At 40.6% G+C, this 72,089-nt stretch overlaps 2 protein-coding genes across 7 annotated transcripts; one reads left to right on the plus strand and one right to left on the minus strand.

Moving 5' to 3' along the window:
• The first annotated feature begins 2,864 nt into the window (after positions 1-2,864).
• FITM2 (fat storage inducing transmembrane protein 2) lies at positions 2,865-5,990 on the plus strand. The gene is made up of 2 exons (XM_044661085.1): positions 2,865-3,037; positions 5,375-5,990. Exons 1-2 carry the CDS (start codon positions 2,865-2,867, stop codon positions 5,988-5,990), a joined length of 789 nt encoding a protein of 262 aa, XP_044517020.1.
• A 13,596-nt stretch (positions 5,991-19,586) lies between these two features.
• On the minus strand, positions 19,587-35,890 carry GDAP1L1 (ganglioside induced differentiation associated protein 1 like 1). 6 transcript variants are annotated; one of them, XM_044661087.1, is made up of 8 exons: positions 35,711-35,890; positions 30,173-30,365; positions 29,736-29,743; positions 29,460-29,476; positions 29,104-29,312; positions 25,397-25,494; positions 22,281-22,395; positions 19,587-19,930 (listed from the first exon to the last, which is right to left on the minus strand). In XM_044661087.1, exons 1-8 carry the CDS (start codon positions 35,888-35,890, stop codon positions 19,587-19,589), a joined length of 1,164 nt encoding a protein of 387 aa, XP_044517022.1. The 6 variants fall into 6 exon arrangements, with proteins under 6 accessions (XP_044517022.1, XP_044517025.1, XP_044517024.1 ...); XM_044661090.1 differs by lacking the exons at positions 29,460-29,476; positions 29,736-29,743 and adding an exon at positions 32,054-32,062 and having other exon boundaries at positions 29,104-29,277; XM_044661089.1 differs by lacking the exons at positions 29,460-29,476; positions 29,736-29,743 and adding an exon at position 34,925 and having other exon boundaries at positions 29,104-29,277; positions 30,173-30,440; positions 35,711-35,823.
• Between the last annotated feature and the right edge of the window lie 36,199 nt (positions 35,891-72,089).

Genomic DNA, 72,089 nt, shown 5'->3' on the forward strand with positions numbered 1-72,089 from the left:
CTTTGCTTCTAACCATTGCCTCCCTTTATCTGCCCTTCTTTTTATCACCCCACCTTTCCCTTATCCCTTTCCCCTCCTATTTTCCTGTTAAGTAAAATAGATTTCTATACACAACCAAGTGCGTGTATTTTATATATGTATACATACATATATAAAGTATATACATATATTTCCTTTTTGAACCAATACCAATGAGAATGAAGGTCAAACATTGTCCACCCCCCAATTTTCTCCTCCATTGTAAAAACTCTTCCTTGTATGCCTTTTACATAAGAAACATTTTCCCATTCTACCTTTCCCTTCTCCTTTCTCCTAGTGCTTACCTATTTCTCACCCTTTCTTTTTTTGGGGTGATCATTCCAACATAATTGACTTACCCCCATGCCCTATGTCTATGTAAACTTCTTTTAACTGTCCTAATAATGATAAAGTTCCTAGAAATTACATATATAATCTTCCCATTTAGGAATATAAACAGTTTAGACCAGTGATAGGCAAATTGTGCCCCCACATCCAGATGTAGTGATTAGGTAGTTGCTTAAGGCAGTGATGGGCAAACTATGGCCTGGATCTGGCCCATGGGGAATAGTTTGCCCATCACTGGTTTAGACTTATTATTATGATTTCTCTTTCATGTTTACCTATTTTATGCTTCTCTTCAATCTTCTGTTTAATGTCAAATTTTCCATTCAGTTTTCATTAGTTTTCATTTCATTAAATGAATTAGTTTTCATTCATTTCCATTCTTTTCATTAGGAATGCTTGAAAGTCCTTATTTCATTAAATATCCATTCTCCCTAAAGGATTATACTCAGTTTTCCTGGGTAGGTGATTCTTGGTTGTAATTCTATATCCTTTGGCTTCCCAAGCCCTATGCTACTTTAACACTAAGCTGCTAACTCTTGTGTGATGTTGACCATAGATTCACAATGTTTGAATATTTGTGTTTTTTTCTGGATGCAATTAAATATATTAGAGCTTCTGTTGGAGGAATAAAAACTTTAGGACTACGTAGTTATCTAAGGAAGCTGAAACTAGTGCTGGAGGAGCTGGGTTTATTGGGAATGGTGAATGTTCAGCTGGCCTACTGAAATTATATGAAATCAACCTTGGCATGTCCAGGTGTTGTTTGATCCTTTGAAGATTTACACCAATTATAGGCCTCTCAATGTATTATGGTCCAGAAAGGTTACTTTGACCTAAGAAAGTTCTGGAGGATTATATTTTCTTATCTTAACCTTGTACTGAATTTATGACTTCGTATCAAAAATTTCCAAATCTTGTTATCAAACACTATAGCATGTTTCCTAACATACTATGTATCTTCTGCCATTATGTAATTAATGCTAATTAACTGTCAAAAACTTATAAAACATACTGTTGAACATCTAAAAGGAGGTTAAGTGACTTGCTCAGGGTTTCACAACAAGGAAGTATGAGGCTATATTTGAACCCAAGACCTCCTGTTTCCAGGCCTGGCTCTCAGTTCATTGAGCTACCTAACTGACTCTGTTAAATACTTTTTAAAAAAGCAAGCAATATTTAATGGAGATTCCATTTCATATGTAAATTTTGTGTTCTGCTGAATGTGTGGATATGTTCTTTTTGTCATTAAAGAATAGAACAAAATATTTAAAATTTAAAAAATAAGAGAAGCCAGGAGTTCAGGCTAAGATCAAATCTTGTCTCTAACATAGGTGACTGGGCAAATGATGAGTTCTCAGTGTCCCCAGGCAATTGCCTGAGATTATACATTAGAGTTGAGTGGCAAATCTGCTTTGGTGGAGGGAGTTTCCACACCCTGAGTTCCCTACACAGATTAAATCACATCCCATCTACATCTCCTCCAAAAACAAAACAAAACAAAACACCTGAATTAATTAACAAACAAATTGATAGGTTCCTTCCATCTCTAAATTCTATGGTCCTATATGTTTACTCAACAGACTTTGACGTTTGAATTGTCTGGAATGCCTGGAGTCATCCACCAGTCTAAACCATCCAGAATCTGTCAGTCAAGAATAATAGTCTCTTTTCCAGTCCTCAGGCTCAGTCATCTAAATCCCTATTCAGGTCAGGACAGAGGTAAGGGCAGCTCCCTGACCGAAGAGATGTTTCATAGAGAGATTTTGTGGGACAGTCTAACGCTGGCACTGTTCCGAGCTTATTTGCAGGTTGGAGGTTCAGCTGCTGGGGTGGAGGGGACAAAGGTGAGGAGGGTTGCATCCCCCCAGTGCCTTAGTGCCCTCAGTACTGGGACCCTAGGATTGCGTCCCGCCCCCTCACATCACTACTGGGATTTCTGCCAGGGCTGCTATGGACAATAATAACCAAAGGGATAAGGTGAGTCAGGATGCTGGGGGCCAAATATGCAGATACGAGACAAGCTGTATCCTCCCATTAACTCGGAATTTTGCTCACTGTCCCAAAGGCATTCACAGGTAGGGCTGTGTATTCCCTTCCTCAAGCTTCAGTACCCAACAGGAGGCACTTTTCGCAGCACCTCGAGAAGCTCAGTCCCTGCAGCTGAGACAGGATTCGAACTCCCTTTTACTCTTCCACCGGAAAAGGGTGAGGGGAGAGGGGAATCTAAGACAAGGGAATTTGCGCGGCTGCGGTGGCGTAGTGGCGGCACAGGAAGCCCGACTGGAGGGACCCCGGCACTACTCTGAGCACAGGGGCGGAGCAGAACGGAACGGACGAGTGAGTGTAGGGAATCCAAAAGGGCGGGGCTGGCGCACGCTTACGCAAGGGGTGGTGACGGCTGTGGCGCGGCTGGGGTGGAGGCGGGGCCGGGGCCAGTGGGACGGTGGCTCGGAGGTTATAGGGGGAGATCCCTGGTTGGGACGGGGACGGTGGCCGGCATGGAGCATCTGGAACGTTGCGCCTGGTTCATAAGGACTACTCTGGTGCGGGCGGCCGTGCGGCGCTACCTGCCCTGGACACTGCTCGCCTTCATGCTGTGCGGCTCCCTTGTTAAGGAATACTCTCCATTGCCCCCGAGCTACCTCAGCAACAAGCGCAATGTTCTCAACGTGTGAGTGGGGTCGTCGTCTTTGGTTGGGTCGCAATAGACTGGGTCAGTCGCAATAGTTCGAGGCAGAGGAGGGCCCGGGTCTGAGAGGTGTGCACGAGAATGGGTCGTGCCATCCCGGAGCGCCCTTTCTGAGGGTGTTGTTGGGGGTATCTATCGCGACATCGTGGCAGTTCGCTATACGAGAGCAAGGTGAAATAAATCGAGTGGGAGATGTGAGACGATAGCTGGACTCTCAGACCTCAGATCGTGCTGCGGGGATCGCGCCAGGTTGCGCAGGAGTTTGTAGGCAACAACTGCCCAAGCCCGGAGGCCATGGCAGCTTTTTAATTCTTTGGCCCTAGAACTGGAAAGGTCTTTAGAGATCATCTCCTTCAGGTCCTACCTTTCAGATGGGGAAACTGAGGCCCAGGGAAGAGAAGTGACTCCCCCTGGGCCATCCCATACGAGCTGACATTAGAACCCAGATCATTCAACTCCAAATTCATTCCTGGGTCAAGGAGGGAAATTGAATGTTCTGATCACACATACACCCCCCCACCCCCAAATGTAGTGACTTTTTAAAAGTCACCATTTGTCTAATTACCTTTGAAGCAATTCATTTCACCTGCCTGTGGGCCAATCTCTTTATCTATAAAATGAAGGGGTTGGACTAGTTGATCTCTAAGGTGTGGAGCAGGCACTTGTTCTCCAGTGATTATTGGTGATAAATTATAGAAGAGGATCTGTGATTCTGCAATCCCTTCCAGCCCTGAATCTAAGATACTTCTATGATGAGGGTCAGGAGAAACTCATTCAATTAGGAAGTCTCCCTATCTCGGCTGCACCTAGTGAACTTTCCCCTGGATTCTCCTGAAACCTTAGTAGCTCGATGTAAAGTTCATCCTCATTAGTACGTGGCCTTGGCTTTGGGGAAAGACTCCCAACGGAACAAATTGCAGGGCAGCACCCAAGATCTGCAACCAGTTGTTTCTTTGGTTTTCAGGATTCCTGCAGTTTTCTCCTTCACAATGACTGCTGCCAACAGCCAGATTCTTTGCACCAAGCAAAGTCAGTGTTCATTAATCAACCCTGGAACTGGTAGTGATGATTGGCTTGGACCTTGCAATGTCAAAACCTTTGAGGCTATTTGAGTCTCTGCCCTAGGTTAATTTTGTGCCCTTGGATTGCACATCTACCCTGAGAAACTGGTCTAAGAATAGATTGTAAAAGGGGTTGATTAGAAATGGTGACACATCCTCACTGTCCATTTGATCCTTGATAGGGAAGGGGGGCCATCTGCTGTATCCTTTTCTGGGTGTTGCCACTGAGACAATTCCTTGTTTTGGAGAGATCCTTAACTTCTCCCACTTTGTTCTATACTTGTGGTGAATAGTAAGATGAATGGGATTCCTATGGGACTAACCCAAATTCCACAGACCTTTTCTATATCTAAGATGTTGTAATAAAGTCACACAGTGTTTAACCAGATCCTTTGCTGCTTTCTACTTAGAGAAGGCTGTATGGAAAATTAAAGTGATGAAAATAATAGTAGCAGCTCACATTGCTGAAACACTATGTAATCTGTACAGTGATTTTTCTATTTTATAAAACCAATTCACATTGATGGAACCTTTTGACTTTAACAAAATATTTTTCTGATGAGGTATAAGTAATTTTATCAGATGAGGAAATTACATCTAGAGGGGGGTGAGACAATTAGGTGAGACAGTGTGGCATGCAGAATGAATGCTGGCCTTGAAATCTGGAAGACCTGGGTTCAACTGCCTCTGACCTCTCTTACCTGGTCTTGGGAAGATTACTTTAGTGTTCTCATCTGTATGTAACATAAGAGAATTAAATTTGATGATCCCTGAGGTTTCCCTTGAAGTTCTAAATCTACAATCCTACTGTCTTAGTCATTATTTGAATCCGTATCTCCTGACTCCAGGTCCATGACGTTTTTTCCCTACTACAGTTTACCATGCTACTTCTTACTTCATTCTCACAATAACTCTGTCAGATAGGTATAATGGAAGTATTGTTATCCCTACTTTGCCAAAGGGAAATGGAGGCTCAGATAAGTAAAATGATTTGCTGTGTTCATATAGCTAGTAAGTGGGGAACTTGGGATTTGTATTGTCTGTATCACCTTGGACAAGTGACCACCTCCCTGAGTCTGTTTCCCCATCTGTAGAAAAAAGAAAGAAAAAAAAAAAGGATAGAAGAGGATAGTTGGATTAAATGGTTCCTAAAATCCTTCCCAGCCCTGACATTCTGTAGTTCTGAATTGAGACTTGAATTACTGGCTATATTTTGTTTCCCTCCTTATTCCTCTGTTTCTGCTTTCCCCTTTGCCAGGTATTTTGTCAAAGTGGCCTGGGGCTGGACCTTCATTCTCCTCCTGCCTTTCATTGCCCTCACCAACTATCATCTGACAGGGAAGGCTGGTGTGGTCCTCAGGCGGCTGTGCACACTTCTGGTGGGGACAGTAATATGGTATGTGACCACAACTGTCTTCTGGAACATTGAGCACTACACAGGCAGCTGTTACAAATCATCTGCCCTGGAAAGTATACAAAAAGAGTTTAACAGCAAGGAGGAATGCCGTAAAGGTGGCGGTTTCTGGCAAGGCTTTGACATCTCTGGCCACTCCTTCCTTCTGACCTACTGTGTTCTGTCCATTGTGGAGGAGATGGCTGTTCTACAAGATGTCAAGATGGACAGGAACCATAACATGCACTTCGCTCTCACCTCCTTGGTTGTTGCCTTGGGCTGCTTGACATACATCTGGGTTTGGATGTTCCTTTGCACTTCTGTTTATTTTCATGACCTGTCCCAGAAGGTTTTTGGTACCCTGTTTGGCTTGGTGGGCTGGCATGGAACATATGGCTTTTGGTACCGGAAACCCTTTTCTCCTGGACTTCCTCCACAGAGTACCAATCTGAATTTGAAGCAAGATAGCTACAAGAAGTAAAGGAAAGCTCAGGAGGGACAAGAAGATTAAACTGTTTTCATTTTTCTTAATTAGGTATTTTTGCTCAATTATCAATCCTATCTCATTTGATAGTTTTAGCAAATGCATGACACTTGACAGATTCACAGCAAGGGAAAAGATGCAAAACATCATAAATCTCCTAAAAGGAAATTGTCTGGGATCATTTAATGTAGGAGCAATAGCTCTGAACATGAATCACACTATTTAACAAGATTGACCTAGGCTTCTTCTGACCTTCACCTGGGTCTTCTTTGTTTTTTAGGTCTTTTGGAGACCAGGACTAAGGTACATGCTGAATGACTAGTTGTGCCTAAATGCAAAGTTAAGGGCCCCAGAATTATCTTTATCCTCTGCTGTCTCCTAGACACCATTTGTCTTTTTATTTGATTGACTCTTAATATTATTTAAACGTTTGCCTTGGATACTCTTTGCATATGTCTTTCAGGCCTGGATCTTGCCCATGGGGTCTGGAAAAGCCTGGAAAAACAATCCTTGTAATATTTACATTTCTTCAGTTGACTGTAAATATTGCAGCCAGATTCTAATTGACTACCTTTTAAACTGGAGTGCCTTAAAGACAAAAGTGTTAGATAACTTATGCACTCACTGAAAGTGAGTAATTGTCTATCAGTGTTTTGTCGAAACTATGAGAATGCTTATTTCTTTGAGTAAATTCTATATAATTGCTAGCAGTATGTGGGTTGTTGGTTAAAGCCTTAGCTAACAAAGTTCTTAAGGTTTACAACTTCCAGTCATGTGTTTTGTTAAAAATTATTTTATTTCGTCTTTTTCCCCCCTTTTTTTTGCCTTTGAGCACTGACTTTTGAAAAACCAGAAATTGTGGTTTGTAGTATTAAAATAAGTTGCAGTTCAAAAAATTGTAGAGAAAGGAAGATAACTTAATTTTAAGAAAATTTTTAGATTCAAGATGATCTTGGCAGAATTAATCTTTGAACTAAAATCTCATTTTCTTGAATATCACTCAGTGATATAGAGAGTACCTTTATCAGGTAAAAAATGTATCAATTGGACTGCCATGTCTCAAAGTTTCCTGTTCTGAAAAAAATCATGATATGTTCTTTAGTTTTTGAAAGGAAATATTCCTCATTTTGAGTGGTGTCAAGAAGCCAGTGCATTTAGAAAATACCCTGACTAGGAGAGATAGGTTCCATTCCTGGCTCCTCCACTGTGAATTTTGTCAAGGCCTTTCCTTCTTTGGGCCTTGATTTTCTCATCTGTAAAACAAAAAATTAGACTAGATCTATATGGACTTTCTTTTGATTTTCAATTAAATTTTCTTTTCAGATCTGCATTTTCTTCTTGCTATCTCCACCTAACCTCACTTCCAAGTAAGAAAGCAAGAAAAACAAAACAAGCATGTCAAAATACATAAACTTAAACAAAACCATTAACCACATTAGCAATGTCAAAAAAAAAAAAAGTACTCTGAGATAGGTAGCATGTTTCATCTTGGAATTCTGGTTGGTCATTTTGTTGATCAGGGCTTCTAAATTGTTCACAACTGATGATCTTTACAATATTGCTCTTACTCTAAATTATTCTCCCAGCTCTGCTCACTTCACTCCTCAGCAGTTCATACAAGTCTACACATGTTTTACTGAAGCCATTCTGTTCACTGTTTCTTATAGCACAATAGTATTATATCACATATATATGGAGCAGTTTTTCCCCAACCATTCTCAATTGATGGGTATTCATTTCCAATTCATTACCACCACCTCAGTTTCCAATTCATTACCACCACCACCCCCCCCAAAAAAAGAGCTGTTACAAATACTTTTTGTACCTATGAATCCTTTTCCTCTTTCTTTCATCTTTTGGATGTAGACATAGGAGAATTGCTGGATCAAAGAATATGCACAGTTTAATAGCTTTTTGGGCATAGTTCCAACTTACTTTCCAGAATGGCTTGACCATTTCACAGCTCCACCAAGTAGTGCATTTAATATACATGTTTTCCCACAGCCTCTTCAAATAATTTGCCATTTTCCATTTTTGTCAATTTGACCAATCCCATGAGTGTGAGATGGAACCTCAGAGTTCTTTTATTTTGCATTTTCCTAATTATTAGTGATTTAAAGCATTTTTTTCATATTGTTATTGACAACTTGGATTTTTTCCCTCTGGAAACTGCTAGTTTATATTACTTGACCATTCATCAACATAAATTTGAATCAGTTCTATCTATCTAAGAGCCCTTCTGGCTCTTGACATTTTATGTGCTTAATAACAACAGTAGTTAATAATGATGATGATAACAATGGTAGTTTACAGAGCATGTTAAGGTTTACAAAACACTTTCCATATGACCCTCTGAGGAGCCCTCATTTTACAAATGAGGACACAGCTTCAGGACAGTGAAATGACTTTTCTGATTTCAGATCCTTTGCTCTTTCCCCTATGTTAGGCTGTTTCCTTGTTCTGTATACTGGCATATTTTTCCAGTTTTAATAGTCAGTGTTCTAAGATTTGTTTCCTATTCTGACAGTTTGTTCTATTCGTCCATGGGCTATTCTCGGTCTCTTGCTCTTGTTTGGTGGCCTCCAAAATGAAGTTAGGGGAGGTGGCGGTAATGTTACCACCTTTTTCCAGTGGAGTATGGTTGAACATCCAGAAGTTGTAATTCCCTGGTCATCTTCACCCATGGGGTACCTCATTAAGTGTTTTGTTTTGTTTTTCTAACCTTTACTTTCTGTCTTAGAATAGATTCTAAATATTGATTCTAAGGCAGAAGAACAATAAGGGTTATGTAATTGGGATTAAATAGACTTTCCCAGGGTCACCCTGTTAGGAAGTATCTAAGACCAGATTTGAACTCAAGGCCTCCTGACTCTAAGCCTGGTACTCTATCTCCACTATGCTGCCTAGCTACCCCTTGAATCTTCTAGTCACTTAAACAAAGCCAGTCTTGAGAAGCAGTTTTATCTTCAACTCTAACCTCAGTAATAGTATTAGGTAATGAACACTACATTTTACTGCCAAAGCTCAAGCTTTTAAGGTGAGCTGTAGAAAGCAGTGGCTGCAAATCTCCTGTAAAGATGTATTTAAGTTATATGTTCCTGCCTCCTCAGTGTCAGGTTAATTGTTAATGAATAAAATAACAGATGTAATTACACCCACTGTGACTCTGCCTAGTGGGATTTTAGAGGCAAACAGCATTGTGTTAGATGTGTTGACTGGATTTGATGGGCCTTGACAGCAATCCAGTTCCCTTTTAGAAGTTTGGACCAAACAGGTTTATTAAAGGGACCTTCCACTTTTCCTGCCTCCTAAAACTGAGATATATTTCTCAGGTTCTGTCTTCAACATCTAAAGGTAATTGTCACAATTGACTCAGGAAGTTTGTTTGCCAGACTTAAATTTTGGAAAGTTTTTATCATACTCTTGGTCTGGTTTGAGCTCAGTGTCTTATTCACTATGCGTTGTGAGAGTCAGTTATACATAGTAAGTCCAAGATAACAAGAAATATATGGTTCTCCCGAATGAGCTATAGTTCTCCTCCTCCCTCAATATCCTCTGTCTTTATCCTTTTAATGGGGGAACAAGCAATATTTGTCCTCTTCTAGGCTGAGACTTAGGACATCTTGATTCAGCATAATATCAAATATTAGCTTTGTAACAGGAAACTCAGCTTGGTTAAATTTCCTTCTTTGAATGTCCCTTTTCTCATATCTGCTGAGCTAGTGACCCATTATGTTGCACTTCTGTCAAGCAAGAGCAAGCCTGGCTCTCTGGCAACCTTTTAAAAAAATCAAGTCTATGGACCCTTAAGGCTCCATTTTTTGAGTCCTTATGGCTTCTCAGGAGTCTCCTCCTCCCAGGCATCCCTTCCCATCTACAAATGTTGAAAGTAAGAAGAGATGGAAGAAATCAGGACATCATTTGGGCAAAGAGCAAGTTACACCTCCTATATTTCATTTGGATGCCATTTTGGGTCTGTGTCTCATGTTCCAAACTCAGCCTTGTTGTGTGTATCGAAAAGTAAATGTTGTCATCAGGTGCTGAGAAAGAGCCTTCCAAGGGTGTGTGGGGTCACATAATGATGTCATTGTTTTGTCTTCCAGTGTGAGGTTCATTCACTTGGGAGCCTTATTTTCTAGGCACATCTGTTAGTCGGAGCACCAGATTGTATTTAAGGAATGGCTCTTGTCGTCGTTATATACACTGTAGATTGTGTGTGTAAATAATAGAATTAAAGTAAACTGAAAAAGGGAAATTCTTGATTCTGGCCTTTGTTTCTTACTCTCTCCTTAAAGTGCTTGTGAACTGGTTCAACTACAGTTCACTTTGTGAGCAGGAACCTGCTATTTCCTGTCTCATTCCTTTAATGAGAATGAGATAGTGCTTGTCACATAGTAGGTGGTTGATAAATGCCTGTTCCCTTTCCCTTGTCCTAGCCAGGGTGAGTGTTGTCCTCTGATTTATTTTATTTATTTATTTATTTTTAACCCTTGTACTTCGGTGTATTGTCTCATAGGCGGAAGAGTGGTAAGGGTGGGCAATGGGGGTCAAGTGACCTGTCCAGGGTCACACAGCTGGGAAGTGGCTGAGGCCGGGTTTGAACCTAGGACCTCCCGTCTCTAGGCTTGACTCCTACCCAGCTGCCCCCTTCTCTGATTTATTTTTAATCTTCAAATAAGGAAAACGAAAATGAAGTTCAATGCTTGAGCAAGGGCCCTGAGGGTGTTTCTGGCCGGCTTGGCTGACAAGACGTACTGTTCCTATCCCTTTTGCCACACTAATCCTGCCGTTAAATTGTTCCATATAGCCCTGACCTTTTGGTGAAGCTGTGTCAGAAGCTATAACTGAACCCAGTTGGGGCAGAGCAGGGAATCCAGCAGAACTCTTGCTGCTCCAAAAGGAGAGGAGAGACCTCAGCGGAAGAGCAACAGAAGACTGACTCCTGATGTTCCCTCCAATTTTAAATTTCACGTGGAAGCTTATTCTTTATGACTCTAGAAGCAGAAAAAAGCTGAAGGTGGGGGGATGGAGGAAGAGGTAATAGGAGGCACATTTCTGATTAAAAAAAAAGAGGATAAACATTTTAACTAAAAATCTGTTGTTGAACACCTGAAATGAATTGCCTTGTGAGCTAGGGTATTCCATGTTAAGCACCTGTTAGGAATGTATTTGGCCAGGATTTTGACAAAATGGCTCTTTGTTCTCTTCCAGCTCTGAGTTCCCAGGATAAGTTAAATGATGTTAAGTGTCAATTTATTTGTCAATCTATTTTATGAGCTCTCTATGTGACTCCATTCAGGAAACATTTCTCAAGAGTCTCAGAGGTTTCCAGATTAGATTCTTAATCCTGAAGAAGGAAAGCATCAAAGACATTCTTTGGTCAAAATTACAGGCAATGCCCATGGTTTCTCAGTGACTTCTAGGATATAACTTTTTACTTTATAGATTTTATAGATGTCACTAGTTGAGGTTTGAGACAATGGAATAGGGAAATGATAAAAAGAATGGTAATGCGACTGATAAAAGAAATAAAATCATCAAATCCAGCCCCCTCGTTTTAGCAATGAAGAATTAGACTCAATGGGAGTAAGTAACTTGCCCATGGTTAAACAGAATTGTTTGTTAACTAGAACCAAGCAATAGAGTGAAGAGGTAGTATAGGGGGAATTGGGGACAACCCTACTCAGAGCCTAGCAACTGACATGAGCAGTGACATTGAGGAAGTCAATTTTCTATTCTAAGCCTCAGTTTCTTGAAAAGTAAAAAGTTTGAACCTGATGATCTTTAAGGCCCCTCTTAGTTCTAAATTCTATGATATGTAGTGGGGAGGAGAGAGCAAATTTCTTTTTTTACCTTCCTTCTTAGAATCAATAGGGGGCAGCTGGGTGGCTCAGTGGATGGAGAGCAAGGCCTAGAGACGGGAGGTCCTAGGTTCAAATTTGGCCTCAGATACTTCCTAGCTGTGTGACCCTGGGCAAGTCACTTAACCCCCATTGCCTATCCCTTACCACTCTTTTGCCTTGGAGCCAATACATAGTATTGACTTCAAGACGGAAGGTAGGGGTTTAAAAAAAATAATAATCAATACTGTATATTGGTTCTAAGGCAAAAGAGCTGTAAATGCTAGGCAATGGGGGTTTAAGTGACTTGCTCAGAGTCATAGAGGGAGGAAATATTGGAGGTCACATTTGAACCTAGGACCTCAGGCCTTTAAGCCACCTACCTGTTCTTCCCACCAAAGCAAATTTCTGGGTGCATTTCATCTCTTTCCCTCCTATCTATGCTAGTTATTTTGGGTTGATGGCAACTCAGTGTAGCCCAAGCTTGTCACTATGGAACATCAAATCTAGAGCTGGAAGAGACCTTAGAGAATGATCTAGTCCTGCTCTCTTATTTTACAATCAAGAACAGTAAGGTCTAAAGAAATTAAGTGACTTGTCTAAAGGCTTACATGGGAAGATGGGATTTATATCCAGTTCCTCCTCCAACTCACAATCCAGTGTTCTTTCCACACTACTTAGACTGAGCTCATTCCTGCATTTAGCACAGTGCCTGGCACATAGTGAGCATTTACTTAATGCTTGTTGATTGAGCAAGAGACTGAGAACAGCCCATGGAGGAATCTCGGAGGCTTTCCTCAGATACTTGATGAAAATAATAATAATAATAAATCAAAGTATTCTGACAGTTCATGGAGTCAAAGGCATCTTCTGTTTGGGGAAACTTGTGTGGTCTTGGTATGTCTCAGGATGGTCAGAGAAGCTTAGGATGGAAAGTTCCTAATGCTCAGTGAAATGGCCACAGTTTAGCTGTTATTACCTTCAGAGAATTCCCTGGCAAGCTGAGGAGAAAAGAGGTGTTTGCTTAACAGTGTTGCTCAGCCCTGACCCTTAATTCTGCCCAGGCAGGCAGCTATCCCTTATCAAAGTCCTTCCCCTACCTCTTGCAACAATGGACCTTGATTGGGTTGCCAGACTGGGCCAGGCAATGCCATGGGGGATGATAAGAAAGTCAGGCTGTGTCTCCTCCCTCTAAGATGACTATTAACTCTGCCATCTCTAAAGCCTCTATTCCTAAGAGGGTCACATGGCATTTGTCAACTAGGATTCCAGCCCAGATCTTCTGACTCAGAATCTTGTATTGGTCCCATTTCATCTTTTATTTTTTATTTTAACTTAGTCTTATACACTTTTGTTTTTATGCTATAGTATGACAATTTAAAATTCTAAGAGACAGATTTCTAGGCATTAAAATTAATTTATCAGGAGACCAGCCAATATAAATTAATTTGGTCAATGACTCTCTTGGTAAGTATAGACAAATTCATTTAGCATCTTGAGTCATTAAATACAATTTTAGAAGCTCATTATTCAGCCCTCTCCATGACATCTCTAATTGGTGGATCCCTAATGAGGAGGTTAGGTAATGTTTGATAGTCCCTCCCTGATTCCTTCAAGATGATGGGAAAATCACATGCCTGATCACATGATTCTAATATCTAGATGAAGAAAACCGATTATGCCTGGTTAAGAGCGATGTTGTCCAATGCCTCCTCGCGGGGGATCCAAGGACATTGCCCTGCTGCCCCTCAGACACATTTGGCTAGAGCTAGACTTGTTTACTGTAAAAAAAAATGAATCTTAGATTCTTGATCTTAGTTATCCCAATTTTAGTAAATGTTCTCGTGTGGGAATGTGAGAATATGCTTTTGGATTGTCAAAGAAAAAAAAGTGAGAAAAGCGGTTTGACAGAAAGACTGAGCCCTAATTAGAAATCAAATTATACAGACCATTATTTAGAAATAAAAATGTATTAGAGAGAAATGTTCTCAGTAGTAGTTTCTGGAGCTCTTCCTTTCCCTTATCACAGGGGAACCCTCCTTCATACTGAAGAAGAAAAAGAATTAAACAAAACCAACCAACACACATGTAGCCTTCCATCTCCATAGTTCCCTACCTCTCCCAGGAAATTATAGAGGTGCATTTCCTTATCTCTTCTCCACGGCCAACATTGTTTGTTAGTCTTCAGCTTTGTTGTAATTTTTTGTGTATACACACACACACACACACACACACACATGTTTTGTGTGATGTTTTCCTGGTCCTGCTCATTTCAGTCAGATCAATTCTCACAAGTCTTCCCATGTGTCATTGCTTTTTTACAGCACAGTGTTCCAAACATATTTATATACCATGATCTGTTTAGCCAATCACCAGCTGATGGGTACGCATCTTGCTTCCAGATCTCTGCTCGGCACCAAAACAGGGATGTTATGAATATTTTGGTATGTATGGGACCTTTCTGTGTTTTTCACCACCTTGTGGGAAGTGCCCAGCAGTGGTTCTTTCCATTATGTCTTGCTATTGCTTGCTACCAAAAAAAGGCTTTTCAGCCTCAGAGTCACTGTCCACATTCAGAATTGCAGAAGGTTTGAGAGTCTTCCCCAGGCTATCATTTGCATTGAGGGGAGAGGAGGGGGAAGCGTGGAGAATGGATAGATGGATGCTTTCATTCATAAAATATAATTTATTTTGTGCCGACCACCGATGGAGGGCATCTCTTCCTATGAACCAGGCCCTGGCTGAAGCTCACTGCTCAACCTTAGGGTTAGGAATTTAGTCTTACCAGATAGGAATCCTTTAACAAGGGGTCTCCCTGTTCTCTCCTCTTTACTGTTCTTCATGAACTCTTCTCAAGGTATCTCACACTTACTATCTGTGTGAGCAAAATCCTTGACTTTGGAGGCCTGTTTCCTCATATGTAATAGGAGAGGCCTGGCTGAGGTGATCTCCAAGGCCTTTCCGACTCTAAATCCTATGGTCCCTGTTTATGAAAAGGAGACCCCATGAGGGGAAGACACTGCTTACTTAGCTGCATGATGCTGAGCTAGTCATTTCACCTAAGTCTTGGTTTCTGCATCTCTAAAATGGACATAATAATCTTTGCACCACTTACCTCCAAAGGAATGTGCTTTGTAAGTGTTAAAGCTGCTAAGGAAATGTAAGCTATTCTAATGGCCTCCCTTATATCATTACTGTAAGGATCTGACAGGATGATGTATGTGACTCACTCTGTAACCTGTGAAGCACTATGTAAATGTCAGTAATTATTATTTTGCAAATCTTGGGGCAGCTCCTCTGAGACTAGCAAAGCATCTGTATTAAAGGATCTGTCGCATGTTCTCCCGCTCACAGCCTGCCTGTTCCTGATGTGGTACCTAAGTTGTTAGCCATCATTCGGGTGGCTTTGGAATTGGTAATAATACGTGTCCAAAGCAGGAAAACCGAGAAGAAAGTAGCTCCATTGTGTTTGTGGTGCCCTGCAACAGAACAGCTTAGCTCCTGAAAGGGAAACCAGAGAGAGAAGCAGCCGCGCCGCTTGGCCTCAGAGCTCTTGCTCCGAGCCAGGACCCTCTCCCCTTCCCTCATTGGACAGAGTCAACTCAGCAGAGGATGCTGTTTTCAGGGCAGCTTCAGATTCCCAGGAGGCAGGTGGGAGGAAGAGGGAAAGCCTCCTCTGATTGGCATCTTGGTATCTGGGCAGAAGTTGGCTGAGGCTTGCCTGGACAGGCAGTCCTGCAATCAGAGAAGAGTTCAGCTTTCATGCACTGAATACTTACCTTGCACCCACTGTGGGATACAAAAAATAGGAATCAAGGAATGAGAAAATGGGAATCAATAGGAAAAGCTCGAGGCCGGGGTGCAGGACACTTGCATTGCAGTCTAGGCTTTGGCACTTAACTGTGTAATCCTGGTTAAGTCACAGTATTACCCTAGGCCTCATTCAATGCTTTTATCCATAAAATGAAAAATTCAAGGAGAACAGGAAAGGTTCATCTTTTTTTGTGCCATGGAACCATTGGACAGTATGGTAAAGCTTAGGAAACCTTTCTCAGAATAATGTTTTTAAATATGTAAGATGAAATATATGAGATTACAAAGGAAGCAGAAGGTGAATGAAAAGAAAGAATATATGTGTATACACATATACATGTAATATGTCTTTGCATATAATATGTTTCCCCAGCCAAGTTTATATACCCCTTGAAATCTATCCACAGACTCAAGTTAAGAATCCCTAGACTAAGTGATTTCTAAGGTCCTTTCTAGTTCTAAGTTTAGGGATCCTATGATGCATCCTTTTTTTTTTTTTTTTTTTTTTTTTTTTACCATCTGTCTTAGTTTCAGTTCTAAGCCAGAAGAACAGCAAGGGCTAGGTGATTAGATTGTTAAGTGACTTGCGCGAGGTCACACAGCTAGGAAATGTCTGATAACAGATTTGAACCCAAGGCCTCGACTCCAGGCTTGGCATTCTACTCACTGTGCTAACTAGCTGCCCCATTATGATACATTCTTTATCTCCCTGTGCCTATTTCTTTTTCTATCACATGGGAATAATAATATTTGCCCTCACTAGAAACTTACCACATAAGTTCCCCAGGGTATTTTTTTTTGTTACATATTGTTACGTCTCATGCTTAATTTCTTGGAGATACTTCCTATTTTCTTATAGGAGGTATATTTGCCTCCGTCACTCCCACAGCCAAGCTGTTCTCATACCTCTGTGGACAAGCAGACCCTTCCTTTGCCTCTATCCCTGATGTTTTCCAGAATGCTACAGAATAACACTCCTTTTTTGCTTTCTAGAATCTCCCTCTCCTTTCTGCTGACCAGATTAGGCTTTCCTTGGTTCTTTGCCATCCCTTTCTCTCCTATTTGGCTTTGATTACTCCCCATGACCAATTGTCCTTCTCTAAGGACACATGACCTCAGCCTGTGGAAAGAGCATTCTGTGTTTCTCTGATGCAGCTAGATCTCTGTGCCTCTTTATCTCTGCTTCTCTGTCTGTGTCTCTCCATCTCTCTGGAAGAGAGGAACCTGTACCTGGCCCTTCCATACCAGTCCTTGATGGCCCCTGGATCAGAAGACTCAAATCATGCTTCTCCTTCTGACTTCACCGTTTCTATTTGTGGCATCACTATTCTCAGCTAACACCTTTGCAACCTTGGAGTTGTCCTCAACTCCCGCCATTCCTCACCTCTCGTGGCCAGTCAGTTACCAGCTATGATAGAATCCCCCTCTACAATAATCTCGCATTTGTCCTTTCCTTTCCTCCCTCACCTTCCTACAGGCATCCATTACCACTATTTCAGGATCCTCCTAATGGCTATTCCTACCTCCAACTTTCTCCATACTGCAGCTAGAATAATTTTTCTTATGAAGAGAGAGGGTCATATTTCTCCTCTGTTCAAAAATCTTCAGTGATTCCCTATTGCCTTCTCAGTGAAATTCAAAATCCTTTGCCTGACTGTTTAGCCTCTATACAATCTATGGTACTCTTAACTTTTTAGCTTTATTCTGTTTTACTTTCCTCTATTAACTCTGTGCTTCAACCAAACTGGTCCACTCTTTGTCTCCCAAACACCCCCCTGCTTCCATACTTTTGGGTCTGCTGTCATTGTTAACTAGTTCCTGGAATATCTTCTTCCTGTTTGCCTGTCGAGTCCTTCCCATCTTTCAAAACTTACAGCACAAATGCCATCTCAGTAAAGCTTTCACTTTCTTATCCTCCTGATGGATAATGATTTTATCCCTGCACACTGAATGCAGCATTTTGTTCTGCCCATTTTGATGTTCTTATGGTATAACATTGTATATGACATCTTATCAGCTTTTGTGTCCTTATCCCAATTAGATCATAAACTTCTGAAGTCAAGGACCAAGATTATCCAAACTTTGTAGGTTCATCTAATACTAGTTCTAGATCTGAAAGTTGACCTTAGAGATGATCTAACCTAAACTGCATTTTACAGATGAGAAAACTGAAGCCAGGAGAATGAAATCAGCTTTCCCATAGGAAATCTTTGAATCCAGGCCTCTTTTTCTATATCATAATGTTCAAATGAGTAATTTTGTCACCTCTTTCTCCTTGTGAAGGTTCACACTCTTCCTTTTTGGCTCATGCCTTATATTTGGTTCACCATTTGGTTCTTCCATTTGGTTCTTTCCAATAGGTCCAGGCCCTCTTTCTGACTCCTGGAACACTGACAGCCTGCCTTGGGGAGCCTTGGCATTGGATAGCATGACTGGCACCAGAGTGACTAGAATTGGCCAAGGGCCCACTGTCCCCACAAAAAGCTCTTCTTGAAACTTTGAAATAAGGAGATCTAGAACCAATTTCCAGGTTGGGCATTTGTAAACCTGTCCTTGGAAGCTAATATCCTTTCTCTTTTATGAGCCAAACTCAGTCCTAGAGAAAGGAAAGCCAGTTTTACTAAGACATACTTAGAAAAGGAAAGCACTTGCTCCTTCTAAATTATTTATTTGAGGGCTTTTCAAAGGTTTCTAAGTATGAGCATCAACAGTACCCGGACTCCTTTTCAACATGCAGAAGGCACAAGGAACAAGGAGTGTGTAATGCTATATGAGACACATGTTGGAATATCTCCAAAGGGACATGATATGGGTGTTATCGCCAGAAACGTGTGATATGGGAATATTTCCAAGGGGAGGTATGAAATATATGAAATGGGTGCTGTGTCTCAAGAATGGAACCTACCCAGCAGAGGGGAAGAAATTATTTTTGTAAGAGAGAATGCCTCAGCAGGGTCAGAAGGTGGCCTTCAAGATGAGAGAATAGCAGATGACCTTTGGCAGAGTCTAGAGCTGACCGTTTGGCCCTCTAGATAAGAATGGAAGAAGAGAGACAAAGAGGAATTGCGCTAAGAACAATGAATGTGGTACTTCATGAAATAACTACTTCCAGGCACTGAGGGTAGAACCAATCTTCTCAAAAAGGAATAGTAAAATAAATATAGAGCTAGAAAGGACCTTGAAGACTATTATGGCATTGAGTGAAAGCCACACTTATGGTGATGGAGAAACCATACCCAAATGAATAGAGACAATGAATATCCTCCATGAAATATCCCCAAGAAAGAATTAATCAGACTACAACAGCCATGGCAAAAATGAAAGGATGTTACCATTGTAGTTAATGCTGTGTAGGGCATGTCCAGAAGAGAATTACCGTTAGAGGCCTCTATGACCCATCTGCATTGTTTTGGAATATTATCAGATTCCAGAGAAATAAATCCATCCAGGGAAATCCAGGATGTGGTCTCAGAGCATTTGGATCTAGGCTAGGAACAATCCAGTTCTTAATTGTTTTTATCATTTTAAAAAATAGCCATTGGTGGGTAGAGGGAGGAAGGAAGGGACCTGGACTGCTGCTCTGCTACCAGCAACTCCCCAACTTGAAATCCCAGTGGATAGAAGTACCCAGAACTCACACCTGAGGTGGACCATTCCCTATAGTTCAGACTCAAAAACTCAAATCAAAATCAAAGGCATTCCTTGTTGCTTTGTTTGGGTTATTTTTCTCTTTTCTCCAGGTTTAATAGCTTCCTTGAGTTGTTGGTTACTTCTACTTCTAGACAATGGAATGTTTTCACATTGACAATATACTCAAATTAGGGAAAGGGTAGGGTAGGGAGGACTGTTTCAAGTTTTCAAGAGACAATTGAAGAGAGCTCATCTTGAATCACACAGCACAGAGACAAACCAACAACCAAACACCAAGCACAGCCCAGCTCTAGATGTATTTTTTCTTGAGGTACCAATAAGCAAAGTATCCCATCCCTCCCAGGGAACCCATAAGGAAGGATGCTCCAAAGAAGGATGGTGGTTTCCGCTTAACCAGCCGGAATGCATTGGGGATGACAGCAGAAAGTAGCGTGGTATGTATGTCCCCAAGGACTTTCCGGAAGGCAAAGCGTCTCTGGACCCTCTCAAAGAATGACTGCAGATTGGGTCGGCTGCCATCTTCCCAGTATTTTTTTGACAGTCCCAAGAATTTGAGGCGGTGTAAGGTGGCCCCCAGGAGGACGTCAGCCAGTGTGAAGACACAGCCACAAAGCCACAGCTCACATTTCTGCCCTGGGGAGTAGAGGGAGCAAGATAGTGTTTAAAAAAAAGTCAAATGCATACTTTTCTGTCAACCAACCAGACTCCTTTTCCTAGTCTCTATTAGCAGTGATATGGCTCTCCCAGGATATCAGGCTAAAAACTTCCTTTGTTTCCTAGAACATGTTTTACTTTTCACACTCCTTGCTCAGGACTCTCCAGTGGCTTCCCACTTTCTAGTCTAAGCCCCTTAGTCTGGTGGTATTCAGGGTACATGACAGATTGTCCAAACATTAAATTTCATTACTACCCTTTAGATCTTCATGAAGATAGCCACCCCGCATTGGTCTTCTCTTTGCTTCCTAAATACAATATATGCACTCCCTCTTCTGAGGCTTTGCTTGACTACAGTCCCATTTCACTTGTCTAAGCCCTACATGTTATTGAAGACTGAATTCATTTTATAATTCCTCCAGAAAAATTTCCATAATTGCTCCACCCCTTAGTCATCATTTTATCCTTTGAACTTCTAGGACTGAAAGTATGAGGTGATATAGAGTGCAGTGTATTTGGGGTCAGAACATCTGAATCTCAGAGAGGGAAGACACTAGAATTGAGGGGTTGCAAAAGACTTCTTGTAGAAGGTGGAACTTTAGTTGAGACTTAAAAGAAGCCAGGGAAGCCAGTAGGTAGAGATGAGGAGGAAGAGTATTCTAGTAATGGGGAACAGCTAGAGAAAATGCCCCCAAATGTCTTGTTCTTAGAACAGCCAGGAAGCCAATGTTATTGGATCAAAGAATATGTGTTAGGGAGTAATGTATAAGAAGACTGGAATGATTCGAGAGGTCTGTAGTATACAGGACTTTGAATGCCAAACACAAGATTTTGTATTTGATCCTGAAAGTGGTAGGGAGTTACTGGAGTTTATTGGGTAGGGATGTAACATGATTGGACCTACATTTTAGGAAAATCACTTTAGTAGCTGAGTGGAGGATGAATCCCACCAGCAGGATTACAATCATCCAGGCTTGAGATGATGAAGACATGTACTAGGGGGCGGCAATATATTAGAAGAGGTTGACAAGCTTTGGCAACAGATTGGATATGGGAGTGGTGGTGACAGTGAGAAATGGAGGATAATATATAAGTTTCCAACTTAAGGGAGTGAGAGGATGTAGTAATAGAGAAGGTAGGAGTTAAGGGAAGAATTTAGGGAGAAAGAGTAAATTTGTACATACTGAGTTTAAAATGTCTACTGGGGGGGGGCAGCTGGGTGGCTCAGTGGGTTGAGAGCCAGGCCTAGAGATGGGAGGTTCTGGGTTCAAATATGGCCTCAGATACTTCCTAGTTGTGTGACCCTGAACAAGTCATTTAACCCCCATTCCCTAGCCCTTACCACTCTTCTGCTATAGAACCAATACATAGTAGTGATTCTAAGACAGAAGGTAAGGGTTTAATAAACAAATAAATAAGCGAATGAACAAATAAATAAATAAATGAAATATCTCCTGGGGATCTAGTTTGGGATGAAGTAATTTGCTCATGGTCAAACAAAGAGGTGCCAGATGTAAAATCTGAACCTGTTTCCTCTGACTCTAGAGCTAGTGCTCTTTCATTTGCACTAGAAATCTGTCAGGGGTTTAGGGGAGATAAGAATCAAGCTTAAAATTGAAGAGTGATTGCACCTTGGAAAGGAGGAAGGAAAACATCGTGACCTTAGGCACAGATATGGGAATAAGCCTGGTTTGTGTGAATAACAATGAAGATATAGGTCTAGTTGAAGGGGAAGGCTTATGTAGAGGGGGGCCAGATTTAAGAGGACCATAAATGCCTGCTAGGAAGTTCTCTGTTCTAATATCTCTTCTATATCTGACATTTTATATTCTGTATCCTAAGGGTCCTTCCACCTCTAATGTTCTTTATTCTAGGTTCTAGTTTTCATCCAATTTTGACATTCTATGCTATAAGAGATCTTTGAATTCTAAAATTTGGGGAGGTTTAAAATATCATCTTCTATATTCTAAGGTCTCTTTCAGCCAGGTAGAAGAATTCAGACTTATGCAAGGAAATTGGTGAATCTTTTTAGGATCAGGGAAATGCAAGATGAAAAAATTGCCTCATAAAGATGCTTTGGAAGGCTATGCAAGATGGATGGATGGGTGGATGGGGAGGGAATGGCTCAAGGCCAAGACTTCCTATGCTTTGAGAACTTTAGTGGAAATGCATAATTAATACATTTTGAAAGAGAATGCACCCAGAGAGACCTGAACTGAGCTGAGCCAAGTTGAGCTCTGAGCCTTTTTTTCTATGATGTTTAAGAGATCAGTGCTATCTCTCTTCTACTTTCCCACATTCATCCCATTTCCACGTACCCTGGACCTACCCTCATATTCCAGTTTCCTCTTCTCCAGCTCAGCTTCAATCTGATCCAGTACCATGGCCAGTTCCCCCAAGATTTTCTTCAGGTAGTTGACATTGTCATGTTCCAGGATCTTGGCCTGAGGATAACCAGAACTAAGAGGTGAGGCCCCAAGAGACTGAGCTTCCTTCCCCACCTCCTGCTTATTCCCAAAGCCCACTTCACCTGTCTTTATTGGATTTAAAAGGATAGGAATTTTAGGAGCTAAGAAAGTAGAATAGAGTCTTGGACTTAAATCCAGAAAACCTGGGTTGCAGGTCCAGGACTGCTTCTTACTAGCTTTGTGACCTTGAGTAAATCCCTTCCCCACTTTGGGATCAGTTTCTCCATCTGAAAAGCTAGATTAAATAATATCTAAATTGGGGCCAAGTAGATAGAGAACTGGGACTAGAGTCAGGAAGATATGAGTTCACTCAAATCTAGCCTCCAACACTTTCTAGCAGTGTGACCCTGGGCAAGTCATTTAACCTCTGCCTTGGTTTCCTTATCTAAAAAATGGGGATAATAATAGCATCTGTCTTCCTAAGGTTGTAAGGTTTGATCCTAGGTTGTAAGGATTAAAAGAGGTATTGCAAAGTGCTTTGAAAATACTATACAAATGCTAGCTGTTATGATTATTAGTCCTACTCCTCTATCCTATGCCCTATAATCTAAGGTCCTGTTCAGTTAATAATAATAATAATAGCCAACATTTAAATATTGTGTACTATGTACTAGGCACTGTACCAAGAGCTTTATAATTATTATCTCATTTGATCCTTACAACAACCTTGTGAGATAGGTGATAATATTATCCTAATTTTACATGTGAGGAAGCTGAGGCAAACAGATGTTTAGTGACTTTCCCAGAATCACACAGTCCATTGGCTGAGGCCAAATTTGAACTCAGGTCTTCCCGACTCCAGGCCCAGTACTTTGTCTACTATGCCACTAGTTCTAATATTCTGTGTCCTAAAGTTCCTTCCAGTTTTAATGTTCTGTGTTCTAAGGTTTCTTCAGTCCTGTCATCCTATGCTTGATGTTTATAGGTCCCTTCTAGGATTAACATTCTAAAGTCCTTTATGGCTTTGGTATATCTCCTATCCACCATTGATTAACTGTGCAATTAGTATGTACCCAGTGTGGCATTAGTGTTAGGTGCTGGGGACACAATAGAAGAAGACAAAGCATATGAGACTTGGGTAGTCTTGTTGGGAAGATAAGACTAACATGCATGAAATGATTAGGGAACATACGTATTTTGTTTTCTCAAACTAGGCTATAAGCTCCTGATGCCAAGGATTACATAATTGATTTCTTCTGTTTTATCTTCAAAACATAATTCAGGATTGGGCATGTGCTCAGAATAATAAGGAATTATTAGGTAATGTATGAATCAATGAGTGAGTAAATGAATGGTGGGCACCAAGAGACTGATGGTGAGGAATAAGGGCCCAAATCTCTTTAGAGGCCAGTTCTGTCCACTTCTTTTCAGAGAGGGCTCTGAGAGGCACTGCAATGGTAACTAGCTGCCCACAGGATCATAGATTTAGGAAGGAGATTTAGGAGGAACCTTAGAAGCCACAAACTCCCCTCAATTCACAGATAAAGCACCTGAGATCTAGTGAAACTAAATCACATGGCTAGAGCCATACAACTTGAGAGTAAGTAAGGTGAGATTTGAATTCAGGTCTTTAGTCCAGTGACCTACTAGCTGCATCCTGCTGTCCAGGACTCACTTCAGTACTTTAAGCATTCATGATTTTGTAATTGCTCTCTCCACAAACATAGAGAGTAATTCTACCGTGCAATAGGAGACTGTTTCATGAGATGCTGCAACCAAAAAAATTCACTTGGTGGCCAAAAGACCATCATCTGCTCAGGAACCTTCTGCACTATTTAGTCCTTGGATGACAGGCTCAAAGTCCATGACTTGCCCATATGTAAAGTGTTTCCACTTTGGGAGGATCTGCCAGTATTTGCACACCATTGGCTTAGCCTTCAGGAACTCAAAATCACCTACATATCATGGTGAGACAACTCACAACAACAACAACTTCAACAACAGCTAGCACTAATAGAGCCTTCTAAGGTTTTCAAATTTTATAAAATTTGTAATTTACATATATAATTTTATTTGTGGACAACATCGCATACATAACATTTTAATTCTTAATATAATTTAATAATTTTCTACATATGTGAAATTTATAAATATCATTTTTTTATCCTCATCAACCTTGGAAGGTAGATGCTATTATCTCCATTTTACAGATGAAGCAGGCAGAGGTAAAGTGACCTGCCCAGGGTCACACAGCTAATAATCTAAAGTTGTATTTGAATTCAGGTCTCCTTGACTCCAGTTCCAAAATTCTATCCATTGTACCACCTAGCTGCCTTTAATAAATCCTGATGAAGATTTTTTTTCCTTGGGCTAATTATACTTCTATGCATATAGGGCATAACATTTAATGTCTTCCAATATAATTCATACAACTCATACTGGGAAATTAACCTCATTCTTTTTTTAATATTTTATTTTTTAGACAATTTTTCCATGGTTACACCTGATGAAGATTTTAAGGAAGGTTTACTACCCCTACTATCCCAAAGCCTCTTCCATGCTTTGATAATGGGGAATCAGACACACATAGGTAGCTGTTGTCTTCAGAATCATAGATTCCTAGAATGTTATAACTAGGATGGATCTTAGAACTTAGAATATCAGAGCTAAAAGAAACCTTAGAACATAGAATGTTAGAACTGGAAGGAAGCTTAGAGATCATTTTGTAGACTGCCCCAGTTTTCCTAAGGATAAAAGAAATCCAGAGAAAAGAAGCCACTTGCCTAAGATCACACAACTTTTTACTCCCAGAATTTTACTCATTAACCATCCTGACTTCCCCATTCCCAACAACTATGCCAGTGGTTTCATTTAGAGGGCTTTGGATTCATTTGAGACACTGCTCACTTCCCAAAAGTCTAGTTCTCTCATTGCGGAATTTCTCTGGCCTATATTTCTTTCCCTCTTAAGGACATGGCAAGATTATTTGTAAGTGTGAGTGTGTGTGTTGGAGGTGTGGGGGATTCAAGTGACTCACCATGAGTTTCTTCTGTTTGGAAAGGTAGGGCTCTGATAGTTGAGGCTCTTCTTCATGGTCCAGTTTCATTAGGTCAGTGGTGGCATTCGCCAAGTGTCCTGAGAAAAGAAGGCAGGCAGATCCTGTCCCCTCACTCCCTCCAACATCCCCCGTAGAGATAATGCTAATAACTCCTGTTTTGGGTATCATTTTAAGATTTAAAAAGAGATGATGCCATGTTATCCCTTTTAAGCAGGTAGTACAGGTATTGTTTCCATTTTATAGGGAAGAAGGGTGATGTAAGTGAAAGAATTGGGGATGTGTGTCCTGGAGAAGACTCAGGAGAAATATGACTGCTATCTTCAAGTGTCTGAAGGTCTGGCAGGGAAGAGGGAATAGGATTGTTCTTTGTCCTCCAGGGCAGAGATAGGGGAGGTTACAGAGAGGCAGGTTTGGGGCTCCATGTAAGGAAGGGAGGAGAGCCAGTTAATAGGCTGCTTAGGAGGCAGTGAGTTTCCTGGAGGGATCCAAGTTGAGGCTGGAAGACTGCATAGTGAAGATGTTGTGGAAGGGATTCTTGCCCAGATATTGATTGAACTAGATGACCTCTGGAGTCCCTTCCAGGTCAAAGATTCTGTGAGGCTATGTCTTGTCCAAGGTCACAGAGGCATATAATGTAGATGATCAGGAAATAGGTTCCATTGCAGTATCCCAGACATACTGTGTGTATTGTTTCCTTTCTTTTTTCAGTAGACCCTCATTGATATATAATAGTAATAGCTAACATTTCCATAGTACTTGGTGCTAAGCACTTTATGATTACTATCTCATTAGATCTTCACAACACTCCTGAAAGGTAGGTATTATTATTATTTCCATTTTACAGGTGAGGAAACTGAGAGAAGTAGGGTTAAGTGTCTTGCCTGAAGTCATAGAGCTAGTAAGTGTCTAAGTCTGAATTGGAACTTGGGTCTTCTTGAATTTAGGCCTAGTGCTCTATCTACTATGTCCTCAATGCCCACTATGTCTGTACGGAAGGCACCTGGCTGTCTCCCTGTTCCTCCTAGATTGCCCAGCTCTACTGCCCAGGCAGTAGGATACAGTGAGAACTAGGTTGGCTGACTTGGAGTCAAGAAACATAGCTTTGCCTCCTGGCACCCTAGGGCTTTTCTGAGTCTCAGTTTCATTAGTGTTCTCTATGACATGAGAACTGTACTTCCTTCACTGGTGGAGATTTCACCCAGTATAAAGTACCATATAAATATGAGTTCTGTTTAGTAACATATGGCAGGAGTAATAATCATAATAGAAATAAAGAACAAAATCCCTTCATATTCCAGAGACTACTGGAGATGGCCTCTAGAACTTTAATAATTAAGAGAAGAAATAACTGAAAGTAGACTTAAGTCTGATCATCTTCTCCATCCTTGCCCCTATACACAGATATACAACTAATTTACTCCTTCCAACCCATAGAAGAACTGAATGAAACACATTGTTTCCACTTTTCAGTCACCAAAGACCACAGGCCAGTAGAGGGGAAGGGAAGAGAGAGAGGAGATTTAGAATTGGAAGGGGCCTAACAGATCAATTAATCCAACTCTCTTGTTTTTACTGATGAGGAAATGGAGGTATAATGTGGGCAAGTGACTTCCTTAAGGCCACCAAGGCTTGTTTGAACTCAGGTCCTCTGAGTCAAGTCTAGGATTCTTTCCACTATACCAGGAGTCGACAACGTATGGCTCTTTCTGCAGGAGCCATAAAGTCAATTTTTTTTCAGGCGCTGTTACAGGAGCGCACTATGCGCATAGTACGGCTCTCAGGAAATTACATTTTTAAAAATGTGGCATTTATGGCTCTCACGGCCAAAAAGGTTGCCGACCCCTGTACTATACCATGGGTCTCCAGTGTCTTCCTAAATGCAGACATCAGGTGAAGTGGGTTGTCAAATATATCTTTTAAGCATCATATTTTTTTACCTCACCTCACTTAATTTACAGTGATTTCCCTTACTTTGCCTCTGTTGGTATTATTCCTCTTTCTTTTCCTCATGTTACCAGGAGAGGGAAACCTCTCTCTCTGCCTCTCTCTCTCTGTCTCTCCTACCTCCTCTTCTTTTCTCTCTCCCTTCCTCACCTAATGCCTTTCTTCTTCATTTGATGGGATCAGAGTGGGCAGAGTAGAAGAGAGATTGGCTAATCGGGCTCAGAAAGGAATGAAGTAAGAGCAGAAAGAAGCAGGAGCTAGCACTGTGAAGGGAGAGCAATTCTGGGGGAGGATATGAGCTGTAGAGCCAGAAAGTACCTTAGAGATCATCTAGTCCAATTCTCTCATTTCCCATTTTACAGATGGGGAAACTGAGGCCCCACAGCATTAGTGATTTGCTGATGTTTATTTATACCAGTAGTGAGTAGTAGGGCTAGTATTCAAGCCCAGGTCTTCCATATCTAGTTCTGAAAATCCCAAGGGATTACAATGTGTATCTAATCCAGGGTGGAATAAGGGGGAGCATAAACATGTAAACACTAAAAGCCTGCAGAGTACAAATCTTAAGCCACAGGAATGGATATCTTGAGAGATATTTGCAGGTGGCACTAACATGGAGAGGTTTAGGAGTGAGTGACTTTCTATGGAGGTCACTCAAATTTTAGCCCTAAAATGCTAAGACCACTCATTTGTTCATAAGATCAAAACTCTCCTGCTAAGAATAGTTAGGAGGGAGCCAGAGGAATGTGGCATATCAGGATCCTGAAGTATAGGACCTGGACTGGAAGGGATGCCCCTTGGGAGAGGGCCTGGTCCACTTGTTTGAGTTTTATTGCTGAGGAAAGTAAGGGATCCATTGCCTTCTTGGCTCACCCTACCCAGCCTACTGGGCAGGTTCTAGGGAGCACCTCTGCAGCTCCTACTTTCTGGCTATATTAAGCTTCGTCAATGTTTCATGAATGTTTGAAGGTCAAGAACAGCATTTTCCCTTCAGTCAGTCACTTGGGACAGACACCTGCCCCACTCAGGATTATTCAGCATAGGTCTGGCAAGGGAGGGAAAAGAAAGGAAAACCCTGGAGGAGAAAGGCTCCCTTTGGACCTGTCCAGTGATTGATTAGTGATATCAAGCTCCATCAGGCGCCTGGCACTGAAGGTCCCAAGGTGACTGATCAGCTTCCTTGCCAAGGTGACTTGCCCTCCTCTCACTGGTGGGGAGAGTGGCATGTCTGCTCTGGTCTTCACATGTTCTGCCTGGCTCTCTACAACTGACCCTGGTAAAAGCAGCAGCAGCTTTGGTAGAGGCAAAGGAGAGGAGAGGAATAGGGATATAACTCATGGCTGGACACAACACAGAGGGTCTAATAGTGATTCTGGAAAGGCCTCAGAGCCTGGAATTGGGGAAAATAGGGCAGGGAGCAGAAATATTTTTTTAAGTACAATAGAGAAAGGGAGGAGGGAGGAGGGAGAAAGGATGAGAGTGAGAGAGAGAGAGAAAGAGAGAGAGAGAGAGAGAGAGAGAGAGAGAAAGAGAGAGAGAGAGAGAGAGAGAGAGAGAGAAGAAAATGGGGTTGGGAAAAAAGGAAAGTAAAAAAGTAAAAAGAGAAATGAGTCAGTAGAAAAGAGGAGGGCAATCAGGGAATGAGAAAGATGAAGGGAGAAGAAAGAAGCAAATGGAAAGAATTGATGCTCAAATTCCTGACTCCTCCTGTTGGGCTAGGCTTTCCTGGGCTGGCCACTTACTTCGAATCTCAGCTGTGGCATACTTAGGGATCATGGAATCAGTGGTGAGCTCGGGATGGAGGATGCAGCCGTGGGTATAGGCGTCCATGGGGAGGGAATCCAGCAGCTCACGGTATTGCAGTACCCGGGCATGAAGCAGGCTGCCAGCCTCAGGTATCAACTGGGCCACATGTTCTAGGATGGGAAAAAAAAGAAGCAGGGCTGGGTATAGTCCACAAAGATGCAGATTCCAGAAATCTCCCTCTATCCTGTTCCAGGGGAGAAAGGTATTACAACCCAATGTGTATGTCTTAGGTTCATTGTCTCAGTCCTAGGCCCAAGGTGATCACCTTTTCTTCCCTTAGGCAAATCTCATTCCCTTTGGACACCATCCCTCGGGAGAGAGCTGGACTCCTGGGGACTCCTTGGTGGTTCCAACATTCCTCGGCATCAGAGTAGGACGGGACTTCTAGAACATCTAGACTAACCACTTCATTTTATAAAGGAGGAAACAAGCAGAGAAGAGAGTTTGCCCATCGATGGTCACATAATTAATTAGTAGCAGATCTGGGGCTTGAAATCAGTACTTCTAAATTCCAGATAAGAGCATCTTCTGTCACATAGTCAGCCTTGCTTGCTTGGGAGCCTCTTACTCTGGTACCTTTGAGGAGTCCTTGTGCCAGAGATGATCAAAGGAGTTTCCCACTGAGAGGCCCTTAGACCTCAAGGGAATCATAGGGTTTAGAGACAGAAAGGTTAGAGAGCTAGAAAGAAATCATTTCATTTGGGGTTTCTTGACTTTTTTGCATACCATGAAGCCTATGTACTCCTCAAAATCATGTTTTTTTAACATATAAAATAAAATATATACAAAAGAATATTGAAATGCAGCTATTAGAAATATTTTTTAAAGTAAAGTTTACTGACCCCAGGTTAAGAATTCTAGTCCAACTCTTGCCTTTTGCCAGTGTAGACAATTGAGGACCAGACAGGAAAAATGACTTTTTCCAAATGTACATAGCTAGTGAGTGGCAGAGACCTTGCTGTTACCCATGCTCCTGGGTGCCCTATGAAAAACAGGTCGCCATACCTCCAGTGAAGGTGCGCTCCACGTAGTCTATGATCTGGTCATAATCACTGATGATGTTGTCTCGGTGAATGATGACGGGTACCTCTTCGCCCAGGTTCAGACGCATGAACCATGGTTCCTTGGGCTCACTCAGAGGCAGGCTGACATCCCGCTCATCACAGGGTAGCCCCTTCTCTGCAATCACCAGTCGTACCTGGGTGGGGGTTGGGGTGGAGGGGCTCAGAGGGGACAGGGGCATGGGAAGAGCCCGGACACACACAGGGGGAAACTCTGTTCAGGGGAGATGGGGGGCATGTGGGGAGGGAGATAACACACAATAGGGTATAATACTGGTTTGGGGGATGTGAGCTGGGAGATCCTGGCAGGGACTTGGGTCCCTAAATTCTGTCCCGATTCTCCACTATGGTCTGTCTCATAATGACAGAACATTAGAACTGGAAGGGACATTAGGACACAGAACAAATATCAGAGTTGGAAGGGACTGTAGAGATCATCCAATTCAACTGTCTCACTTTACAAAGGAGGAAACAGAGGCCCAGAGAGGCTGAGCCCAAGGCTGAATGCTCATTAATCGGAGACTGAACTCCTCACATTTTGTGCCAGGTAGGAGGAGGAGGCTTGTTCTGTCTGTAAGGCTGTATGTAAATGTCTGCCAGGGTAAGCAGCACTGTGGGGCAGAGTGTGAACTCTGCGTGGGTGAGGATCTGCGTTTCTCTAGGTATGACTGTTCCTCTGTGTGTATATGCCTCCCCATGCACTCACGCACCTGCGTGTGTAGGCACACTCCAATATAAACACGAGCTGTGGGTTATATGTGGACGTGTGCACATTTATGACTCTGGATGTGACTGTGTGCCCAGTAGTCCCAAAGACATAAGGCAGCCCTGCTTATCCTTCTCACTGCTTGCATGGGGAATGGTAATAAGGGTTGGGAGAGCTGAGAGAAAAGGTCTAAGTTCCCTCAGAGTTCTTTCCTAGAGTGTTATTCAATCCTTTCCAAATTGGCCCAGACACTGTCTCCTCTTCCTCCCTGGTAGTTCCAGCACCACTGGACAGAAAAGCAGCACTTGAGTTCCCCTTTAGAGGGCCACAGCATTAGATTTATATTCCAAGGGATAAGAGAACTCTAGCAATACTACACAGGGAGAGTAACTCCCATAATTGGGACATATGGAGAAGCCTTAAACTTGGAGTCAGGAGTCCTGGATTCAATTCCTGGATGTCCCACTGACTCATTGTGTGACCTTGGACCCATCATTTCCCCTGGACTTCAGCTTCCCTGTCTGTGAAATGGTGTGGCCGGCTTAGATGACCTCTAAGATCCCTCCTAGTTAAGCCATTTTCTATGTTTTATAATTTTTATAGTTAAAGGGCCTGACATTTGTGCAGTCTGTTATCCCAATGACAGTCCCTCCCTGGGCCTTGGTTTCCTCATCACAAAATGAGGGCATTTTTGGGCTAGATAGTCTTTAAGGTCCCTTCCAACTCAAAAATCCTTTGTTTGTCACCTACATTAGACTCCTAGAAGTGAAGGAGGCTGGAGGCTGAGGGGGAAGAAGGAGCTACTGATATTTTATTTAGGGAGAATGACTTAGGTTAAATGCTGTTAAAAGTGTGAGGTTGCACAAGCTACCAAGGATAATCTTTTTTTCTGAGTCAAGCTGTGGGCCAAAGCAACTGGGAAATCTAGCTGGAGGTAGGGAAGGGCCATCAGGTTCATCTGCACAGCTTTGCCATCTTTGTTGTGTATGGGCAGAGCCAATCTTAAACAGAAGTTGGAGGGGCTCTGAGCAGGGATCCCTATCCCCCCTGAGGTGAGAAGAGCACTGGATTCTTGAGTTAGAAGATCTAGGTTATAGGACCAGCTTTGCCACTTACTACTTGTATGACCTTGGGCAAGTCATTTCATGTTTAGGACCTTTAATTACCCTAACTGTAAAATGAGAAGATTGAATAAGATTATCCAGCTCTAAATTCCTCCATAACCTGACTCTTTCCTACATTTCTACTCTTCTTATTCCTTATACTCCTAACCTATTGCACATACTCTGCCATGCAATGACACTGACCTCCCTGTTGTTCTTTGTACTAGATGCCCCAGGCATTCTCTCTTGACTCCATCTCTTGATTCTCATAATATTAATTTGCTCTCTGCCTTGCATAGAACACTCGCTGAGCTTCCTTGGCTTCTTTCAAGTATCAGATAAAAACACCACCTTCTGATTTCCCTCTGTGTATCTTGATCTTGAGTAGTCCTTAGTTAGCCGTAGTTGTTTGTTATTCCCCTCTCCTCTCCTCTGACCATAAACTCCTTGAACTCAACAACTGTCTTTAGCCTTTCTTGGTATCTTCTGCACTTTGAATGGTGTCTTTGCATAGTAAGCACTCAATAAAATGCTTGTTCACACACTGTTATGAGTTCTAAGAATCTTTGTGGCTCTAATTCAATTCAATGAACATTTATTAAGTACCTATTGTGCGTAAGGCACAAGGGATACAAATAATCTGTGCCCTCACATTCTATTTTTTGTATTCCAAGATCTCTTCCAGTTAAAACATTCTATAATTTCATGGATATCTTTCCAGATAGTCTCCACTATTAGTGACTCATTCCTTTGGCTTAAGTATCTCTCTCTCCAGGATCCTTTGGCAAGCTGCAAATTCTTCCTACCCTTATCCCAGGGAGAGAATATTCATTCCCTAATTCTTTAGAGAGACTGAATGTCTCATATTCTTTTTTGCTGAAGAAAAGAGCACCTGAAAGTACTGGGTCACTGGTGTGGGGGATCCAAAATGATACTAGATCACTTTTCTGTAACAGGGATTAGTATACACATTTGGTGTAGCATTCCTTTGGACCTTGAACACTGCCCAGCCTTCCAGAAGCCCTATTGAAATGAAAAAACTATTGGTGGCTGGGTAGAAATACTTCAAACATTATCAACCTATGCCCTTAATGGGATTAGAATTATCAGATTTTAGAACTTGAAGGGTCCTAAGAAACATTTACTTCAATCCCTTTATTTTATACATTAGGAAATCAAGGTCCAGAGAGACCCACTGATTTGCTCACACAGCTACTAAGAGTCAGAACCAGGATTTAAACTCAGTTCATCTGACTTCCAATCCAGTTCTCTTTCTGTAACATATTACAGCTGCCCTCTCCAGTTTATGATGCTTTTAAATGTTGAGAGTTAGTTCTGAAATGGGACAGTCCAGGCACTGGAAAAGCAAGGGGAAAGGGAACTCGGAGATGGGAGCTGTGACCACTGAGTGTTTATAACGGAGAGTCCTCGCTCTGAGTAAGGGCTAAGGCCAACCCAACGACCCAGGAGTTTGATTAAAGTTGGAAAGTATATGTAGGGACACAAAGACGAGGAAAGCAAGGGGCTCTTTAGGGGAACAGGGACCAAAGGAACTGACACCCGTACGAGTTCTCTGTTCCCATATTTAAAGTTAGGGTTAGGAAGCCAAGCTTGGCTTATCTCTCTGCTAAGCCTCCCCAGTAGCTCTGGCCATGGTGCTGAACACGAGGAGTATCTTCAGTCTTCCCACATACTTTCCCACATACTTTCCTAGCATTCCTCAGGGCCTGATTCCTAGTTAGTCAACAACTAGATTGTGAGAGGCTCTCATGGTCCCCCTTCAATCCCTAGAACCACACTGAGTTATATAGTCTGTCCCCAAACTAGCACCAACTCTTGGAGGAACATCTACCTAAATGGACATAGTGAAGAAGTGAGATATTATGGAGAGAGCAGCAGACTGAGAGTCAAGAAAGTTGGATTCTAGTCCTGGTTCATCCACGAACCTGCCGTATGACCTTGGGCAAGTCACTTCCCCTCCTCAGTATCCAGATCTATCAAATTGAGGTGAGGGGAGAGTTAAATCTCTAAGATCCTTAATAGCTATATAGTTCTGCATTCCCTCTTCTTCCCTTATTATTCTTACCTACAAAGGTGAAAGAAGAGCTATTCCTTCTTCCTTTGACTCTGACCATTCCCCTGCACCCCCTGCTACATAGTTTTAGCCCCTGGATTTTACTCAGGAAATCGATGTCACTGATGCTCATTTTCAGGGAAACTTTGGGGCCCAAAGGGTTAATGAATTGTTAAGGGTGTCCTGTGCCTTTAAACATGCCTGCCTAGCTCTGAAAGAGCCCAGCAGGCCTTGAGGAACTGTGACAGGCTCAGGAGGGTGGGGAAATGAGGGGAGAGGGTTAACTCTTTCCTTCCCAGTATGAAAACATGCTGGAAGGGAAGAGGAGTACACTTGGAGTGGTAGAAAGGTATTGACAGCAGCTCCAGAAGCTGGGGACTGCTGGACATAAGGCAGTTCCTCTGGTATCCCTAAACAACCCCTATTCTGAAGGCAGGATTTTAAGGATCATTAAAGGATTTAAGAATTAAAAGGAATCTTAGAATCCAACCCCTTTACAAATTAAAAAAAAAACTGAGGTTTAGGAATGGGGAGTGACTTGCCTAAGGTCACAGAGATAGTAAGTGGGAGAGATGAGATTTTAACCTGATTCTGACTCCAATTCTCATTCTCAAAAAAAAAAGATTCCATGCTACTTTCAGAACCCAGGCAACTTTGAATCCATTGGTTCTGGAGGTGAGTAGGTACAGAGGGCGCTGAACCTGGGTGAGTAGGGCAGGAGAAAGGTGGTTGAGTGAAGTCCCTAACCCCCAAGACTGGAAGTTGTGACCCCTTGTTACCGATCCTAGCTGTGTTACCAATTTGTTATATGACCCTGGGGAAATTATTGTCCTAGGTCTTAGTTTCCCCATTTGTAAAGTGAGGGGGTTGAACTAAATGGTTTCTGAGAGATCCTGTAGCTCTAAATCTCTGAAATTGGGGTGCTTGGAAGCCACAGATACTTACCCCACTCACCCCTACCCCAGCCCACCCCACCATCTCTAGCTCTGTGGAAGAAAGGTTGGAGCTAGGTTGGGCTGGGCTGGGCTGGGCTGGGCTGGGCTGCAGTGTCTGGGACAAAGAATGGTAGGGTCTGCTGTATCAGGTCTAGAGAAATGGTAGCTTTTCCAGCTGAGTCCCTCAGCACCTTTTCTTTCCTCCCTTCCTTCTGATAACCTCTGACAGTAGCTTTCTTGGCTGTTTTCTTTGTCTGTACTTGTCTGCTTGTCCCCATCCCCCTCGGCCCCATTCTCAGTCTCTCCTTGGGGAGCAGAATAGCCAGGCATCGGGGATGAGCAGGTCTCAGACACTGGGAGTTGGGTGGGTGGGTGAGTGGGTGGGGGACAGCTGCCTCCTCCACCCGGAATCCTCAACTGCAACTATAACCTGCCAAAAGAGCCAGGCTAGCTGCAGGCTAGGGCTGGAGCACCCCGGGGAAGCCCATGGTGTTTACTGTTCCTTGGGGATGAGGAGAGGGAAACCTTGCCCACTCCAATACTCCTCCCCCCACCAAGCTCAGGTCCCATCCCATCCCAGGCCCCCTGAGCCAAGAGGCTAGGATGCCCAGGCTTCTGGGTTCCCCACTCCCACTGCCCTCCAGAGCCTGCCTCCTGCATGTACCTTCTGGGAGCTGAAGGACTGAGTCCAGTGGTAGAGAACCAGGCTCTCCTTGGCCCACTGGGAGGGGTCAGCTGCCTCCTGGCCCTCCGAGGCCTCCGGAGCCTTCCCTGCATCACTCTCCAGTGCCGAAATGGGCCACCAGCTACACTTGGTGGGAGTCAGGTTGTTCGGCGTCGCCATGACAGGCAGAGCTTGGAAGGAAAGGAGGAAGGAGGCTTCCTAGCGGTGGCAGTAGCAGCAGCACTCACAGAGCATCACATGGCCTCTCCGAAGCCTCTGTTGTCACTGGGGCTCCAGGCTGGAATCTCATTACTCATCGGGGGGCTCCAGAGGGGCCTGCAGGGAGCCTTCCCCTGCCCCACCCTGGAGGGGGTGGCTGTGGATGTCGGGTCACTGCAGAATTCAGCCTAAGCCCAGAGCCGGCCCGGCAGCTCTGCAAGACACCTGAGAATCCCCAGGGTGCCTGGGAATTTGACTTATGATGAAGAGATATCATCCCGCCCACTGGGGAAGGGACCTTTACCTCTTCTGTCTAGGACATAGCTGGAGAGATTTAGCAGCCCTGGGCTTGAAGACCTGATTTAAGTCCTGTGTCTACCGATTATTTGCTATGCGACCTTGAGCAAGTCATTTAATATTTCTGAGCCTCAGATTTCTCATCTGTAAAATGGGACTTTTCCAGCATTAACATTGCTTGTTCTAAGGGCCCTTTTATTTCTGATAGTCTGTGTTCTAAGGTCCCTTTCAGATCTAACATTCTATGATTCTGGGAGAGGGCCAGACTCTTGTTCAAATTGCATAAGGGATTTCCTGATGGTTGCATTTGAGTATCAATTGGAAAGTGCTTTCTATCCCCCTCAAAACTCCCCCTATTTAAAGAGGCAGCCAGGTGAAGCAAGAGCCCTGGCTTTGGAATCTGAGGACTTGTATTCTAGTCCCAGCTGTTGCCACTATTTGTGTGCCTTTGTGCAAATCACATCCTACTTTTTTCCTCAATAAAATGAGGAATAATCACACATACCTTACTTAACTTTCACGATCATATTTTTCTTGATGGTAAGAATAGGGACTGGACCAGTACTTTTATTGGTATAGGAACTCCCCAGTGAGGGAACTCATTCTATAATACAGGATCTGTGCCTTCTCTGAGTCTTAGATAGCTCTCTAAAGCACAGAGAGGTCGAGGACTTGCCCAGGATCACACAGCCAGGATTTGTGAGTTAGGTTTATTTCCAGGTCTCCTTAACCTCCAAACTAACTCTTTATCTACTCTATGCCATGCTGCCTCTCACAAAAAAAAAAGTTTTATTACTGCTCTTCTTTTTTATATCACCATCAGTTTCCAATACCCTCATCCCATGCCACTCTTCTTTGTAATACATAAATGCAATAAAGCAAAAATGAAACATCACATCGGCTCTGTCTGAAAATGAAAGCCACCTTCAGCACCTATAATCAATTCCTCATTTCTTTGCTGAAAGGCAGGAAGCCTGCTTCACCATCAGCCATCTGAAGTCAGGATTAGATACGATTTGAGTAGAATTCTGAAGTTATAAAGCACTTCATTTAATTATTTCTTTTTGGGCATGAGATCTTACTTTTATTTTTTAGATATTTATTTTTCTTTTTACCAATTACACGTAATAACAAATTTCCACATAAATTTTCCCAAGTTACATGATTGAACTTCTCTCCCTCCCTCCTTTCCCTTCTCTCTTCTGGTAACAGGAGGCAATTTGATCTGGGTTATACATGTGTTATCATACAAAGCTTATTTCCATATTGTTCATTTTTGTGAATAATCTTATAAAACCCCAACCACAAAACATATACCCAAATAAACAAGTGAAAAATTGTATGCTTGTAAAGTACTTTAGAAGTATAATGCAGGGGGCAGCTGGGTGGCTCAGTGGGCTGAGAGTCAAGCCTAGAGACAGGAGGTCCTGGGTTCAAATTTGACCTCAGACACCTCCTAGCTGTGTGACCCTGGGCAAGTCACTTCACCCCCATTGTCTAGCCCTTACCCCTCTTCTGCCTTAGAACCAATACATAGTAATGATTCTAAGATGGAAGGTAAGAGTTTAAAAAAAAAGAGTGACCCCTGTAAATCTTCATTCACCCCCTCTCTGTAAGTTTTTCTTTTTGCCTTTAAAAACCTGTAAATGTCAGTGATCAGCGTCTCAGATTTTGATCTGGGGGAAAAAATACAGACCTCTGGCCCTGTAAGTTCTGTCACAATAAAACCAGATCTTAACCCAGAAGGGTCTCCTAGCATCTTATTTTTATACAAGTCCTTCTGGGAGTGTCAGGGTTTAATTGTCAGCCATTAACTGCTTAATTTATCAGTCTAAAATTTAAGGTCCCCCACAATCTGACTCCAACCAACTTTTCCGGTTTTGTTTTACATTATTCTTCTTGAGATCTGCATTTTATGCAGTTGTATTTTTAAAAATTTCATCCTGCCCTCCTTCACCTCCCTGAGTTTATAAAGGCCATCATTTCTCATGTCTAGAATACACTTTTCTTATTGGTGCCTATTAAAATATTTTCTTCATTCAAAGTTCAGTTCCTTACGAAGCCTATGTTGAATTCTCTGTCTTTATCTCCAAGCTGAAATGTTCTATTTTTCTTCTTTCTTCTAATTTTCCTAGAGCACATTGTCCTCTTTGTCCCACCAGATTCTAGTTTTCTACATACATCCCCCTAGTAGAATGTAAGATATTTGATGGTGGAAACTGTAGGTTTTTTAAAAATAGGATCATAGTTTTTTTTTTCACTATTTACTTATTCCCATTTTTAAAAATTGGTTTGGTACAGCAAGACATTGCTTAGCCTCTCTTCCAATAAGATATCTCCCAAATCACACAAGATTCCTTGGAAGAGGAAATAACAGAAATAACTTGGTTTGTATCACCATGGGCAAGAAAATTAGTATCTCTATTTTGCAGTACAAAACTGTGCCTCAGTTTCCTAATGTGTAAAATGAAAGTGTTAGCTCAGATGGGCTCTGAGGTTCTTTTTAGCCCTAGTTCTAGATCTTTAAGGCCAGCTAGGTAGTGCAGTGGACAGAGCTCCAGGCCAGGAATCAGGAAGACCCATCATCCTGAGTTCAAATCTGGCTGTGTGACCCTGGGCAAGTCACCCAATTCCTGTTGCCTCCATTTCCCCATCTGTAAAATGAGCTGGGGAAGGAAATGACAAATAACTCCAGTGTCTTTGCCAAGAAAACTTCAAAAGAGGTCATAAAGAGTCAAACACTGACAGACTGAAATGACAACAACAATTAGATCTTTAAGTACTATAATCATTAACATCCAGTGAGATATAAAACAGTATGACTTTTCTTTGCCAAATGGGTTTGCCATTTCATGAAGATTCTGTAGATGATGAGGTTTCTGTAGGTTTTTTGTTGATGACATTATGCTGATAATGAAAACTATTACCCTAGTTAATTCTGAAGGTATAATTATATCAGGATGGACATAAAAACGGGTCTACTCCATTTCTAAAGAGGAAAACTACTCTAAGGCTCAAAAAATAAATTCATCAACTTCATTCTGCCAAAATTCTATACTATTTTTCTTTTCAATATACTATACAGATGATCATTCTTATACTTTGTTCCAAGTGAGATCAATTTAAGATCTAACTCCATTTATGATATCCGTTGATCTATCATAGAATTGTGGTTTACCTTAGAATTCGAATCCTACTCCCTTCTCTAATCCCCTCCCATTTTAAAATGAGAGGAAACTGGAGCTCGAGGAACTTAAGTCACTTGCCAAAGTAATAGAAGTACCAAGTAGAAGACAAGAATTTGAACTCAGGTCTCTCACTCTAAATCCAATGTTTTTCCAGTTACTCAAAATTAACTCAACAGAATTTATACAACATTAATTGAATCAATGCAGTGGGTTTTATGTGTAACTGAAGTTTAAAGCTGTATAAATATGTGTTTCAGGAAAGACCATAATGTCTAAAAAAGCCATCTTCTTTGGCTCAAAGCTTTGCTTCCTGTTAACATTAATTCTTTGGAGAGGTAGTAGTAGGAAGAATACAGAGGGGATATAAAGGACTTCATTTCTAGCTTCTCTTTCCTTGCCCTGCCTCTGGTTTCTTTTCCAGATCTTGCTCATTTCTATTTCTGATCTTAGAGTTAGATCTTAGAAAGATAGCAGAGATAATGTTATCCAACACCTTAATTTAATAGATAAGGAAATCGAAGCTCAGTGAGCTGAAACAACTTGCCCAAGGTCACCTAGGAAATAAAAGACATAGCTAGGGGATTTGAACCCAGGGCTACTGATTCCAAATCCAGCAGCTTATTTTACCTTGCTAAGCTGCCTCCATATGTATTTAGTAAACATTTGTTGAGTTAAAAGAAAAAAAATTGTTGAATTAAATGGAATAAATTAATTACTTTTTCCTGGGGCATCTATATAAATAAGGAATGAATCTCTATGCACATATGGGGACCTTGCTAGGAATCCTGAAATCATACCACTTAGGCGTTTGCATATATATACAGTTGGATCAACCCCAAGTCAGAGAATCTAATAATACTGATAAGAATAAACTGTAATAGATACAATTATACACAGATTTAACCAAGCTCCATGAGCTTTGGGACCCCATCCATATGATATTTACATCTATTTCTCCAAGTACTCAGCTGAAGTTTTCTAAGGAATATATTATCCAATAATGTACTGATAGACAAGGAAATAACTACCAATGACAAATGGCAGTCATTTTATTTCTCAGAAATTGAGCAAGGGATTACAATGTGAGGCTCTGGTGGTAGGCCAACCAAGTCTCCTGTTGCTCAGTCCCAAAACACTGGATATATGAATATCAGATCTGCCACTTTATTAGCTGTGTCCACTTAGACTTGTTCACTAGTTCTTTCTTTACTGCCTGTCCCCCCATCCACAAAAAACACTCACTCGATCCTTTTGTCTCCACTATTATCCTTCTGCCCTTTGTGGCCAAACTCCTTGAAAAGGCATCTACCATAGGTGTCTCCATTTTCCCTCCTCTCACACTCTTAACTTCTTATCATTCACCATCTGACCTTCATTGCACTGAAACTGTTCTCTTCAAAGTTACCAGTAATCTCTTAATTGCCAAATCCAATAGCTTTTTCTCAGTCCTTACTCTTCTCCATCTCTCTGTAGCTCTAACCTTTCTGTTGATCTCCACATCTCTAGTTGATTTTCAGGCATCTCAAACTACATGTCCAATAGATGCCTTAAACTCAGCATATTCAAAACCAAACTAATTATCTTTCCCCCTAAATTCTCCTACTCCATAACTTTCTTCTTACTGTTGAGGAATATGCCATTCTCCCAGTCCCACAGTCTCACAATTCAAGGTTCTTCCTCAACTCCTCACTATTTCTCCTCTTACCCTTTCCCCATATCCAATCTGTTGCCAAGAACTTTCAATTTTACTTTGCAACATCTCCCAAAAATGACCTCTTCTCTCCTCTAACACTGCTATTACTCAACTGTAGGCCCCCATTACTTCATGGCTGGACTATTGTAACAGCCTGCTGGTGGATCTGCCTGCCTTGAGTTTCTCTGCACTTCAATCCATTATTCATTATTAAAGTGCAGGACAGAGCATGCCACCTTCCTACTCAATAAACTCCAGTGGCTTCCTATTGCCTCCAGGATCAAATACTAAATCCCCTGGTTGGCATTTAAAGTCCTACATAACCTAGTAACCACCTACTTTCTTTTTTTTTTTAATTAAAAAAATTTTTTAATCCTTACCTTCTGTCTTGGAATCAATACTGTGTATTGGTTCAAAGGCAGAAGAGTGGTAAGGGCTAGGCAATGAGAGTCGAGTGACTTGCCCAGGGTGACACAGCTGGGAAGTGTCTGAGGCCAGATTTGAACCTAGGACCTCCCATCTCTACGCCTGGCTCTCAATCCACTGAGCTACCCAGCTGCCCCCCACCACCTACTTTCTCAGTCTTCTTTATCTTTTATTTTTAACATCTACTAAAATTTTTGTTTAATTTCAAATTCCTTCCCTCCCTGTAGTCTTCTCCCACCTATTGAGAAGGCAAGCAATATCATTTCAATTTTGAGTTCCCATTTATTTTTATTTCTATATAACATAATTTGTAATATAACAATAATATAATATATATGATTTGTTATAAATATGTAATAAATAACAATATGTTTATCAAAGAGAAAGAAATTCTCACATTAGCTATGTTCAAAAATCTCTCATTTTTCCCCCTCTCCATTGCATCCCTCCCTCCTCCCCAAGAAGGCAGGTTGTATGTATATTATCATATAGTATATATTTCCCTATTCATCATGTTGTGAAATAAGACATATATTGTTTACACTAGAGAAAAATTCATGGATGAAATAAAGTGAAGAATGACATATTTCAATCTGCATTCAGACTGTTCCACCACAGAATGGCAGTGAATATCCTTTTTTATCATGAGTCCCTTGGAGTTGTCCTAGATCCTGGCCTTGTTGATAGTAGTAAAGTAATTCATAATTGAATAACCTACATTGTTATTATTGTATATAATATTCTTCATATTTTTCCTACATTATTTTGCATCACTTAATATAAGTCTTTCCAGGTTTTTTGTGATCATTTTGTTCATCATATCTTATGACACAATAGTATGCCATTACAATCATATACTGTGACTTGTTCAGGAATTCCCCAAGTGATGGATATCCCTTCAGTTTCCAGTTCTTTGCCACCACAAAAAGGGCTGCTATAAATATTTTAGAACATATAGTTTCTTTTCCTTTTTCCTGATCACCTTGATTTTTCCTTGATACTGTTATAGGAAAAGTTAAGGTGTGTAAGTTTGCAGATGGACAGCAGAGTGCAAGATTCTGGAATCCTGGGGAGCTGCTGTTGAAGAGGGATAGTTAAGCCTTGGGCTGTGGCTTTGCTCTCTCTTAGTCTGACTGGAGGAGTTTGGCTATTTCCCTGGGGCATTTTACTACCTTATCTTCCCATCCTACCTGCTGCTTCATTATCCTGATTTCCTGTGCAGTGTTTGATATCTGCTATGTTCCTGTGCTGATCCTGTGACAACTGACAGCTGATAGTGAGACCCAGCCTAGATCCTTTTGGATCCTGATCCACCTTTGGGCCCTGTTAGACTTACACAGACCCCTTCCTTGATATAATCAAAGGAGGTTTAGTGTTAGTTTAGCTGAGTATAGGAATTTGAGATTATATAGAGAGGATAGGAGTAGATAAGGAAAACCACTCAGAAGACACCTCTGTGAAGAGATATTTAGATCTGGGAGGTGTAGATAGTTATCATTAGAGTAAGTTTATCCAAATCCCTTATAACCTTTCCCTTGTCAATAAACCCAACTGCTATTTCATAGTTTAATGGTCTGTGTGTGACATCTCAGTGTCTGGCTCTGCTTGCACTGGGTTTGGGTGGCCTTCCCAAAATAGTTTCATCTTCTATTACTGGCCCTAATAAAACATCTAACACATCCCCTAAAACTCACCAATATTTCAATACTAATTAAATTATTATGTATTTCCTCTGTCCCTATTTTCTTCTCTTTATCTTTCTCTTTTTACCTTGTCTCTCCTCAAAAGTCTGTTTTGCTACTGGCCACTGCCTCCCTTAATCTGCCTTCCCTTTTGTTGCTCCCCCATTCTCTTATCCTCTTCCTCTCCTACTTCCCTGTGGGGTAAAATAGACTTCTATATCCATTTGAGTATATACCTTCTTCCCTCTTTGAATCAATCAGATGAGAGAAAGGTTGCTTGCTCCATTTCCCCTTCCACTGTAAAAACTCTTCCCTGAATATCTGTTTTTGTGAAATTATTTTCCCTATTTTTCCTCCTTCTCCCAATGCATCCCTCTGTCACTCATCGATATTTTTAAGTCATCCCAATATATTCTACTTATTTTTGTAACCTCTGTCAATGTTGAGTCTTTCTAACTGCCCTAATTGATAAAAATTCTTAGGAGACACAGGTATCATCTTTCCATATAGGAATATAAACAGTTTAACCTTATTGAATCCCTTATGATTTGTCTTTCACATTTACCTTTTTAAGCTTCTTTTGAGCCTACTATTTGAAAGTCTAGTTTTTATTCAGGTCTGGCCTTTTCATCAGGAATACTTGAAACTCTTTTATTTCATTAAATATCCAATTCCCTCTACACCCCCCAAAAAAGGACTATACTCAGTTTTGCTAAGTATATTATTAATAGTTGTAATCCTAGCTTCTTTGCCTCTTGGAATATCATATTCTAAACCCTCTACTCTTTTTACATAGTAGCTGTTAAATCTTGTGTGATCTTGATTGTGGCTCCATGGCATTTGAATAATTTTGATCTGGAAAGTTGAATTATATTTTGACCTGGGAGCTCTAGAATTTCACTATAATCCTGAGAGTTTTCATTTGAAGATATCTTTCAGGAGGTAATTAGTGGATTCTTTTCCTTTTTCCTTTACTCTTTGGTTCTAGGATATCAGAGCAAGTTTCCTTTATAATTTCTAGAAATATGATGTCTAGGCTATTTTTTGATCACGACTCTTAAGAATTCTTAATTAGTTCTTATTGATCTATTTCTCATGTTAATTGTTTTTCTGATGAGATATTTCACATTTTTGCTTATTTTTTTCATTTTTTGACTTTGTATTTTTATTTCTTGATGTCTCATGAAGTCATTAGCTTTCACTTGTCCAATTCTAATTTTTAATATTCTCTTCAGGGACCTCTTGTGTCTCCTTTTCTATTTGGTCAATTCTTCTCTTTAAAGAGTTTATTTTATTCAATATCTTTTGTTTCTTTTACCAAGTTGTTTTAATTCTCTTTTCAAAATTGGCTTTTTCTTTTTTTTTTAAATCCTTGCCTTAGAATCCAATACTTTTTTTTAAATCCTTGCCTTCTTAGAATCCAATACTAAATATTGGTACCAATAGTGGTAAGGGCTAGACAATTGGAATTAAGTGACTTGCCCAGAGTCACTCAACTAGGAAGTTTCTGAGGTCAGATTTGAACCCAGAATCTCCCATTTCCAGACTTGGCTCTCTATCTACTGAACTACCTAGCTGCCCCTTTACATGATTTTCTTGCATCATTCTTATTTCTCTTCCCATTTTTTCCTCTACCACTCTTATTTTATTTTAAAAATCATTTTTAGGTCTTCCAGGAATTCTTTTCAGAATTGTGTCCTATTCACATTTTTTTCTTTTAAGACTCTGTTTGCAGTTGTTTTGACATCATCTTTTCTAATTTGTGCCTTGATCTTCTCATTATGACTATTAGTGACTTTCTTGGCTTCCTATTAGTCCCAACTAAAAAGACTTCCCTAACCCCTCTTAATTTCAGCGCCTTCCCTTTTTAAATTATTTTCTATTTATCCTGTATATAACTTGCTTTGTATAGATTTTGTCTCTCTCATTTGGCTGTAAGCTCCTTGAGAGCAGAGACTATATTTTGCCTCTTTTTGAATCCTAGTGCTTAATACAGTGCTTGGCATATAATAGGTATTTAATAAAGTGTTCATTGATTAGTTAATCTTTTCCTCTTCATCCCTTTAAGCATTGAGTAAGGGAAGGAATCTTCCTTTCCATTTCTCATATCATAATCTGCCTGAGATAGGGCTGTTTTCCCCCTTTAAAGAAATTACTTTTTACTTATAGCATATTTCTTAAAACACCTAGTGAGTCCGTTTTCCCTGACCAGAAGAAGGTATCTGTTTCTTTTCTTTTTTTAAACTCTTACTTTCAGTCCTAATAACAACTCTAGGATAAAAGGGCAATGATTAGGCAATGGAATTAAGTGATTTGCCCAGGGTCACAAAGCTAGGTAGAGTTTGAACCCATTTCCTCCCATCTCTAGACCTGATGCTCCACCTTGCCACCTAGCTGTCCCATAAGGTGTCTGTTTCATGTAGGGTTTAACTTTGTCATTCCTCTTTTATAATATTTATGAATACTATTAGTCCAGAGAGGGGAAGAGACAGACTACCCTTGGTCACTCAGCTAAACAAGCAAAGCCTCTAACCTAGGTCTCTTGACTCTAAACCCAGTAAATAACCATTAAGTATTTAAAACAAATGAGAACTTTTGTTGTAGTAACAAAAAAATGGGAAGACAATATATGCCCATCAATTATAGAAATTGTGGTATGTAGCTATAATGGAATAATGGAAGTGTACTATAAGAAATGATGGTTATGAGGGATTTGGAGAAATGAGAAGGCTTACATGAACTGTTACAACATGAGGTAAGCAGAACCAGAAGAACAAAATATACACACAATAATCTAAAACTAAAATATGTATAAGTTTAATGGCAAGTGTTGGCCCCAGAAAAAAAGATAAGAAAGTCCAGCCCTTTACCTCAGAGATGTAAGGAAATGTGTATGTATGAGAGAGAGAGAGAGAGAGAAAGAGAGAGAGAGAGAGAGAGAGAGAGAGAGAGAGAGAGAGAGAGAGAGAGAGAGAGAGAGAGAGAGATCTAGTCTTTGGGTCGTCTGGTTTTGATTGTTTCTTCTTAGTTACAAGGAAGGGCTCACTGGATGAGTGAGGGGTAGGACATACATCTGGAAATTAACATTAATAAAAAAACAAGGCACCAAAATTTTTTTAATTTAAAAAAATAAAATATTTTAATTTCACATACGCATGGAAGGTAGGTGATGTGGTGATGTGGAATATTAGAAAGAGCACTGGATTTGGAGTCAGATAACCTGAGTTCAAATTCTGGCTTTTCTACTTACTGCCAGTGGGACCTTGGATAAGTCACTTAAATTCTCTGGGCCTCAGTTTCTTTTTCTGTAAAATAAGAGGGCAAGACTAGACCACCTCCAAGTTTCCTTCTAGCTACAAATCTTTGATCTCTCAAACTCTATCAGTTATAGATATCTCAACTAGGGCAAAGAAAATGTGGACAGAGCAAAGTCAGTCCATAAACCTTACTACCTGTGGATATATTGTATATATTTGTTTATATATTGTCTCTTCCATTAGGTCACAAGCTCCTTGAGAATAGGAACCCACTAGGAGTATGTACCTATAATGGCTTCTCCCTTCTAATCCCCAGTAAACTGGGATCTCCTCTACTTCTATGGAAGAATATGTGTGAGCTATTATTTCTATGTCCTCCAAGATCTTGAACAGAACAGAAGACATCATTAGATTGGGGAACTTTAGTATATATTTGAAAATGACCCTTTAGGATTAGACAGAGCTGCTCTTAAATAAAGGAGGTGTGATGCCTCTTTTGTACTTTGACAAAGCTAAAGGTTAAAAGGGACAAAAAACAGCCTTAGAAAAATAAACAGTCTTCCAAGGCAAAGGACACACTGCATTTCTTAACAAGGTCTGAGTACACAAGAAGAGACCAATGAGACAATGGATTTATTGCAGGGCATAGACAGCTTCTCTACCTTTGTCCCCAGCCACTCAAATATGTGAAACCCCACTAGGGTGTGAAAGATAGCCAAGCTGTACTTCCTTAGTAGAAGGTGGAATCCAAAAATGAGGAAAACTACCTCTGAACCAGGAAGGGTGTCTGATGGGAGACCTCTCTCAATCTCCTGCTCAAGGGTGGCAAAACTCAGAAGGCAAGCTCTGAGGAAGTTAAAGAAGAGGGGTTTTTACTAGTTCTAGGGTTATGGTCATAGCTGTAGCTGAAATAACACAGCAGCAATCCAGCACAAGAGAATAGTCATATGGTACCCGGAGAGAGTGCAGCAGCATCCACTGAGTCTGGGGCTGACTGTGGTTAGGCTGGTTAGACAGCAGAGAGGACAAGGTATCACCTTGCCCATCAGAAAAGTCACAACCTGTGAAGAGCTCAAGTGACTCGTCCATCTCAGGCCAATAGCTGCCCAGGGGTGTAGTAATCTGTCTAGCTTAGTCCAACAACAACTGATTGGTAGCCAAGTGACCCATCCACACCAGACAGGAAGCAGCTGTGCCCAGTAGCCAACCATCCTGTCAGGTCCAGCCTCACAGCAGCCAATTCTGCGATGAACCAGTTTAGCAGCCACATGACTTGCCTGACCCGGCCAAGCACTGGATTGATCTGTTCAGTTAAGAGGCAGAATTGCCATGTCCTTTGTGGAGTGAGCCCCACTGAACCTCCAGACAACGTGTACAACACTGTCCCCATGGCCTGCAGTGGCCTTTGGAGGGGCTCTTTGGAGAAAGAAAGCACTTTAAGGCCCCACAGTTCTGGTGCTGGGAACTGGATAGACTGTGTGGGTTTCCTATATATGTTCCTCCCTATCACCATCCTGCTCTCTGGGGTTCTTGGGGTGGGGAGCTTGCCAAATGCTTTGTAACTACTGTTCTTGCGGTACCATTTGAGTAAATGACTTAGTTAAAGAATTGAATCTCAGACTTACATGAACTGATTCAAAGTGAAATGAGCAGAACCAAGAGAGCATTGTACATAGAAATAATAATATTGTACAATGATCAACTATGAATAATTTAGCTAATCTCATTGATGCAATGATCTAAGACAATTCCAAAAGACATATGTGAAAAAATGTCATTCACCTCCAAATAAAAAAACTAATAGAATCTGAATACAGAGCAAAGCATACTTTTTAAAAACTTTATTTTTCTTGTTTTGTTTTGTTTTTGGTCTGGGTTTTCTTTCACAACATGACTAATGTGAATATATGTTCTACATGACTGCTACTAGTACAACCTATATTAAATTGCTTGCTTGCCTTCTCAATGAGGAGAGTATGGAGGGAGGGACAGGATTTGGAATTCAAATTTTTAAGAAATGAATGTTAAAACTGCTTGATCACATGGGTCGATGGGGATATGATTGAGGATGTAGACTCTAAGCGATCACCCTAATGCAAATATTAATAATATGGAAATAGTCTTGATCAATGACACATGTAAAACCCAGTGGAACTGCTCGTTGGCTACGGGAGGGGGGTGGAAGGAAGGGAGGGAAAGAACATGAATTATGTAACCATGGAAAAGTATTCTTAAATAACTCATTAATTAAATTTTTTCAAATAAAAACAAAACAAAACAAAAAGAAATGAATGTTAAAAATTGTTTGTAATTGGAAAAAATAAATTTCAAAAGAGCAACTAAACTTTCTGGCTAATTAGGGCTCATGAACAACAGCTAGTAAGGGGAATGGTGGTCATCCATGAGGTTACTCCCAGAACTCTGGAGAAACTAGATGCAACTTTCCCTTTCGATCTAATCTGGTAGAAACGGTGATACCTTCGTGGGAATCAGCCCCTGGAAATTCTATTACAAACCTGTTTCATTGGGCTGAGTCTGCTTCTCTTCTGCCTATCCCAAGAACTTAATATGGTGTATGGCATATCATTAGTGCTTAGTCCATTTGAAATTGAATTATATTTCAATAAGCATATGCCCTGCACATAGTAGGTTGTGATTCTACCCCTTCTCTAAGGTCTCCAAGCTTTATCCATTCTCTTCTGGCTTAGAGCCAGGCATTAGTTCTTGATGGCCTTGACTTGAACAGAACAGGAAAGGTGGTTGATGGTCATATTTGAATATAACCATGACCTACCTTGTAGCAGCTGGTAATGGGCTTTCATCACTGCCTTAGTACATTCTAATAGGATCTAAAATAGGTTTAGCACCATGCTTGGCACACAGTAAACTCTTACTAAATGCTTTATCATTCGTTCATTCATTTGAAAAGCTGGCACTGATCATTGTTTAGCCCTGACAGGGCCTACAAATCTATAATCTGACAGGGTTTTGGCTTGCTTTCATCACTCAATGCAATTGTAGGACTCTCAGGAGATAAGTTTGAACTTGAAATCTCCCAAAGATCCCTTGCCAGCCCCTGCCAGCTCTTCTAAAGTCAAAGGAGTCAAAGGTAAGCTAGGCCAGGCTCAGTCTGAAAAAGCTGCTTTGTATGAAAATTTTGGAGAATAGAACTGGATCACTGGCAACACTTGTTTCTCTCTATCTTTCTTGAAAATCTCCTACCTCTTGAAAGGAAAAAAAAAATGGGCATTTACATGACTAAATCTTAACAGATGCAGAACTTTGCCTAGCCCAGACTATTTCTATGTTATCAGAAAGTATTTTCACAAACGCCAGGATTAAAACAGGAATGATGACGATGATAACAATGATAATTATTAGTGCAAGCTCCTTGAGAGTAAGAATCGTTCCACTTGTGTCCTCGCATCCTCAACTCCTAGGACAGTGCCTGACACCTAGTAAGTGCTTGATGAATGTCTGTTGATTGACAAAGAGCCCTGAGAAACATACTAGGTGGTTGCACATAGGTGAATCACCAGAATTCTCAGTGCCCCATGTATAATGGATCTTTACAGGTGAAGACTTCCCTACTTTTAGGAAATCATAGCTATGGAAAGATTAAAAAAAAAAAAAGAATGACACAATGAAAAGATGAGTAAAGTTGGACCCACTAGTAGTATGAGTCAGAAGTTTTTGATTGGGGTTCTTGATCTGCTAAATGTGTGAGCTTAAACAAATCACTTTCCTCTTCTGGGCCTGTTACCCTAACTGCAATATGAGAGGGTTGGTCTAGGTGATTTTTGAGGTTCTTCCATTCCTAAGCCCTATATTTTAAGAATGGATGAGGAGCCAGGGAGGATGAGAATGGGAGGATGAGATGGGGAGAAGGGAAGATGAGCTCAGAGCCCCAGGCTTCATCACACTTGGGCTCCTCTGATATTTACTAACTATATGATTACTTCCAAGGTACTTTTCCTCTCTAGTCAACTCTAAGAACATATGTTAGAATATCTTCATTGGTGAAAGAAGTTTCCAAAGCAGGTGTAAAGGTGGGAAAACGAATAAGACCTTCTTCTGACCTCCAGCATTCCAGTTCCCAAAGGGAGGGAAGATGGCAAGGAGCCCAGCAACTCCCTCCAGCAGGAGAGGCTTCCACCTCCTGCTGCAGTTAGTCTGATCTCCAGCCTCAAGTAAAAAGAGGAGAGTTCCCTCTCACCGATTTCCTTCTATTTGCTACTGTTCTTGAACCTCTAGGGCAGGAGTCAGCAACGTATGGCTCTTGAGCCATATCTGGCTCCACCTCCCGACCTGCCAGTCCGGGCAGAGCCCCAGGATGTGCCCCAGGGGGGCCTTCAGCCCCCGCCCCATATTCCAGCGCCTTCCACCTCCATCCTCCTCCTTCCACAGGCCAAACCAAAAAGGTTGCCGACCCCTGCTTAGGGGAAAGGAAAAGGAAGTCAGTGGAAGAACAGGATTCCTATCTGCTGCGGCTCTATTTCCTTCCCTAATCTTCAGATTTCAGAGGGAAGAAGAGTAATTAAATGAGACTTCCTGACTGACCATGTGTCTTCCATCTCCTGCTACCCTTGCTCTTGCTATCTCAGCCTCCATGAGGAAGAAGAGTGGTGCTTTCCACTCAGTGATGAGCATTCTAACACCTGGTCATACCCTTCACATCTCAGGGATTCTGAATCTCTGTAGATCATTGTCCAAAACCCATTCCCCACCTCCCAATTCCTCATTCTCATCCCCCTCAACCCTCCCACCCCAAAGTAACAGCCAAATATCACTCAACCACTTCCACCATAGAATCTAATTCCTATTCCGTAGGCAACACACTTCCCTTCATCCTAAATATTTTCTTCTTCCTCTCCCACCATTTTCTAGCAATCACTAAAACCTAGGTTCCTGTAATGACCCAGCCTCTCTGGCCACTCTTTCCAATACTGGCTGCTCCTTCACTCATTCTCCTCTGCTCATTGGTTAAGGTAGAGGTGTTGGAATACTCTGTACTCCCCATTGCCACTTTCAGCTTCCTCTTCCTCCATCACTCAGTAACCTCTCCTCCTTTGAAGTTCATATTATTCATATCAATCTCCCAAGCAAAATCCTGCTGACTGTTGTTTACTGAACTCCAGGTGACTCCTCTTCTTTCCTTAATGAGTTCAATACACAACTCACAATTTTCACTCAACAATTCCTTCCATTGCATTGGGGATTGCAGCACAGACTCTCCCTCTAATACTGTAGTCACTCAGTTCTTCAATCTACCCACTCCCCATGACCAATCTGCTTTTCCACCCCACCTCAGCCACATACAGAGATGATAATACCTTTGATCTTGCCATCACACTCAAATGCACAACCTCCATGATAAAGAATACTAAAGTTTCCTTAACCAGTCATAAAATATTGACTTTCAACCTTTCCCTCTGCCTTCCCATTTCAAACCCTACTTCATCATCTACACTATGATCTCCACTCTACCCCTTTAGTTCACTCCTAAATTAGCTTATCTGTACTAGCCACCATCTCCTCATTTCTCCATCTTAACACATTGGTAAACACATTCAGCTCTGTACTGTCCTTTTTACTGAAATCCCTTGCTCTCTTATTTTACCAATTGCACCATGCCAAGCCTCCGCATTAGATGACTCCCACCATACACCGACTTTGGCTCCTACACATATACTACTGAACGTAGGTAGAGAAAAATTATACAACTATTTTGAGTCGACTACAAATTTATGCTATACAACCTTAAATGGACCCTTACTGCCACTAGACAATCCTTCTATACCTTCTTCATCAACTTATTATCTCACACTACACAGTAGCTCTTCCAAACCTTTTCATCCATCCTCAAACCTTTCGTGTCTCCCCTTCCCCCTAAGCTGAGAACCTTGCTTTTTATTTTATATGAAAACATTGAGGACCTTCACTGTGAACTCTCTCTTCTCTCCTCTTCCTTATCTCAGATCACTCAATGACTCCTTCCACTATTTCAGTGATGGGCAACATTTTAAGCATGTTATGTCAAAATTTGCCCCAAAACTGAGCATAACTCCGGTGGTGAGTCACTTTGAGAAAATTTTGCGATATTTATAGTTTATATATAACTGTATTTGATAAACCAAAATAGGTAAATTAATATAGGCAGAATTGCCGTCTATAGTGCACAGAGTGTCTACACTACACTACAGCAAATGTTTCATCCTCATCATGTGGCCCCATACTTCTCTGTATGTGGCCACATGCAGCCATGTCATCTAAAATGGCACGCGTCTCATAGGTTTGCCATCACCACACTATTTCCTTCTCCCCTGTCTCATACCAAAAGGTGGTCTCACTCCTTACCAAGACTACCCCTTAATTTGCATAAATAATCCCATACCTTCTTATCTCCTGCAATAGATTCCCCTTCTGTCATCCCCAATCTTTCACTTATCTTCAGGCTCTTCATTTACCGGCTCCTTCCCTTCTTCCTACAGTCATGCCTGTCTCCCTCATCCTCAAAACAACAACAAAAAGCACTTGATCCTTCTATCCCCACTATTATGCTATATCTCTTCTGCCCTTTATAGTAAAAATCCTTGAAAAGGCATCCACTTTCCTTCCTCTCACTTGCTTCATAAACCCTTACAATCAGACTTCTGATCTTATCATGCCTCTAAAACCGCTCTCTACAAAGTTGCCAGGGTTCTCTTGATTGCCAAATACAATGACCTTTCCTCAATCCTTATTCTTTGTCACCTCTCTGCGGCCTTTGGCACCGTCTCTGTTCACTTTCTTCTCCTCAATACTCTCTTTTTTCTGAGTTTACAGGACACTATTTCTGGTTCTCCTCCTTATCTGACTGCTTCTTCTCAGCCTTCTTTGCTGGATTCTCAGCCAGATCCTGCCCTCTAACCAAAGGTGTCCCACAGGGTTTTGTCACAGGCCCTCTGCTCTTTCCCCTCTATACTTCATTTGGTGATCTAATCGTGGATTAAATTATCTTCTCTATGCTGATGATTCTCAAATCTACCTTTTCTTCCACAAATTCTCTGCTGATCTCCAATCTCACTTCCAACTGCCTTTCAAACTTCTCAAACTGGATGCCTAGTAGACTTCTTAAACTAAACATTTCCAAAACTGAACTGTTTATCTTTCCTCTTAAATCACCCCATCCCACCTCCAACTTCCCTATTACTGTTCAAGATAACACTATCCTCTCAATCTCTCAGTCTCACAATCTAGATGTCATTCTTTACTCTTCCCTCTCTCATCTTCCTGCAGCCAATCAGTTGTCAAGGCCTGTCATCGCTACCTTCATAACTTAGTGCAAACCGTCATCACTATACATCTGGGCTATGCCAGTTGGTTTACCTGCCTCTAGTCTCTTTTTAATCTATTTTGCATTCAGCCACTAAATCAGTTTTCCTAAAGTGCAGGTCCAACCATTCTACCACCACCCCTCCAATAAATTCCAGTGGCTCCCAATTGCCTCAAGGATCAAAGGCTGTTTGGCATTCAGAGTTCTTCATAACCAGGGCCCTTCCTACCTTCCTAGTCTTACATTTTACTCCCTGCAACATACTTTTCAGTCCAGTTACACTGACCTTCTGGATGTTCAACAAACAAGATTCCATCTCTCAGCTTCAGACATTTTCCCTGGCTGTCCCCCATTAAAATGCTCTCCTTCCTCATCTCTGCCGCATGGGTTCCTTTAAGTCCCAACTAAAATCCCTTTTACAAGAATCCCTTTCCCAATAATTCTTAATTCTAGTGCCTTCCCTTTACTAATTATCCCCTATTTATAGTATATGTATGGTGTGTGTTTGTGGTTATAGCTTATATATATATATATATATATATACACATGTTGTCTCCTCCATTAGAATGTAAGTTCCTTGAGGGCAGGATCTCTCTTTTGCCTCTTTATTACCTCCCCCACCCATCCCAGTGCTTAGTACAGTGCCCAGTACAGAGTAGAAGCTTCATAAACATTTATTACCTGAATGACTTATCAGATTTTCCCTATACTAATACAATCACAACTTCCAAATAGTTCATATTTACATAATACCCCTAAATTTGTAGTGGCTTTCACATTTACTAAGTGTACAATTCTGAACAACTCACTCAGCTATCTTATTGATAAAATATGAATGGTTAAACACCACCTTCTTCCCAGGATGGTTATGAGTAAAGGGCTTTGTAAACCTTAAAGTACTATAGAAATGAGAAATATTATTGTATTATTTGATCTTTATAACAGCCTTGGGAAGCAGGCAGTAAAAAGGCTATTTTCATTTTACAAATGAGGAAACTCAGGATTAAAGAATTAAATGCCTAGAAAGTCATGTAAGACCAGATTTGTAAGAGCCGGAACCAGAACTTCAAAACTGAGATCTCCTGACATCAAGAGCAATGCTCTTTTTTTCACATCATGATGCTATTTATTGAAGTCACTTATTTCTGGTGAAAAAAAAAGGTAATGAGAAATCTTCAATACATGTGTGGCCAGACTTAGAGATGGTATATCCTGGGCACTTTACAGGGGATGGAAGAGAAGCCCATAAAGTTGAAGAGACTGGCTCAAGGTCACAAAGCTGGTCCTTTCCACAAAAAGATGAGCTGAATATCTGTCTTCCCAAAGTAGATTCCACTCCATCAGCATTCCTCTTCTGGTCCTAACTGGCTTTGCAACAAAAATAAACTACAAGCTCATCCTCTCAGGAAGTTGGCTAATATAAGATATGTGTGTGTATAAAAACTAATCAAAATAATGTCAATGGAATAAACTAGAAATTAGAGCCCAGTGATCATTAAGTAGGAATTTTATTTTAAGATCATATAATATAAACGTAGCAATCAGAGTTTATAGGAAAATATGCTTGGTTCCAGTGTTGGGCCACTGTCATGATAAAACACATTTTTGTGGGTTTTCCTGGTTTCAAAGTACACTCATATACATTTTCTCACTTGACACTTATAACAACCTGTCCAATAAACCTATTCTGTAATTTTGTATATTATAGTTGCTAGTATTAGTATCTTACAATCCTATAGATCATACCTTATGTAAATTTTGCATCCTATCCCATCACTCAATCAATTGATAAGAAGCTATTAACGGGTAGCAGCTGGATAGCCCAGTGGATTGAGAGCCAGGCCTAGAGACAGGAGGTCCTGGGTTCAGATCTGGCCTCAGACACTTCCCAGCTGTGTGACCCTGGGCAAGTCACTTGACCCCCATTGCCTAGCCCTTACCACTCTTCTGCCTTGGAGTCAATACACAGTATTGGCTCCAAGACAGAAGGTAAGGGTTTAAAAAAAAGAAGCTATTAATGGCTGTTATGTGCCGGTGCCTGGGAATACAGTCCGCACCTTCAAGGAGTTTACATTCTAGTACAAGAGCTCATATGTCCACAGAGAAGTAAACAGGAATATATGCAAAATCAATAATGAGGGATAGCGGTTAGATGGAGGAATCAGGAAAGGTCTCACAAAGGAGGGAGCAACTGAACTGAGCCTTGACAGGAGATATGAGGTGACAAAGGCTTGAACTAGATCTGAACCTACTGCAGAGCTCTGTTCATGATAATGTCTGGAATGCTGTTCTCTTTCATGTGAGAAGGATACACTTAATTCTAAAGTTGGTGATAAAGAAATATAAGTCTATACCTTACACATAGTTTCCATAGGACATACTACGAGAGTCATGGCTATATCTGTAACAGTTTCAGTAGAGTCTCTGAGACTTGTCTTTTCATTATTGAAAGAGAAAAAAAGCTGAAGAAGGGAAAGAAACAGAAGAGATAGTTTTACTAGCAGCAATCTTAGTTTATGCTTCTAGGATAGGAACAATATCTATTGGGGTCTACAAGTTATTCCTTAAAAAATTTTTAAATCATCCTTAAGACTTGATTAGTCCAAGATACTCAGCCCTAAACCACAGACATAACTTTGTTGGTGGCCTAAGTACAAAGAGAAATCAGGATCTACTTCCTTAGGCTTCTTTCTAATCAGTGTGCCAGAGTGCCCAATAGAGGCAGGGCAGTTATGCCCAAATGAATCAATGCTATATCCTCAGTGAATATCCTTCCTCTGATATGGTTACGTAAACTTCCTTTTGTTGACTGCTAGGTAGTCTCTAATTGACTCGATCCATTAACATCCTGAACTTGAAGCATCAGACAAACCTGAATCAGGCTGGCTTACCACACTTTCTGTTCTTAGGATGCTGCACTCAGGATTGGGAAAGTCCGCTTTTTACCTGAGTTTTGGGTAGCTGCTCACTGTGTTACTACATTAACAATTTTTTTAATTGCTAAAAGAAAGGATACAAGGAACAGGAACTATTCCTAATGTAGAGTAAGAAGGGAGGCAATGGCACCATGATGTCTTACTCCATCAGCATCCTAGTGTGGAGATTAAAATTAATATACAAGAACTAAGTATTATATTTTATAAATTTTTATTAATAATAAACTAACATTAAAAAGCTAACTAAAAAGGTACTAACCCAGCCCGCTCGCTAGAGCAAAAGAGGAAGAGGGAGGAGTTACAGCAAACTATATACAAAGTGACCACGCAAACATGGACAAAGGGAAAAGCATTCTAGGTAATACAGAAAGGAAGTTTGGATAATGTAGTTTTAGGGATTTAAGATATTTCTAATACATATACATATAAATACAAATAGTGTATTTCTATACACTAGTGATATATGATTATATCAACATTATCAAAAATTCCTATTTCTATGGGACTTTACAGATTATAAAACATTTCTCATAGCACAGGGAGGCAAGGAATATGCCTGTCTCTCTCCTAATACTACACCTGGAGGCTGATTTGCATAGGCTCACACAAAGTGTATCAGAGATGGAATTTTAATCAGGTAAATCCATTGGTCTTTTCCTCGTGCCAAGAATAGTAAATCTAAAGAATGTGGTTTTAAAAAAATCAACATTATTAAAATAAACATAAAGGGGGAAAGTGAATGAATAGCTTACTCTGAAAACAAAAACTCTACATATCTATATACATCAACTTTGAGTTTTTTAAAGGCAATTTTAAAGGCCTGCTCTTCTGTAGTCTTCATCTCTGATTCCAACATGTTACTAATTGCACCACAACACCGGAAAAAGATTTTTAAAAAATGAGATAAGATAAAAGAGCTTCAAGGGGAAGGGACCTCATTCTTATGTAAGAGTGAGGTTAAAACTACCTCACCCTATTTTACCCTGGATACCTTAACTAGGAGAAAACAAGTCAATCAAAAGACCCTAGACTATGTATGAAAAGTCTTTGAAAGTCATTAGATGAAGTGAAATGATTTCTGACAAGAAGGCCATTCCAAGAAGTATGGAAATTTGACCAAGCTTCTAAGGATTATCTTTATCCTTTATCTTCCAGCCACGTGAGAAGAGGAGGGAATTCCAGAAATTTAGATTATGTGTAGCTTTCCAGCACTCCACTAAGCAGGAACTGTCTGGAGGTGATGGGGAAAGAGAGTCCTGGACTTGGATCCATTCTCTTTCTCCCCTCCCTCCCCTTTGATGAGAGAAGGACCTTCAAGCTTCATCATAGGGTCCAGACTGATGTTCCCATTGATTCCCATGCTTCCATTAGTGTCTCTGCTGAATTCCTTGATCAGCTGGTGGCAATGTCCACAGTAGCAGCAGTCAAGAATAAACTGGACTCATTTCTCTATGAGGAGCCTAGCAAAGAAACTATATCATACCTAGGAGGAATTGGAAGAAAATGATTTCTAGTAATGAAGAGCTTCACCTTTAAAAAAAAACAAAATTCCTTGGATGCATACCTTAATGAAATACACTGTGTATGCCCATGGAATTTGTGGTCCACATCATTCATTGGGAGTAAGGGGATGGTCATGATTATAGTGAAGGAGAAAACCTCTATGTGTGATCTGCTGAATCTTACAGACTATTTAAGAAAATGGGGCTGTCAAAGATTCCCTCCACCATCACCACCAACTCCTGGCAAGGCAATAATGAAGTATATCAGTGAGGTGTTGACAAGGTATAAACAAAGAAATCAAATGATTTTGGCTTACAAAAGGTGGGACCTGGAGCTTAATGGAGCAAATGAAGGTGTTAAAGAAGGTCCTGAGAAAGAAGACCCCAGAAAAACTCCCCAGGATATGGAAACTCACAGTGAGTTGAGCTGAAATTAGAACAGAGGACAAGGTGATCATTGAAAAGAGGAGATGGAGACCAGCATAAACAATGCCCTGTAATACGTTACTTGGGATCAAGTAAAATAATTCAATTTATTGACATGCAATAAGCTGTACAACTTTTTATATCTTAAAAAAACTTTTGATATGGAATATGCCCTTTAGCTGCAATCACTTATTTTACACACTTTGGCAGTGTGTTTGACAAATGGTTCATTTTTCTAAGTCTAATTTTGTTTATAGCCCATAGGTTTTCAATGGAGTTTAAATCAGCCAAGTTCCCAGGCCACAGAATCATGTTTTTTTTTTTTCCATCACTGGACAAATTTCCTAACATTGTTTGGCATGGTTCTTAATATGTGGCATAATACAAGGTTATGTTGTGACATTCCATCTTTGTACAGAATTCCTGTAATTCCAGGACAATTCTGCTTTTCAATATATTTACATATCAACATATTTATCAGAATTTATATTCCCCATTCATCAATGGAGGTAAGATTTCCAGGCACACTTGGGGAAAAAAAGTCCTCCTATTGCTAGCATTCTCCCCACAAGAGTTTTGGAATATCCTTGAATGAAAAAATGCATTTCACCAGTACTCCTGCTTTCATATTGTCTTGCCTATTAGTACCTCACAATGTAGAGGAATCAATAATAACCTCTCCAATGGCCAGATCTACCAAAAAGGTCTTTGTTTATTTTTTCAGAGCTAATAATTCCCATTAATAATTTATTAGTTGTTAAAACTGTTTTTTTTATTACTTTTTTTGTTCTGTGGTGTGATTGATGCAGTAGGCCTAAATGATCCTTGATTTCTCTCATTTTGAGCCTATGCAATATCTTTACTGGTAACTGAAGTATGTTCTCTAAAAGTTACAATTTAAAAAATATTTTCTTATGAGAGAATGCCCTTCAATTGGGGAATGGCTGAACAAATTGTGGTATCTGTTGGTGATGGACTATTATTGTGCTCAAAGGAATAACGAACTGGAGGAATTCCATGTGAACTGGAATGACCTCCAGCAATTGATGCAGAGTGAAACGAGTAGAACCAGGAGAACCTTATACACAGTGTTGGACATAGTGTGGTACAATCAAATATAATGTACTTCTCTACCAGCATCAATGCAATGATCCAGGACAATTCTGAGGGACTTATAAGAAAGAACGCTATCCACATTCAGAGGAAGAACTGTGGGAGTAAAAACACAGAAGAAAAACAACTATTTTACTACATGGGTTGATGGGGATATGATTGGGGATGTAGACTCTAAATGACCACCTCATTGCAACTATCAACAATATGGAAATAGGTTTTGATCAATGATACATGTAAAACCCAGTAGAATTGCATGTCGGCTACAGGGAGGGGGCAGGGTTTGTGGGGGGGAGGGAAAGAACATGAATCATGGAACCATGGAAAAATATTCTAAAAAAAATTTTTTTTTAAAGATTTCCTTGAGTAAAACCCACAAAATTAAAAACAACAAAAGAGTAATGAAACACTTGTGTAGCACAAATTCCAGCACTCATCTGATAAGAAAACTAATGAAATGTGAGGAAACCAGCTCAGCATGGTTTCATTTGGTCAAGGCCACATGTTCTATGTCAGCCTTGTGTCATTATGGGATATATCTATAACCATTGGTGAAAAAATGTATATTGTTATATATAAATTATTGCTTATACCAAATATTTCACAGAACCAGTAAACTCAGTAGATCATGAGAAGTAGCCACCACAAGAGATTTTCAGCCAGAGACAGAAATTGTGATTTCAGGAGGAAGCATAGCAAAACATAGACTAGAAAACTTGGAAGGAACCCTTTAATTGAGGATCTTGTGTCCTTGAGGAACTTAAACTATTGGTGGATTTTTTTCTTCTTTATTCTGTGAAGCTTTATTTGTTAGCCGGTGATGGGCAGACCATTTGCAAAGAAAGATTTGGGCTGGATGTGAATTCAGGTAGCAAGCAAAAAAGTGTCATAAGAGTATATTATTTTGAGATTAAAAAGGCTTTTAGATGGGGTCATTCAGCATAACCCCCTTATTTGACAAATGAAGAAACTGAGGGAGCTGAGTCTAATTTTACACAGGTAAATTTGTCTTATCCAAGGTTATGAGGTTTTATCATTCTAACGTATCAGCGTGGAGAGGGCAGAGGACAGGGTAAAAGAGCTACAGATCCATGAATCATGGATGTAGTTGAGTTTTTACACTACTATAATAGTCACAAAAAAGTAGTTGCGTGGAATTGGTCTCCTGATGACCTAGTGGCTGCCAGTGAGTTCATGCTGCCACCTAGTGGGAGCCGTATATTTATAGTCGAAAAAGCAAAGGAGAGTCTCTACTAAGGGCAACCTTTAACAGAGAACCAGATTCTGTTTTCTTTCTTTCAAAAAAGAGGACATTGTGGATGGCTCAGAAGTTGAAATCAGTGACAAGAGCATCGGCAGCATTTGGCTTGTCATTTGATTTTATTTTTGAAGATCATCATAGAGACTAACCAAGGGTCTCCTTTGCATGGCCCCTAACACCCAGCCAATACCAGATAATGTATGCTGAACATATATGCATTCAACTAAATCTTGTTTATAATGCTATGAAAGGCAGATTGGTGTAGGGACAATTATTGCTAGAGGGAGGTCTGTTCCATTCAAACTGTGGTGTAATGAAAAGATTTGTAGTCAGAAGACTTGAGTTTGAATCATTTTTCTGCTACTTAAATAGGTGGAGCCCTGGCTAGCGTGTGAGACCTGGAGGCAGGAAGATCCGAGTTCAAATTCTGCCTCAGACCCTTCCTATATGACTGTAAGTTTTGTGCTGCCTCAGTTTCCTCATCTGTAAAATAGGAATGAAAATAGCCTTTTCCCAGGATATTTGTGGAGATCAAATGATATAGTTGTAAAGTACAGTTGCAAAACTTAAAGTGCTGTATAAATACTAGTTATTATTATTATTACCTATATGACCTTAAGGAAGTTGGCTACCTTCTTTTAGTTTTCTCGTGTGTGAAGTGAAGAAATTGGATTAGGTGATTGTTGATATTTTTCTACCTATTAATCTTGTGGGTCATCCATGAAAAGCTAGCTCTGCCTGAGATGTTAGCTAAATCACTTCTGAGTTTTAGTTTGTAAAATAGAGTTAATAATAGCTTGCTTTACCTCCTTTATAGGGTTGTTCTAAGGAAGGTGCTTCGTAAGTTGTAGGGTGCTGCAGTAACGTCAGCGCTTATTATTAGTATGCATCCCACAAACACTCTGCAATTCATTTATTCACTAGACAAATATTTATTGAATGCCTACTACGTGCAAAACAACGTGGCAGACATCGTGTAGGAAGATAAGACTCACACGTATGAGACACTGATGAACAATGCAAAGCATTGTGTGTCACTTCCAGTAATAAGCTAGCTAGCATGTTAGGAGTTCTGAGAGGAGATGGCGTAGGAGAACAGAGAAGAGCTCTGAGTCACCAGGAGTTCAGAGAAGGGAAAAGATCACTCATCTAAAATGGTTGGGGAAGACTTCACGGAAGAGGTGAGACTTGAATAGGACCATGAAGGATGAATAAGATACGGGGTGGCACAGGCTATGGCTAAGACTTGCCAATAAGCTCGGGGGCTTAAGGGACAGGGAAGGAGACACGCCTGGCTAGAGTTGAAGGTTAGACTAGGGGATATCAATTTAGATATGGTAAGGCGGGATTACAGAGTGTCCCAAGTGCCAGGTCAAGGAGTTTGGACTTTATCCTCTATGGGAGAAATTAGGACCTACTGGAAGTTTTCAAAGAGAGGACAGTTAGGGCTATTGTAATAGTCCAAGTATGATATGATAAGGGCCTGTTAGTAGTAGGAATGCAAATGGAAGGACTTTTCGTGAAAAAAAAAATCGATAAAACCTAAAATTGTGGAATGTCAGATTTGGAAGGGACTATAAAGATCCAGTCTCTCCTACTCATTTTATTTATTTCCATAGTGAATTGATGACCTGGACTAGAACTCAAGTCATCTGGACCCTTAAATCATCACCAATCATTTCTTTCCATGACATCAAACCTATTTCACTCCCACAAAAATAAGTCTTTTAAAAATGTTTTAGTATTTATTTGTCACATTAAAATACTCAAACAACTCCCTTTCCTCCCCTCCCCCATTAGAGAAGGCATCATTTGACAAAAAGATATATATATATGTAAAACAATAACCTGTTTATTTCTATTTATCAGTTTTTTTCTGAAGGTAGACATACACAAGTTATTCTTCAAACAATATTTTTTGTATATAATGTTCTCTTGGTTCTGCTCATTTCACACTTCATAATTTTATGTAGGTCTTTTCCATATTAAAAAAATTAATCCGCTCATTATTTCTTAATATTCTATATAATTTTTTGAGGTACAAAATTACTTTAATCAGAGAGGACTTCCATACCCTCTGCACAATATACACACTTTAAAAAATAAACACATACACACACACAAACCAGAATAGAGAGGATAGTCCAGTAGTTGGGATGGGAGAATGGGACATCAAAAGAAATGAAGGACCTGTTTCTCAATCATTCTAGTTGTCATCTCTCTAGCAACAGTGGGTAAATGGGATAAGGACAGGGTACAGCTCCATTCTAAAGTCAGTAAGATAAATGCTAGAGAAACTGACAAACTATACCAGTGATGTACTTCTTCAGGAATGTTTTTCAGATCATTGTAGACAACAGGAGACAGGAGTGGTGGGTGCTAAATGTGAAAGATTGTGTTCTGTGCTAAAGGAAGAGTATAATCCCAAAGCTGACCCAAATAATACTATTTCTTAGTATTCCATAACAATCATATGCCATAACTTGTTTTACCATCTCCCAACTGGTGGGCATCCCTGCAATTTCCAGTTCTTTGCCACCACAAAGAGAGCTGCTCTAAATATTTTAGAACATATATTTATAACAGCTTTTTAAAGTAAGTGATTTCATATTTAATTTAGTGGAAACTAAGCTTATATTATAGACTTAATAGGTTAATAGAAAAGAAACATTGTCAAGGAATTCAATCCAGTTCCTGAATTTATTAAGGAGACTTGAGAATTTAATTACTGATGCGCTTTCCTCCAAAAAAAAAAAAGAAAAAAAAAGAAAAAAGAAATGGAACTCTAGGCTGTTCTGTTTGGTATGAATGTTAATTAACTTTTATACATAAAGTTTATGAGGTCCAAAGATAAACAATAAACTATATTACCATAGTACTTTATGTCTCCAAACAGCCCTGTGAAGCAAGAAGCACATGTTATTATCTTCATTTTTACAGATGAGAAAGCTCAGACCCAAGAGTTGCCTGAAAGGTGCACCATGACTGAAAAGCATTTTGAAGCTCAAAATGTCACACTTTTTTTCCTGGAGGCAGGTGGACCTTTCTTCTATTTCCTCACTCAGGTCATATGCTCCTATAGCTTCAATGCATCATTCCAAGTCATGTAGCACAAAAGCCAGAGCTCATAGGACTATATATATAAAATGAGAAACTTCAAGTCACACCAGGTTGTGTGTGAACCCAGAATTCCCACGAGGTTTCTCACCTGACAAGGTGTTCCATACACATTAGTGTCGTCTGAGTCATATCCCCATAAAGCAAGCTTCAGGTTCCAAGATTTAGTTATATAAATATTGCCAGAAAAGAGACTCATCAGCTCATAGAATGTCAGAACTTAAAGGGACCTTGACTTTTTTTATTCTAATGCTCTCATTTTATTTTATTTTTTATTTTTCTCCAATTACATGTCACCAGTATTTTGCTTTTTGTCACCCCTCCAGTTCCTCTCCTTTCAATTACCATCCTTCCCTGTCTTGTTCCCCTTCTTTTCTGTAAGGTGATAGAATTTTATACCCCACTGAGTATACTCATTTTTCCCTCTCTGAGACAGTTACAATGAGAGTAAAATTTAATAATGCCCTCATTTTAAAGAGGAAACTGAGGTAAAGTAATTTTTTGCAGATATTTTCAATCTCCTTTATTCATTTTGACCTGGGAAAAGTACATAAATTCTGATGGAGATATCAATTGTCAGAGATAACAACAGGGTTACTTTTAATCCTATCAAATTAATATTTCTACCAGATGTAATAGAGGTAGTTTTCACTTACCAAAATGTCATAGTAAATTAAAGAGTTATTCTCCAAGTCCATAATTAATAAAGAAATTAAATGTAAACTCCTTGAGGGCAGGGACTGTTTTTGCTTTTTTTATTTCTATCCTTTGATGCCATTTCCTACATGGAAGCATGGGGGGGGGCTGCTTCTGAGAGTGTCATGATAATGTGTAATAGTGATACCATAGAGAGACTATGGTGCATGTACATACATTAGATAACTAGTTCTGGCCCTCTAATCATGTATGGAACTGGAACTGAGGCACCTTCAAAAAGACTTCAGTTAGCCTCAGACTCTTTTTCTCTCAGTGAATTTCTGCTCTTGGCTTAATTGCTTTATTGTCAGTTTCCAGGAAGAGACTGTGTGGTAAATTTGGAACCTCACTCTTCTGAGGCCTCATGGCCTCATGAATATGGATCATACTTCTTTTCCTGCCTTAGTTACTTGCTCTTTTTTTTTAACCCTTACCTTCTATCTTAGAATAGATGTTGGTTCCAAGGCAGAAGAGTGGCAAGGGCTAAGCAATGGGGATTAAATGATTTATTGAGGATCACACAGCTTGGAAGTATATGAGGTCAGATTTGAACCCAGGATCTCCTGTCTCCAGGTCTGGCTCTCCATACCCTGAGTCCCCCAACTGTCCCATTATATGCTTGGTGAATATTAATCTGGAGTATCTGACCTTGTGAGTTTCAGAAGGTCTGGAGAGTGAGCCTCTAAGAGTCTTGGAGTCTAGGGATGGAGTCCATGTTGTTTTACAGCCCAGCATCAATGACTCAAGGAATAAAGAATGTCCTGACCACTGTGGTCCACTCATCAGCAGCAACAAGTGAGGAATCATTGGGCATCAATGCTACATTTTGAAATGAACTTGGTGGGACTAATGCTATGCAAAAATTGTGCTAAGTCCGAGCCCACTCTCCATAGACTAAAGCAGCATTGGAGGGAAAGAATGCTACCAAAGTGTTGGGGGGAAAGGTTTGTGCTTTTTGTTATTACTGTATTTTCTAAGTAAATATCCCTTTGAAGAAACTAAATGATGTTAAGTGGTTAGTCAGTGTGGCCTAACAGAACACAACCAGTATAGGTTTAAGCATTATGGAGAAGACACAACCAACCACAATTCCTCAGAGTACCTCTAGAATCCTGAGGAGAAGAGGTAGGCGACTTTGATCTGGGAGAGAGGTCAGAGAATCTCACTAAACATACTAATGCTATGCAACATATATCAATACTACATATACTATGTCTACAATTCCTTGCCCTCACCATAACTGCCCCACCTTCCTGTTTGAGTATATGTATCCTTTATGATTTCTTTTTTTTTGCCACTCCTTACATGCAAATCATTATTAATAATAATGCTATGGATCATCACAAATATTTCCATAGTTTTGATTCTTATGAAAGAGTGTGAGTATCAATCACATCACATCACTGAGAGAATGATGGCAAAAAAAAGGGCTTTCTGTATTAGAGAACAAAGTGGACTCATTGAAGGCAGTGCTCACTTTCCCAAATGTGATCAAGCCTCATTGTTGAGTTAATTCTATGCTTACCTCATTGTCCAAATGCAGTGCTTGGCCAAGATACATCTGTTCTCAAATTAACTCAGTGATTTGCACATTCTATTGTATATTGTAATATGGGCAATATATATGGTAAGGTTTGATGAGTACTCTCATTTTCTTCAGTTTTCTTCACTTTTTACTTTCTCTAAAACTATCCTTAAGTAAGTTAGGAGTTCAGTTTTTAGTCCTCTCTAAGTTGGTAGAGCAGTTTAAAATAGACAAAAGGGCAGATTAGCCTCATGGCTATAGCTGTTGGTCTAATACTATAAAGCCATTTGGAAGCACCTTGTTTCTCCTGCCTGATGGGTGAGTTCTAAATCCCCCTTTCCCTTTAACTGAGAACAGCTGAGTGCTTGCTGCTGCTTGATGAGCCAGGTTTTTTTTTTTTTTTTTTAAGCACCAATCAGCCATCCCTCAGGGCTTCACCTGGTGAGGCACTTCCATACCCCACACCTGGCTCCCTGCCTCCTGGTGGAGCTCCCCCCCCTCCACCCATGAGCTACAGCCTCATGGCCCAGAACTCTAAATTGGTGAGAAGGAGCTAAGTATCGGGATAGGTTAACAAGTTTAGCTTAGCTTTCTTTTTTTATCAGAAGGTGTTGAGTATTGGGGGAAGTTAGCAAATTTAGCTTCATCTTGCTCCTGGGAGTCCGTTTTTCTTTTTTTTTTTAAGGCCCTTTCTGAACCCCCATTACCTCTAGCATTAGCTTAAGCAGGAGGTAGAACATTGGGGAGAGCAGCAGCAAGATAGCTAAAGTTGCTCCCTTAACCCTAAGAAGTGTTTCAGAGCCTACTAAGTGAAAAATTCCAATAGGGGACCCTGGTCTCAGCCTGTGCTCTCCACCTAAGTCTTTTGAATCCCCAGACCAATTTTTTCCCTCTGCTTTTTTCCCTCCTAGGCTAGCTCAGTGAAGCAGCTCCCTACCCACATGGAAGCACATGGCTGTTGGCTTTTGGGGGAGGGGAAGGTAGAGAACTCTTCACACCCTCTAAACTAAATTTAGGCTGTACCCTGAGGGTAGTTAGGGCATAACCCCTAACCAGTACACACTAGGGTAGCACCATCTACAGACAGGAAGTAGAACTGCAGGCAATTTAATAGTTAAATTTAAAAATAAATAGGCAACTGAGGGCGATGCTGGGAATCATGGCCCACATTGTAAAAGTGCAGTTCCCTCCATCTCAAATAGCTCCTATTCCCAGAGAGCATTACTGAGTTTGCGTAGCTCACAGTTTCAGAATGTCTTTCTTTAGTACTGTTCCTGGGTGTATTTGTACTAATAGATACCCTTGCAGTTTATCTATTCTTCCCCAAGAAAAAACAATGGAAAGATAGCTTGATTAATCTCAAGATTCAGAAGGGAAATTCACCTTCCTACCCACCCTTACCATCTAAGCCTACCTAGTCTCTGCCTCCTTCTGTCCAATTCATGCCTTGCCCTGCCCAAACCATCTCTCACCCTGTCCAAACCACTCTTCCCCCTCCCCTCACCCACTCCATTTCAACCCAAACAACAAGCCAAACAGCAGTAATCACAGACAATTCAATTAAAGGCCTATTCTCCCTAAGGGAAGTTCCCACTTATAATAAATGAGATAACTTAGAAAACATTAGATATCATACTCCTTTCTCTTCATAAGATACTGAGAGATGCAAAGAAAAAATCCTTCCTTTGAAGATGATCCCATTGTAATCATAAATAAGCTTGAAAGTATTTACTTCACTTATAATCCCATGTTTCTTGACATGGAAAGTTTGCTCTACACCTTTCTAACAGAAAGAGAAAGAAATAAGATTATTTCTCTTGTTAATCAGGCCCAGGGAGAGGGAGCAATTCATTGGCCACAGGAAGATCCAAAATGGGACCCAAATGTACAGGAAGATTACTTACAACTATGTAAGGATAGGAATGCATTACTAAAAGCAATGAGAGCTTGCTCTGATAGGCCTAGTACATGGACTAAATTTGATAATCTAAAGCAGAAAAATGTTGAAAACCCCTCCCAATTCATGGATAGGCTTATTGAGCTGGGAGGCAGATATATAGACCTGGATCTTTCCAGGGAAAGAGATGTTAGACAAGTCAGGAGACAATTTGTAAAAAAACAATTGTAAGGTGGTTAAGAACTATTTTAATATGGATCTCAAGGAAATAAGAAGAGTGCCAGTTTAGGTTTTTGATGGACATGAAAAGAAAGATGAAGAGAACATTGACTTAGTGGAGATATTAAAGAAGGAAATAAAAACATTAACTGAAAAACTTGAAAAAGCAACTGCAAATCAGGGAGTGTCCCCCCCCGCCCCCCGCCATGAAATCCCAGCTGATACACCCAAGTCTCTCTGGGCCACATCTTCTTCCATTATAGGCCAACTTAAATCAGCTGTTCTTGTTCAGATTAAGACAAAAGGTGATCTGCCTCCTTCCATTCCTCAGTATCCTCTATCAAAAGAGGCAATTGAGGGAATTTCCCCAATGATAAATTAATTGATTAAGCAAGGAATAATAATTTCATGCAAATCTGAACATAATACACCTATTGTCCCTGTAAAAAAGCCAAAGCTATGCTCAGATGGGAATCCTGTTTATCAGTTCATACAGGATTTAAGGGCTATAAATAATCATGTCATAAAAAGAAACCCTGTGGTTCCCAACACAGCTACAATTATCTCCTCTATTCCCATCACAGCCACATATTTTACTGTGGTGGATCTGTGCTCAGCATTCTTCTCAATCCTTATCCATGATATATTTGCCTTCACCTGGAAATGTTCTTAGTGGTCATGGTCCCAGTTACCACAGAGATTCATTGACAGTCCTATGTTGTTCTCACAAATTTTAAAACATGATTTAGAAAATATCAATTTTCAGAATAGCTGTTTGATACAATTTGTAGATGATCTGCTTTTGGCCTCACCAAATGCCACAGTATGCCAGGAAGATAGCAAGCATCTTCTTTTAGGCCTACATAAGAGAGGAAACATGATCTCAAAGGCAAATATTCAGTGGTGTCTCCCGAAAGTGGAATATTTAGGGTTTGTTTTAACTGCTGGCACCTTTGTCATTTTCCCTAAGCACATTGAAAATATTCAGAAATTGACTGCCCCCTCCACAGAAACAGTTGAGGGCAGTTCTAGGAGCAAAAGGGTTTTGTAGACAGTGGATCCCTTGCTATGGGGAAATCACTAAATCCCCTATAGCTTTGATGAAAAATTCATTCCTGAACTGCTTAAATTACAGGCAGAACACCTGTCAGCTCTTTCAGAATTAAAACAGGCTATCCTGACTGCCCCTGCTCTAGGCATTCCAAATTACAAAAAGCCATTTGCTTTATATGTACATGAACAGAAAGGGGTAGTTTGAGGGGTTTTAACTTAAACTTTAGGACCTGTTCAGCATCCAGTTGCTTATTATTTGGCTCAGCTAGACTCAGTAGCTTCAGGAGCCCTGCCATATCTTAGAAGCATAGCTTTCACAGCTTTGTTAGTAACTAAATCTACTGATCCAGTACTGGGGTGCCCATTAACCACAATGTGCCCACACAAAGTTGGGGCATTGTTGCTAAGACACAGAATACAGGCATTTTCAGATCAAAGATTTGCTAGGTATGAACTAACTTTATTAGGTAATGAAAATATTACCCTGAAATGCTATACAGTCCTTAATCCTGCCACCTTGCTTCCAGATTTACCAGTCTCAGGAGAACCATTGCACAATTGTGAATCTTTAGTGTCCATGGCTAAAAAGCCTAGAGATAATCTCCTGAACACCCAGACTTAGTTTTATTCACTGATAGTTCTTCTTTCATGAAGAATGGCATATGCTACACTGGAGCTGCTATTGTCACAGAATTTGCCACTCTGTGGTCAGCTTCACTGCTCTCAAATATAAGTGCTCAAGGTGCAAAACTGATAGCTCTAAAACAGTGATGGGCAAACTTTTTAAAGAGGTGGCCAAAGGAAAGGATGCTCATCTGTCGGTCTGTTTCTTTTTTTTATTATAATTTTGAATATTTTCCCATAGTTACATATTTCATGTTCTTTCCCTCTCCCCCACCCCCCAACCCCTTTAGCCAATGCACAATTCCACTGGGTTTTACATGTATCATTGATCAAGACCTAGTACCATATTATTGATAGTTGGACTAGAGTTATCGTTTAGTGTCTACATCCCGAATAATATCCCCATCAGCCCATGTGTTCAAGCAATTATTTTTCTTCTTTGTTTCTCCTCCCACAGTTCTTCCTCTGAATGTGGCTAGTTTTCTTTCTCATAAGTCCCTCAGCCTTGCTCTGGATCCTTGCATTGCTGCTAGTAGAGAAGTCTGTTATGTTCAATTGTACCACAGTGTATCAGTCCCTGTGTACAATGTTTACCTGGATCTGATCCTTTCACTCTGCATCAATTCCTAGAGGTCATTCCAGTTCACATGGAATTCCTCCAGTTTTTTATTCCTTTGAGCTCAATAGTATTCCATCACCAACAGATACCACAATTTGTTCAGCTATTCCTTAATTGAAGGACATTCTCTCATTTTCCAATTTTTTGCCACTCCAAAGAGTGTGGCTATAAATATTTTTGTACAAGTCTTTTTCCTTATTATCTCTTTGGGTTATAATCTAAGCAGTGCTGTGGCTGAATCTGTCAGTCTGTTTCTAAGGCAACTCTTTTGAAGTTTCATTGTATTGTATCCTGCTCATTGTATTCGTCAGTTTAGGAATAATGTTGCGCAGCAGGATAGAACATTTCAGGGGACCGTATCTGGCCCATGGGCCATAATTTGCCCATCACTGCTCTAAAACATGTTGGTAAAATTGCAAAGGATAAGAAAGCAACAATTTACACAGACTCTAGATATGCCTTCTAGATTGTTAATGAAGTGTTTTCTGCTCTACAGCTACCTGAAGCCCTAGCTGTAGTTCATTGTTCTGCCCATACTGGTGGTACTGACACTGTCTCTAGAGGGAACCACTGGGCAGATACTGCAGCAAAGCTTGCTGCCTTAGAAGGACCTGAATTGATTTTAACTTTGGCAACTATTAATGACTCAAATTTATCTCTCTCTTATAATGGACAGGAAGTGAAAAAGTGGAAACAAAAGTTTAAAGCAAAACAGATCAATGGGGCACAGGTATCATCTGAAGGAAAACCTCTACTCCCTAGAAATTTTTTATCACCAAATATGCTTATCCATTCACAAGAATGGTCACTTTGGCACCCAGGGTATTGTAGAATCTGGTAAAAAAAAAAAGTATAAATAGCCCCTGGTATAGCTACCATAGCCTCTAAAATGTGTGTAGCCTGTCCCACTTGCAAGGCCTACAATCAATATGCTTTTTGTGGTAAAGCTTTTGGTGGGCATACTCTGGTTTAAACACCTTTTGAGCATTTACAAATTGACTTTATTACTGTGCCTAAGGCTGGACATTATACATTTTGTCTGATCATTCTGGTTCAGCTGTTGCTTTGGCCTGCCAGCATGAATTGATTCAGACAGGGGAACTCATTTTACAGATTTTGTTTTGTCTCAAATTTATTCTTGTTTGGGGATCACTCCCTGATTCCATGTACCATATCACTCCCAGAGCTCAGGCCAAGTTGAGAGAATGAATAGATATCTTAAGAATATGATTGGAAAATTATGCACTGAGACTCACTTAAAATGGTCTGAGATTCTCCTTCTAGCTTTTTTTTTTAATCTTTGAAGCAGGCCTA

This window comes from Gracilinanus agilis, chromosome 2 (genome assembly GCF_016433145.1).
Source record: "Gracilinanus agilis isolate LMUSP501 chromosome 2, AgileGrace, whole genome shotgun sequence".
In the NCBI taxonomy this organism is placed as follows: domain Eukaryota; kingdom Metazoa; phylum Chordata; class Mammalia; order Didelphimorphia; family Didelphidae; genus Gracilinanus; species Gracilinanus agilis.

Bases quoted from the DNA above. Each gene is read 5' to 3' on its own strand.
- FITM2 (XM_044661085.1), top strand. From the start codon at position 2,865: ATGGAGCATCTGGAACGTTGCGCCTGGTTCATAAGGACTACTCTGGTG. The intron at 3,038-5,374 runs GTGAGTGGGGTC...CCCCTTTGCCAG, and splicing joins AAGCGCAATGTTCTCAACGT to GTATTTTGTCAAAGTGGCCT.
- GDAP1L1 (XM_044661087.1), bottom strand. From the start codon at position 35,890: ATGGCGACGCCGAACAACCTGACTCCCACCAAGTGTAGCTGGTGGCCC. The intron at 22,396-25,396 runs GTGAGTCACTTG...GGTTATCCTCAG, and splicing joins CCAAACAGAAGAAACTCATG to GCCAAGATCCTGGAACATGA. The intron at 19,931-22,280 runs GTAGGTCCAGGG...TCTACTCCCCAG, and splicing joins GAGGAAACTGGAATATGAGG to GGCAGAAATGTGAGCTGTGG.